The sequence below is a fragment of the Taudactylus pleione genome, unplaced genomic scaffold (assembly GCF_031769625.1).
Source record: "Taudactylus pleione unplaced genomic scaffold, aTauple2 ptg000331l, whole genome shotgun sequence".
Taxonomy (NCBI): domain Eukaryota; kingdom Metazoa; phylum Chordata; class Amphibia; order Anura; family Myobatrachidae; genus Taudactylus; species Taudactylus pleione.
Window position 1 is genome coordinate 1,340,444 of NW_028284732.1, and position 60,948 is coordinate 1,401,391.

The window sequence follows — 60,948 nt, forward strand, 5'->3', positions numbered from 1 at the left end:
TGTCTAATTTTTCAATTTTTCATATGTTTATTCTAAATTGTGTATCTAAATGTAAGACAGCAACTGACATCAGACTTCGGTCATATGAGTAAAGTTAGTAACATGACCGGGGCAGGGCCATCGACAGCCGCACTGGGCCCAGGTGACAGGGGGCAAGCGCTGCGCACTGGGGAGTGGGGCACTGTGTGCCCCTCAGCCCGGGGCATAGCCAAAGGGGAGCGCGTTCAGCATGATTGCTACCCCCATAGGTATAGTAGACTGCTCTGGCTGCTGCTTTAGGGGAAGCGGTGACGGGCCTCTCCAGCAAGCCCGGGCCCGGGTAATTAGTACCCACCCCCCCCCCCTCTCAGCTCCCCTGGACCGGGGATTAATATATCTAAAATCTATTTTTCACTGACCATTACAGGTAATAAATATAATTTTATTATACATTTATTTCTTAAGGTTCTAATAGGATTGCCCTATTTTATTTGATGATACGTTATAGCGGACAGATATATCTAGTGGACCAAGAACCGCATTCAGAGGAGCTTGAAAATGTGAGCACTCGCTCTGAATGAGGGCGGCCGCATCTATTTTCCAGCCCGGCCTCCTGGCCGCTCGCTAAGGTGTGGGTGACCACCCACAGCTTTAGCCAATGGCCAAGTTGATGGTCGGGGCTTGCGACGAGACCCTTGTGGTAGGGTCTCGTCTGCCGCAAGCCCCAGTGAGCTTTCGGATCTATTAGAGCCAGAAGCTCACCACTGACATCACGAGTGATGTCAGTGGGGCCGCCCCTAAATGGCAGGCGTTCCATCGGGAACGCCTCAGTTTGGCAAGTTACCCCCCCGCCCCACCTACAAAATGGTGAAAGCAGTCGATCACCATCGACAGCCGCCCCTTTTGTAGTAAGCCCCGGAGCATGCACAGGGCCTCTACATCAACCCACTTATGAGCGCAATGGCGCTTGCGAGCAGGTCTGAATGAGACCCCAAGCTCACAGCACATCTCTTTTGCAGTCATTGCTAATAAGAACTGTTTCTGGACTTCTATCCACATAATTTGGGTAATGCCTTTTTGATTTTTTGATCTAATGAATGATGATGGAGATTTAGGGCCTGATTCAGACCTGCTCGCAAGCGCATAGCGCTCGCAAGTGGGTTAAAGTCTGGCAGTGCATGTGCGCGAGCCCCGAAGCGAGTGAGAGCTTCACTCGCTCAGGGCTCACAGCAAAATGGGACGGCTGTCGATGTTGATCAACAGCTTGCCCCATTTTGTAGGTGGGTCCGGAGCGCCGAAGGAACGTCTGCCATTTGTGGGCGGCCCTACTGACATCACACATGATGTCAGTAGTAAACTTCCTGCTCTATTAGAGCAGGAAGTTCACTGGGGCTTGCGGTGGAGGAGACCCTACCACAAGGGTCTCGTTGCAAGCCCGATGGTTGCGATAATTGCGACCATCGCCAGGCCGCCCACACAAGCTGTGGCCTGGAGGCGGCTTTTTTTTTTTTTTAAATCCGCCCTGATTCAGAGCGAGCACTCGCAAATAGCGAGCACCTCTGAATCAGGCCCTTAGTACTATATCCAAGAATTTGCTAGATCTGGGATTCTACATGTGGTAATTTTTTGTGTGTCTGAGTAATGTGATATTGTTTTTACATATCTTTTTAACTGTCTTAATAAATATGATATTTGTTTTTTTTAACTTATCTGTCCAATATTTGTTGAATACTGTATATCAACACAGTGTCAGTTTCCTATTTTCTATATGTCATTGCAAAATGATTTACTCTGCTTGAACTCTACTCGGGATTTGCAATTTCTGATAATGCAACAAATATTGTGAGAGCATTACAGCTGGGCAAATTTGAACATGTCCCATGGTTTGCTCACACAACCAGTTTGGTGGTGCAGAATATTTTTAAATAATGACAGGGGCATGCAGGAGATGCTGTATGTGGCCCAAACAAATTCTGATCATTTTCACCATTCAGCAACTGCATGTAGAAGATTGCAGTGGCTGCAAGAAAAGTTCAATTTGCCCTGCCACCAACTGAAGCAAGACGTAGTGACAAGGAGAAATTCCACCCCTTATATGCTTCAACAAATGGAGGAACAGCAACAAGCCATCCAAACCTACAAAACCAGCCATGACATAGGGAGAGGAGGGATGCACTTTAGCCCAGCACAGTGGAGAATACTTTCCATGTTGTGGAAGGTGCTAAAACCATTCAAACTAGTCACCAGTGAAGTGAGTTCAGGCTTTGCCAGCTTAAGTTAGGTGATTTCCTCTTTCCGTTGAGAAACAGAAGGAGGAGATGAAAAGAAGCAATTCTGCTAAAGTATGTTGGAGTTGTAGATCAAGACCTTTATTTGCTTTGCCAGGATCCAAGTGTTGTCAACATCTTGACATTTGTTTACTACATTTTGGTGACCATGCTTGATTCTAGGTTTAAGTCATATGTCATGTATTTCTTTCCAACTTACACAGCTCTTAAGAGATGCAAAGAGCTCATGGCAATACAATGAAGTCTCCTCCTTCAGTTTCTCCAGCAACTGTGGCTACCAGGATAAAACTGAGCTTTCCCAAGAGACCCACTGGTGATGCGGATAAGCCAACACAATATTTTGACAACTGGTCAAGTATAGAAGAGTTGCTCAAAATTAGTAACACCTCTACCGAAACGCAATCTGATACAGTCGCCATCCATAGAATGGTGGAGGGTCATTTTAATGACAGTGTACGAATAGACATGTCAGACAGTCCCTTTGACTACTGGAAGGAATAAAAGGCAATTTGGAGGTCCTTGTACAAACTGGCTTTGCTTTACTTAAGCTGCTCATCCTCTGTGTAGACTTAGAAAAAGTCTTCAGCACAGCCAGGAACCTTGTCAGTGATTGTTGTAGGAGGCTATTTCCTCAAAATGTGGAAAGGATTATGCTCAACACAATTAACTATACATTTCATGAGGAAGACCTATCATAATTATGTCAAAGTAAAGAGACTTCTGTAATGGTGGTTTCCAGTGGGGATTAATTACAATTTTGTGAAGATGTAGTAAACAATGGTGAGGGTGAGGGTGAGGATGAGGATGATAATGATGATGGATGAGAATGATAATCGATGAGGATGATAATGATGATGGTGGTTTCCAGCGGGGATGAAACATTTTTTTGTGAAGATGATGTAAACAATGGTGAGTGTGAGGATGATAATGATGATATCTTGCCAATGTAAACATAATTGACAGCACTGTTAGCTTAGCTGCCTTAATTGCATGATTCGTTAACAACACTGTTAGGTGACCATTGGTACCTTGTTTTGTGGGGCCCAAACAAACCAATCACTTCAGCAGAAAAGTGTCAGTCCCTTTCGCTCAAGTGATCGGTTTGTGCATTTCTTTTTTAAAATAAAACATAAGGGTTGGTGGAGTGCCCAAGGACAATCCATCTTTCACCATTTTTCTTTATGGGCTTTGCCAAGATTGTGTGTGTTTGACAGGCAGTGTACTGTATATTACTGTACTTTACTGGGGCATTCATGTTATATGTATTTTGCAATGCCATCCATCACCAGCTTCTCATCCAGGCATATAGGCCCCATTTTCTGCAGATTCTCAGCAGATGCAGACTACTGTAGCATCATCAATTTGTTTTGGATGCTTCTTTTTTTCCACTTCTATGATTTGCTATTTTTATGGTTAAATTATCAACACTAATCATGTGTGGAGTTTGTATATTCTCCCTGTGCTTGTGTGGATTTCCTATGGGTACTCTGTTTTCCTCTCAAACTCCAAAAATATGCTGGTAGGTTAATAATTGGCTCCCAACAAAAATTAACCCTAGTGTATATGTGTGTGTATGTGATAGGGAGCTTAGATTGTTGTAAGTTCCATTGGGGCAGGATGTGAATGGGAAAAATTTCTCTGTAAACCGCTCCCCTACTCCCTCATAAATTTACTTCAGAATCAAAAAATTTAATAAAATTTACAAAAGGATGCATCCTTCATTCCTTTCCTTGCCTTCCACTGCATACATACGCCACCTCCCTCGGGCCTCTGATCTAGATCTTAATTATTTAAAACATTCTTGGTTTCTAATATGGGGTCATATCATTTATTAAACTGCCACCCTGTCTGCCACTGCAGTGCCACTCTGTTTCCTAGATGTGACATGTTGGAAGTTGAACTGCCACATGTTTGTGCTGCCCACTGCTGTCGCTTAGCTTAGTCAGCTAGCTCGGAGCCACTTTTTGTCTTAAACTGGATGAAAACAATATTGTGAGTTGAGAGGTGGTCAAAACTAACTGGAAATGAATGGAAATTAATGTTATTGAGGTTAATAATACTGTATGAACAAGAACAGGTCAAAATTATGTGATTTTAGTGTTTTTTTCTAATTTTTGAAAAAAACACAGATCCAAAACCAAAACACATGAGGACAGTTTTGGCAGAACCAAAACCCCTGTAGTTTGTACCCAAGAATCTTAGGCAGTGCTAAGTGAGGCACATAAAAGGAAAGTGGCCAGTCATCCAGGCATTATTACTATTGTCCAAGGGCATTCTTCTATGAAGAAGTACAAATTATGTTGAGAGTTGTAAAATTTGTGCTAGTATCAAGGATGCGGGAGTTGACTTACAGTATTAGTAAGTTAAAGTCATTACCAGTGCCAAACTGGCCCTGGGCATACTGATTGTTGGACTTTTATACAGTCCTTTCTATTTTCAAATACAATTTGTGGTGACTATTGACAAATTCAGTAAAATCTGTCATTTTGTACTCTTGCAAGACTTACATAAGCCATTGGGGGTCATTCAGACCCACTCGCAAGCGGCAGTATGCTCGCAAGTGGGTCGATGGTCCCCACTGCGCATGCGCACGACGGAGGGAGCTCCGTCGTGCGCATGCGCGAGACCCGGCGAGCGAAGGACTTTCCATCGCTCCGGGTCTCGCACCAAAGGGGGCGTGCTGTCGATGTTGATTGACAGCACGCCCCCTTTGGTGGGCGTTCCGGGGGCGTGCCTGCCAGACGGAGGCGTTCCTATGGGAACGCCTACCGTCTGAAGCCGGCCCCACTGACATCACTAGTGATGTCAGTGGGAGTGATTTTGGCTCTGATAGAGCCAAAATCACTCCAGGCCTTGCGGTTGAGAAACCCGACCACAGGGTTTCACTCGCAAGTCCGATGGTCGCGATGGTCAAGACCATCGCGACCATCTTGTTGGACACTCGTATATGCTGTGGGTGGTGACCCACAGCTATACGAGCATCCAGGAGGACGCTCCATTTTAATGGAGGTGGGCCCTGATTCAGAGCGAGTGCTCTGGTCAGAGCGTCCGGCTCTTAATCAGGGCCATTGTCTTTAGTTTTATTTGTATTCAAAATATAGTCAGATTCAATGGCATTCCAGTGAATATTACTTTTCATAGATATTTAGTTCACTTCAAGAGTTTGGAGGGAGGTTTATGAAAACTAGAAATATACTTGTTTGTTCATATGCATATCAGCCACAAACTAAGGGGGAATTCAATTAGCTGCGACAATGCAATAACTTAATGTAACCTCAGCAGGTTCTTACCACTTATCATGTGCGTCTGCGTTTTTTGTGCAATCCTAATACAAAAGTCGTGATGTGGCATTTGCGCTAAATGTTTTAGTGTATTTTGTTGCAATAAGTATAGGTAAAAATGGGGAAATCTGCCTGTAACCCAGAAAAAGTAAAACTGATATAGTGGCCATAATAAAGTATTTGGGGTTCTTAATATGTGTTAAATGGCTGTTATAGGCATGAAACTAAACCTGTAAAATAATGAAAGAAAGCAAGTATACTGTAATTTGGCAAAATAAATATTCTTTGTTAAATTGGGGATGCCTAAAATGCCTATAAGTATATATTTGCATCATTTAAAGACACTTTTGAAAAACATTCAAAATATGTCTCTAACACCCGCCTGCTATATTAAAACACTGTCCCACTCATATAGCACTGTCACATACCTGTCCAACATCAATTAACCCATTTACCTGCACTTTGTACTTTTTCACCCCAAAAACTACGTCATTTTTGTTTGAATGAAGCTAATTAAAACATAATTTTTGTCTAATTAGCCATTAAGATGGTTTTCCCAGTGATTCTGAAGCAAGTCCTGAAATTTTTAGGCAAAAATAGGGGTTTTGCACAACTTTTCACCTACTAAGGAGGTAGTAAAACTTTTTTCGGCAAATGATATGGAGAATTCACACCCATTGCGGCTAATAGGATTGCAAAATAAGAACAAATTCACATGATAAGCCATTTTTTTGTGGAAAAACGGCTTATCGCAGCTATTTGGATTTTATTTCAGATTTATAGGATCATGAGGTAGATTAGTTGCCTTGATCAGAGTTTGCCAGCAATAACTTAGATTAGTCTTCATCCAAACAGACATTTATTTTATCATTATGGATATAATTTCAAGTTATGTTTTTTCTGGTAATTGAACCTGGGACCACCAAACTTTCTAATTCTCATCATTTTAGATCTATTTGCTACATTTGAAACCGTTGATCTTCTGATACTCCTTCAAACTTGCATTTCATCAATAATAAGTCTGTCTTCACATGGTTTACCTCTTTTCTCACCATCCAATCTTTTTATGTCTCAACCTTTGACCCCACCTCCCCTTTGCATTATGTTGGCATCGCCAAAGATATGTCCTTGGTCCCCTCCTCTTCTCCCTTTACACCTCCTGCCTTGAAAAACTCATCAGCTCCTTCAGGCTGTAATACGCTAATGACACTCAAATTTACCTATAAAGTACTACCATGACCTCTATCCCACAGTCCTCAAATTTGTCTCTTCCTGCCTTTCTGTCATCTCATCCTGGATGTCCCAGTTTGTCAAATTAAACATTTACCAAAACCAAACTCATTGTCTTTACATCCCTCCCCCTCCTTCATTCTTTCCGTTTCCATCTCCACAACATCCCTAGCATAAGGGCCTTTCTCAAACCTGATGTCACCTTCTCTTATCCATGTACTCATCATCTCTTGCTTTGACTATTGTAACCATTTCCTCTCTGGCATCCCCTTCTCATCTTTCTCCACTTCAATCCAACCTGAATGCTACTTCTCATCTCTGATTCCTTTCTAGCCACTTTGCATTGGCATCCCACATCTGCAACCTGCTCACTGGCTTCACATCCCCCTCAAAATCCAGTGCAAACTCCTCACCATCCCATACAAAGCACTTAATCACTCCATCCCTTCCTGTATCTCCAACCTCATTTCTATCCACGGGAACCAGTGGCGAAGCCGGATGGACGCAATGCCCAATATCCAGCTTCCCGACTGCTTAATCCCGGCAAGGGTTAAATGACAGGCATCGAAATCCCGACGCCTGTCATTTTACCTATGCCGGGCACTGCAGCGGACAGCCACAAGGGGGAGGGTTAGGTTTAGGGTTCCCGGGGGGGACTTTGGGTTAGGCACCCCCCCGGGAGGATAGGGTTAGGCTAGGGGAAGGGGGGTTAGGGATAGGCACCCCCAGGGGGAGGTTATGGTTAGGCACCCCCCCAGGGCACTTAGGTTTAGGCAGCGGGGAAGGGGGGGATAAGTTTAGGCACTTAGAGGGGCGATTAGGGTTAGGCACTTGGGGGGGAGGTTAGGGTTAGGCATCCTAAAGGAGGGCTATGGTTAGGGAGGGAATTAGTTTAGTTCTACTTACCTCTCTAGACGATCAGGAGTTAATCCTGTGTCGGCCAGCCGCTGTCAGATTTGAACCGCCGGCCATGTGGCCGGCGATAAATCATACTGATTCCCTATTCACACTCCATCCCTTCCCCTTCACTCTTCTACCATATGCCAACTCAATTCCTCCGTGTGTCCCTTCTTTAACTTTTGAATTCAAGATTTCTCCCACTCCACCCCCCTCCTCTGAAAAGCATCCCCTCACCAAGTCAGACGATCTATCAGTTCCGGCAGCCGTAAATTCCATTTTGAAGCAAGCATAGCAGGTCTCGATGCCTCTCATCTTAAACTTTCTGTTCATGTCATTTAGAGGTTTACAGGGGCGGGAATTAACACCTGTTTCAAAGGGAATGGGTATGTAATGCCAGCTGTCAGGATGCCCCTGTCAGAATACTGACAGCTGCATACTGATGGTTGGAATCCCGACAGGGGTTGGGTAAGTATACTTACCCTCCCCTTCCACTCCTAACCCTCTCTTCTTGAAGCCTAAACCTAACCCTCCCCACCCCGCACCCTAACCCTCCCCATTAGTGTATAAACCTAACCCTTTCCCCTTCATGCCTAAACCTAACTCTAGTGGGGAGCACTTAGGACCTCATTCAGACTCGGTCGTTGTGGCCGCACGGTCGTAGGGGAAAGGGGCCGGATATGCAAATTAAGCGATCACAAGTTGCGGTCCTAAGATGAGATCGTTAGATGAACGACCGAGGGTAAGAAGCGGCCGTAAGACTAAATAACGCCCCCTTCTCGATCACAACACATGTCATCTCCTGGGATATAAGGATTAATCGCGAGCATCGGGAACCATCGGAGCTGGTCGTAGAGCTTAAGGTTGACCATACCGTCTCTTAAGCACTACGATCAAGTCAGTGTAAAAAACTCCCATGTCACATGTGCAATGACGCTACTTTGTTAATTATGCACTCTCATCAAACGCCGTTCGCATAATTAGGCACGCCTGCGTTCAGATCTCCACTCCCCCGTTTTCAAGCACCTTCCCCTGTTACCACCCACAAACGGTTCATTCTGTCACTCAAACTAACGACCTGGCTGTGTTCAAGGAGAGAGAAATTTCTGATCGTAAGAGCTAGTTTGCGCACGCGCCATGCGAACTTTATGCATGCGCAGTTTAGCGAACATCAGTGGCGTACGACCGTGCAGCCGCAACGACCAACTCTGAATGAGGTCCTTAGTGCCTATCTCTAACTCTCCCAGTCGTGCCTAACCCTAACCTTTCCCTCTAGGGGTGCCTAACCCTAACCACCCCACCCCCCCAAAACCTAACACTAACCCCGCTATGTTCTCTAAACATAGACCCCCCTCGCTGCTAACACTATGGGTGCCCCGGACTTACCTCATTCGGGCTGGGGTGCTTCGGCATTCCGGTGTCGGGATTAAGCTAGGCGTTGGTATTTTGATGCCTATCTTAAGTCCCGTATTGGGATATCCCTGTTGGCATTGAACTACATCCCATTTGAAACGTCTTGTGTGAATAGGAAGGGGAAGTTCTGGTTGTGATCATTACACCTATTAGGAACCCCAGCAGATGGCAACTACAAGGTAAGAATATATTTACTTTTCTATATTTGAGCTACTTCAACTCTGCACAAAACAAGTTTTACAGTATGGATGGTGTTATCATTTAAGTTTATTAACTGAATAAATTGTTCATTATTGTATAATTACATATGCTTAGTATTTAAGGTAATCTTACAGTTTAGCATCATATATTATCCCAACACTGAAAAGATAGTACAGATCATTGATTGGGAGTATCCTCCATGACAATGCCAATGTAACAATTATGGATGCCAAGTGATGCAGTCATAAGGTCGGACATTCAGCAGTGATAAGGTCAGACATTCACACTGTCGACAATCATAATCTTGACACCACAATGTTTACAGTTATGATGTTGACATTGTTAAAATGTTGACAGGCAACATGTTGACATCCTCAGAATGTTGCATATTCATAATATCAATATGTTGACTTGTGAAATCCTGACAATCTTAGAATGTCGACATTAGGCTTAGACTGCCGGACAGGAGGATTAGGCACTAGGAGGAGTTTAGGCACATGGATGAGAGTAAGAGTTAGGGTTAGGAATTATGATTATGGAGATAGTACTCAGTGTAATGCCTTTCACCACCCACACCTGGAAGATGCCGCTGGGCCAGATAAGACACCACTAGACCACCAGGGATGGTTATCGACTTTCTACCATGTTGACATTTCAGGAGATGATGAATTCTGACATGATCAATGTCGACTTGATAATCATGTCAACATTGAGCCATGTCTACATGATGAATATCAACTTTATTAATGACAACCTAATATACCACACTAGATGCTAAAATATAAGATTATCATAAGATCAGAGATGAGGAAACTCCGGCCCGGGGCCCATATAAGGCCCGCTGAATCATTTGGTCTGGCCCTCTGAGCTTTTTTCTGCTAGCCTCACCTGGCTAGCAGGGTGCCTAGAATGGCACCCTGCAGACAGAATCTATGCAGCAGTGCCGTCTGGAGCGTCCTAAGGACAGTCACATCTCTACTCTTAGAGCTCCCCGGCGCATCCACAGGATGTGCCGGGCATTGCAGTAATCACCGGCGATTTTGGCCTTGTCCCATGTGACATCACACGGAGGGGCGTGACCTGCAGCGGGCACGCGAATGTTGTTATATATATCAATATGGCCATCTGCAGAAAAAACATTCCCCACCCTTGAGATAGATAGATAGATAGATAGATAGATAGATAGACCTATCCTTTTTTGCTTCATTTGGCACATGATGCTTAGCATGGCTAAAACACGCCACCTCGAGTAGCGATTAGATGGATTATAAAAATAAAAAAAAATTGCTGCAAAACAATTCATATAAAGTAGCAGCTTAAAGTTACAAATCACAAGGCGTGGCTAGATCACATAGTCCATTGCATGGCAAATTTGGCCATATGGCTTGAATTGAGGAAAGGTGTATGTGGACACTTCTGTATATATTTAACGTCCGTCAGTGTGATCTGTGCAGTGCCTACGTGTGCTATAGTGTAAAGAAAGAATTGTTAAATGTAAAGAGATAATTTTAAAAAAATGGTGTGGGGTTCCCCCCAAAAGCCTAACTAGTACTGGACTTTTGAGCCTGTTCTGGTACAGGAAAAATGGGGGAGGAAATGGTGTGGGGTTCCCCCATATTTCCAGTAACCAGCATCAGGCTCAACCACCCAGTGGGTAATGCCACAGCAGGGAGAACACACAGTGTGTGGCTGCCCCTGCCAAAACGGTCACCCCAGTCCTGGTATTCCACAGAAAGTAGGAACTTCTACAAAAAAGGGGATTTCCCATCCCAAGGATACCCCAAAGCTTGGGTGAAGCCCGGGCTTCTTCCCTGCACCCCTGGAGGCAGTGGGTACAGGGGTAATGGGTTAAATGTAGTAATAATATTGTTCTTACAGTGGGACTGCAGGTCCCAGCAAGCCTGCCCTGTGGCACTTGTAGAAGCACAAGTTACTAGACAGTCACTCACTCACCCGCACTCATTCTCACCCTATATACTTACCTACTCCCTGGTGCTGGTTGGTCCTCTTCTCCATGTAGAATCGGGTCTTCTTAAATAACAAACCAGTTTGTCCGGACCGCACAGACAGCTAAAATGTCTTTACAGTATAGCGCTACCCGGCTGACAGGGAACCTATAAGGTGCCTGCACAATAGCCTGAGTATTCTTAGCCAATCAGCAGCCTATCACTATGACAATGACCGCAGATTGGCTAAGAGCAGTTCATCTGAAGATCTGTCATCCATGTGTACTGTACATAGCCTTGCATTTCACTATCTTTTCATGAATGTAAACCCTTCCAAGTACTGTAGGTAGTAAAATGTAAAACATGCAAGCAGTTTTCTGGTATATAATTTGGTTAATCATGGCAGTGCAGCATCAGTCCCACTTTTTTTACTAAGTGTTACCACAGAGAATAGTTTGTGTCTTTACGTTTTGCCTAAAAAAAAAACAGAATAAAATCTACATTTGCGCTAGGTATATTTACCAAATTATGGATGTAGTTAAAAATACTCTTTCATTGCCATTTCCGTTAGGTCACTTTGTCCTACAGTACATTATGATGGCCATCTGCTGTGATTGACATAAATCTTGAAGTCTGTGACATGCCAGCTAAGAAGCCCATATAAGATTACTCAGAGCTTGTATTTTAATATCTGGGTATCAGGACTTAGCCTCAGAAGTCCGTCTTAACAAACTGATTAGCAGGAGGGACTCTACAATCCTCAGAGGAATCGAGAGAAAAGGAAAGACCATATAATCCCTGACATATTATATGACATTCTGAATTGTGGTGAAAAAACAGAATCTAGTTCTATATACAGTACATGCTGTCAGATAGTCATAGAAATTAAGTGTTATCATCTGCATAGGATCCAAGGTGATTATCAGTGCAATGGGAGTATTGCAATTTTTGTTTGAAAATAAAATTCAGTTTGCTGTGTCTGGAGTAAAGAAATTATTGGAGAGTTGGATGATCTGGTCATTCCTCTCTCTTTAGTTTTTCTTTCATGTATAGGGTATGGGGTAATTTGATGTGCAATAGGGGAATTGTTTGTAACAAAGAATATTCTCAATTTGGAGTTGAGCAAATGTTGATAGGCAGGTTGGTAGACTTGTCATTTCCTCTTTGCTTTGTTTTAAGGGGATGTGCTCAAAATGCCGACAGCCGGGAAGCCGTCTGACTAAATCCCGGCATCTAAATCCCGAAGCAGGACTAAAGACAGGCGTCAAAATCCCGACGCCCAACTAGATCCCAACATCGGAATCTAAACAGACGGCTTCCCGTACAAAGGTAAACCGGGCACTGTTAGCACTTAGCAGCCGGATTGGGTTATGTTTAGACACCCCCGGGGGGGACTTAGGGTTAGGCACCACCCCGGGAGGGTTAGGTTTAGGGTGCATGGAGGGAGGGTTAGGGTTATGCACCATCGGGAGGAGGTTAGTTTTTCTTTCATGTATAGGGTATGGGGTAATTTGATGTGCAATAGGGGAATTGTTTGTAACAAAGAATATTCTCATTTTGGAGTTGAGCAAATGTTGATAGGCAGGTTGGTAGACTTGTAATTTCCTCTTTGCTTTGTTTTAAGGGGATGTGCTCAAAATGCCAACAGCTGGGAAGCCGTCTGACTAAATCCCGGTATCTAAATCCCGAAGCAGGACTAAAGACAGGCGTCAAAATCCCGACGCCCAACTAGATCCCAACATCGGAATCTAAACAGACGGCTTCCCGTACAAAGGTAAGCCGGGCACTGTTAGCACTTAGCAGCGGGATTGGGTTATGTTTAGACACCCCCGGGGGGGACCTAGGGTTAGGCACCACCCCGAGAGGGTTAGGTTTAAGGTGCATGGAGGGGCGGGTTACGGTTATGCACCACCGGGGGGAGGTTAGCATTAGGTACCACCCATGGATGGTTAGGTTTAGGGTGTAGGGAGGGGGGTTAGGTTTAGGCACCCCTGGGGGAGATTACGGTTAGGCACTACTGGGGATAGGTTAGGGTTAGGCACCACTAAGGGAGAGTTAGGGTTAGGGGGGGAGAGGGAAGGGTTAGGGAACTTACCAGCCCCAGTCGGGATCTTCAGTGTTCGGGCTTGGGGCATCGGTATTTACTCAGATGGCTTCCCAGCCATTGGCATATCATACCCAACTCGTTTTAAGTATACCTAGGCAGATAATATATTTCTCCTACCATAATATGCTGCAAGGCAAAGATCAAGTAATCAAAACTGCCCGTGGACCAGGAACATGTGGCTGTAATGAAAAGTATATGTTATATAAAGTCTGCTCAGACAATTCAAGTTACCTCATTATTTTCTTGAAGTTTGAATAAATCCTGTTGATGTACCATTTTATATACAGGTATGATGGTACCACAAGAAATCTAATATTAATGGTAAGTATCTTGGTCAAAGAAACAAAATTCCAGAAACTCTATTTACTAAAGTGAGAGTTTTTAGAATTCAGATTCTAATTAACATTTAACTAGAACCTTCTAGAAGATAATAGCTAGGATCTTATTGGTTGCTATGGGCAACATTTCCACTTCTAAAAAACTCTCACTTTAGTAAACATACCCCTAGATTTCTGTGATTTTTCCTGGAGTCAGTATGTTGCGGGTGCATGGGAAAATGTGTTAAACTAAACGATTTATTAAAAACCATCTCTTTATTACCCTACACCAACCTATGCTATTCAAACTAATACCCCCTCCACAACTAACTCTACCCTGAACAACACTCACTCTTGTTTCAGCTGCATCCTTTTTCAATTATATTGCAAGCTCTCTCTTGAGCCCTCCTAGCTCTTTGCTTATAAAAACCCTTTCAGACATAGCCAAATACCTGGGAATTTGCCGGAGCTTGGCGATTCGATCTGGGTTCTGCTTATGTCTGAAAGGTTATGACTCAGGTTGACAGTCCTGGGTCTGCGACCATGCAATCAACTAGGGTTACTCTTGGGATTTGCAGCCGGGCTTAGTGACCTGGCTTATGTCTGAATAGTGCAACCTGGGTTTTTGGACCCTGAAAATGCCGAGAAGATGCAGATTGGTTGTTCAAGGCTGAATGGGACTGTTATACAGATGACCTGATCAGTGGCAGATGGCAGAGGATGACAGAGCACGGAAAATGGCACATTGGGAAGATTAGGAAGTGTGGGAGCTATTGTCAGTACAGAGAGATGAGGAGATAGAGGCCCAAATAATGGGCACAGTGAAGGACGCGATCGTTTATAGCACAGTGTGAGCAGCTGCATCAAACTCTCATTTGCTGTGTAACACAGGAGACAAATGCTGAAAACAAGGACCTCTGGTCTACACATGTGTACCTCGTCGGCCATGATTACAGCAATGCAGGCTCCACCCTTGCCAAAGCACACAAGTCACCACCCAGTTTACATTACCTAATTTTTGTGAGCCAGAAAAGTGTCTCTTTTAAATGACTTCACACTAAATGCTAGGGCAGTCAGGGCTTATGTGTCAAAGGGGTGGGTCTGTGGCATAATGTGAAAGGGGCTCTCTGAGCTGGGACCCGGTTTACACCTGTGTTAAAAAAACCTTGGTCACAGCAGTGTAGTTGCCAGGGTGTATGTTTTAAGGGGCATATGTCTTTAAGGGGTATAAGTCTTCATTTATATGTTCTGTTCCCCCACTGTCTGACACTGCATTGTACTTTGACACCTTATAAAGCTACAATAACAATAATATGTGCATCTACATCCTTTTCTTGTTGTGCAGCTTGTAAGTGGTGAAACAATGCTTAGATAAGAGGGATCAAGAACTGCCATTTGCTTCCCACTCTACCAGTCACAATTACCTCCAGGGTTTCCATCAGAAATGGTGGGGCTCAGTACAGATGAAACAGAAAGGGCCGCTGCTATATATACAGTCAGGTCCATAAATATTGGGACATTGACAGAATTTTCAGATTTTGGCCTCTATTCACCACCACAATGGTTTTGAAATGAAACAAACAAGATGTGCTTTAACTGCAGACTTTCAGATTTAATTTGAGGGTAATTACATCCAAATCGGGTGAACGGTGTAGGAATTACAACAGTTTCAATATGTGCCTCCTGCTTTTTAAGGGGCCAAAAGTAATGGGACTATCAACTCAAAAGTTATTTCATGGACAGGTGTGGGCTATTCCCTCATTGTTTCATGATCAATTAAGCAGGTAAAAGGTCTGGAGTTGATTCTAGGTGTGACATTTGCATTTGGAATCATTTGCTGTCGACTCTCAATATGAGATCCAAAGAGCTGTCACTATCAGTGAAGCAAGCCATCATTAGGCTGAAAAATCAAAACAAACCCATCAGAGAGATAGCAAAAACATTAGGTGTGGCCAAATCAACTGTTTGGAACATTCTTCAAAAGAAAGAATGCACCGGAGAGCTCAGCAACACCAATAGACTCGGAAGACCACGGAAGACAACTGTGGTGGATGACAAAAGAATTATTTCCCTGGTGAAGAAAAACCCCTTCACAACAGTTGGACAAATCAAGAACACCCTCCAGGAGGTAGATGTATTTGTGTCAAAGTCAACAATCAAGAGAAGACTTCACAAGAGTGAATATACAGGGTTCAGCACAAGATGCAAACCATTGGTGAGCCACAAAAACAGGAAGACCAGATTAGAGTTTGCCAAACAACATCTAAAAAAGCCATTACAGTTCTGGAACAACATCCTATGGACAGATGAGACAAAGATCAACTTGTGCCAGAGTAATGGGAAGAGAAGAGAAAGAAAGGAACTGCTCATGATCCAAAACATACCACCTCATCAGTGAAGCATGGTGGTGGTAGTGTCATGGAGTGGGCATGTATGGCTGCCAATGGAACTGGTTCTCTTGTATTTATTGATGATGTGACTGCTGACAAAAGCAGCAGAATGAATTCTGAAGTGTTTTTCAGGCAATATTATATGCTCATATTCAGTCAAATGCTTCAGAACTCATTGGACAGCGCTTCACAGTGCAGATGGACAATGACCCGAAGCATACTGCAAAAGCAACCAAAGAGTTTTTTAAGGCTAAAAGTGGAATATTATGCAATGGCCAAGTCAATCCCCTGACCTGAATCCGATTGAGCATGCATTTCAATTGATGAAGACAAAACTGACGGGAAAATGCCCCAAGAACAAGCAGGAACTGAAGACATTTGCAGTAGAGGCCTGGCAGAGCATCACCAGGGATGAAACCCAGCGTCTGGTGATGTCTATGTGTTCCAGACTTCAGGCTGTAATTGCCTACAAAGGATTTGCACAAAGTATTAAAAAGTGAAAGTTAGATTTAGGATTGTTTAGTTTGTCCCATTACTTTTGGCCCCTTAAAAAGTGGGAGGCACATATAGAAACTGTTGTAATTCCTACACCGTTCACCTGATTTGGATGTAATTACCCTCAAATTAAATCTGAAAGTCTGCAGTTAAATCACATCTTGTTTGTTTCATTTCAAAGCCATTGTGGTGGTGAATAGAGGCCAAAATATGAAAATTCTGTCAATGTCCCAATATTTATGGACCTGACTGTATATATATATATATATATATATATATATATTCACACATCAGTCATAACATTGAATAACGCCACTTATCTCATTATTCCGGCACCTGTCAAAGGGTTGTATATCAGAACACCCAGTACATCGCCGCTTGCTGTATATGAGACTGCAGAGCCACAGACTTATCAGAATATCCATGCTGATGCCTGTCCCTGCCAAGAGTGCCTACAATGGCCATGTGGGCAGCAGAACATTGAGCAATGAAAGAAGGTGACTTTGTCTGTTGAATCAAGTTTTCTTTTACATCATGTGGATGACTGGGTGCATAGGTGTCATTTACCTGGGGAAGAGTTGGTTCCAGGATGTGAAGAAGGCAAATTGCTGTGATGACCTGGGAAATGTTATGCTTGGAAACCTTGGGTCCTGACATTCAGGTGCATGATACTTTGACACGTACCACCTACCAAAACATTGTTGCAGACCAAGTACATCCCTACATGACAATGGTATTCGCTGATGACAATTGTCTCTTTCAGCAAGATAATGCACCATGCCACAGTGCAAAACATATCCAGGATTGATTTGAGGAACATGACAAAGAGTACAAGATGTTGACTTGACCTCCAAACTTCCCAGATATCAATCTGATCAAGCATCTGTGGGAGGTGCTCGAAAAACAAGTCCGAGCCATGAAGGCTTCGATGTGCAAATAACAGGACTTAAAAGATCTGCTGATAACTTCTTGCTGCCAGATGCCACAGGACATTTTCAGATGTTGTGTGTCCATGCCTCAATGGATTACAGCTGTTTTGGTGCCATGAGGGGGACATTATTAGGCAAGTGGTTTTGATGTTATGGCTGATGGGTGTAAATACCCATACATTTTTATAGCACACCTATACTGACTTTTAAAACACTCCAATAATAGGGGTTTGAACACTGATCTTCTAATACCATATTCATGCACTAAACTTAAGAGCTATTTGTGAGCAATCATCATTCTGTTACATTATCCTTAGTTTGAATCACCCATTTCATAGCAGTCATACCCAGGACTTGAATCCAGGACCTATCACATTGCAGTCAGACACTATACATATAGAGCATGTAGCTCTTGTGTAAGAAACATGTTAATTATAGCTACAGTATATGAAGCTAGGTGTAATTGTCAGTCTAAACCATTGCAGTTCACCAAAACGTGGTGTTAGCTATTGGACGGCAAGCTCTAAAAATTACATTTGTCCAGGTCACAGTCCTCATAGACTATTTAAACATGAAGTGCAAGGTCAGACTGGTGAAGCGGGGCTCTGAGGAGAACCCCCGGTTGGCCCCGCAACATTTAGCTCCACTCACTTCTGTGAGTAGGCAGAGCCAAGATCACCATGCACTATATGCAAATTCAACAACCCAGCCAGTCGAGAAGCAGCTGCACTTGCATTAATACACTGATGTATGCTGCCGTCGGCCATTGACTTATTTTTAACGTCACTCTGCTGCTCTGCTGATAAAGGAGCTCTTACCATGTATCAGTACTGTCTAAACTTTATGAGAGCATTTTTTGAAAAAGAGTACTTTGAGTCTATGAAAAACAAACCAAAGCCTCTACTGAAGATGGCATTAGTTTTAAAGTGCTTGGGGGCCTAATTATCTTTCAATATTTTCAACACATACCTCGAAAACACTAATTTTGGGGGGATTTCCACAAATATTAAGTATCACTGCAATGAACCATGGAGAGACCGCAGTAGATTACTCCATATCTACCATGGTCTCTCCATTTCCAACAGCTGTCAGATTTAACAAGCTCTGGATTCTAGCCCTGACAGATAACGTCATCTTCAGATGGAATTAGTCGCTTTAGCCTATGTGCTACATTTTGCAAAAATGACATGGAGAGTGTTCCTCTAGGACCCCACCACAGCAATGGCCACAGCACATGCATGGTCAGTAGACCATGCATGCGCAGTAGCACTCGGGGCTCCCGATAGTGGAGTATTGCACTCCGAACACATCGCCGAGGTAGGATCCTTTCAAAACCCCTGCGTGTGAGTTTTGATACATTTGAGCGGTATATACCAATAACAAATTACAATTATCATGTCTAAAACCTGATAATTGATAAATATGCTGCATGGTCCAAAAAACATGTAACCATTGAGGTTTGGTAAATCTAGGCTGACCGCATTTCAGAGGTATTTTTATGAAATTTGATCCAAAAGCCTTTTGGTAAATTTATGTGAAACTAAAATAATGTGAAAAGGGTGTGAGAAACCTGTTTTCACTTTATTTTAATAGATGAAAGATTGATAAATATGCCCCTAAGTATTTTGTTTACTATGTATTTATCTGCATTAATATAATCATTCATATACAATAAAGCACTGGACACCTCTGGATTGCATCTTTGGTGCTGGATCAAGCTACATTCTGATGTTACATGTGTGCCTGATAGAGAATATAATGTGATGGTGCAATGTTTTAAACTTGCTCCTTCCCTTCTGTGATGTCAGTTCTCTGCTTAGGGTGCAGGAATGGCTGTGGATGGACGGACATATTCTGTGATATTTTCCGTGTGGATAAAGGAGAAATTTACCATAGAGATCAAATGCTTCTACAATACCCATAGCTCTTTCTAGCTTTAACACAACTAAATGGCCTCTCAGGTATAAAGTGGATATATCTATTAGGCACCACTGCCTGAGCACTCCACCCCATCCTCTAGGAGTCAGTAACTTATTGGAGCAGGATCATGGATGAATTTGGGTGCTTGTTTTGTTTCTATGGAAAATATACCAAGATTAGCCCTCCTGCCAATTAAAGTGTTTGGTCCTGACACACCTATGTCCACTCCTTTATAAAGGGGCCCTGTCTGTGTATAGTTGGCCAAGTACCTCTGTGGTAGCTAGCCACACCATCTCTGTAGGCTGGTCACACCCCTTAAGCATGCGCCTTTATCACTGCATCCCTTGGTGGGCCCTTCATGCTCCAGTCCGACACTGGTTAAGTGTACCACAGTTCACCATATATTGTCATCTATTTGTTGAACTGGGTTTGATTGACATTGTTGCTATATGTACAATAATACTTTTCTGCAAGCCAACCTGTCTGTTTTATTTCAAACTCCAACACTAGTTGCGTTATATTAACTGTATAGTTAATTCTAAAATTTGTAATCATAAACCAAATTTATTGTAATTACAAGAAATCTAATAATACACAAGGAGTGTATCCACGTATTCTTGTTACATAGAGGGAAATAATACAGTAAAATTAATTGTATGGCTCCATAGAATGAGGCATAACATATGTCAGGATACGGAACAGCCACCCTTCTCTTTAAATGGGTTTTTATCTTCTGGTACTCCTTTCAGCAAGGGATCTTCTGTCGCTAAAGATTCAACAAAGGTCTTAATTTCTTGTGCAGATTTAGAAACCTAGAAAGAAATATATATATATTTATATATATAAAAATATATTACAAAATATCACTGTAAAATTAACATGTAAGAGAAAAAATGTCTTTGTGTACAACCAGTGTCTCATGGATATTATTTGGCCCTCATAATTATCCATCAGTGTCTCATGAATGTTAATTGTCTCTCATAATTATCATTAGTGATGTCACTGACCCCTAGTGAGGTGATAAACTAATATTCATGAGAATTTAGCTTAACCGATAAACTGGTTGCTTCCAGTGTGTGGTGACTTTCATTTTTTAAAGTGGTCTTATCATTGTGAATTGACATTTAGGGGCATGTTTACTGTATCAATATTATTTTTACTAAAATAATGTGAAAACGGGTTTATCACCTAAGTGTATAAAAGGGCTTTTGGACGAGAATTCGCAGAATTCTCCTCCAAATACTTAAATTCACATTTTTTTAGTAATCAGATTGCATTTCCCAAACTTGTAATGGGAAATGTGATCTTCCCAAATTTACTAAAATTAAATAGAAAACAAATAACAGAGGGAGCCCTATGATAATAATGCCATCTTCAGATGGCGTTCTATAGCTTCCCTTCCATTTCCACTACTCCAGTTCTGCTCTCAGCCAGAACAGAGCTCAAAACTGACACTTGCAATCAGCCATGTGTGTCTAAATAGACCACAGGCTGATTACTGAAGAAATAAAAAGTTAAAAGAGAAAATAATAAGCTAACAATTATCTGCACACTACTGCAGTCAGGGATCTGTGTCCATCTCCTGTGACCCCAGTCAGCTGATGCTGTGAAACTCTCAGCCGGCATCTCAGTTTAGAGCACTGACCAGCTGACTGAGGTCACATGAAGTTGTCGGACACCGATTCTTGACTGCAGCAGAGTGCAGGTAAGTGTTAGCTTTGTAGGGGAGAAGGATCGTGTGTGATTAGGGCGGACCGAAACCTCCCGTGGAGCAGAAGGGCAAAAGCTCGCTTGATCTTGTTTTTAAGTATGAATACAGACCGTGAAAGCGGGGCCTCACGATCCTTCTGACTTTTTGGGTTTTAAGCAGGAGGTGTCAGAAAAGTTACCTTAGCTGGTATCGCATGCGCAGTCACACTCTCAGGGTAGTTTTTTCAAATACTGTGAGAAGTGCAGAGACTAGATTTGCAGGGATAGAGCTTTCCCACAAGCTCTGTCCCTGCATGTGATATTTGATACATCCTTGTGATGTATTCAAATATCGAAATGTGAATTTGGTAGGGTTTATCACATCCCATACGCACCGGAGAAAATCAGGTTGTGAAAATCTGCCCCTAAATGATTCAAAAATATATTAAAACTACCTGCATACTAATAATTGACACTTGTTCTTCTGTACCAGTGTCATACATATGTGTCTGTATGCATAGAGAGGTATTTAGCAGGAAATGAAGAAGTCTTCAAGGTATGGTTTTTGAAAAATCTGGATTTTGTTTTGTTTTTTTAAATTGATTATAGGCATAGCCAGCATTAAATGCTGATCACTGTTTTCACATTGTCTTCTGAGAGAAGATTGAAGAGGAGCGAGAATTCAGTAACATAGAGGGTTTATTTGAATGTATGTGAGCAGTTTCTTTGAGACCTAGCTGTAAATTTACTACCGTAACCGTTGGTTTTAATGATGGAAACTGACAGGTATAGATGGCGTGTTTGTGTCTAAAAGATGTGTATTTATAATGCATCATGTTATTTGAAAACCAATGGTAATGTTAGTCAGTTTGACATTTCCGATGAAAACAGATGACAAAACCATTGACGAAACCATCCCAAAATAGACCACAATTAGACCAACAGTTTCTGGTGGTTTTCTATAAGGTAAAATATACCACATGCAATTTCTACACACAAACCCCCTATAAACCTGCTCCCACCAGAAGGAAAAAAGAAACCTTGATGTGAAAGAGTAATCTTTGAAAATCGTGAGTTTGGTACGCAATCATTCATAAGAGCAAAGAAACCTTTGTATGACTTCCAGAATTTATCTCTGAGTGAGTGAACGGTACGCAGTACCTCTTACCTTGGGATACACGTGGGGTGAAAGATTTCCTTGTCTAAAGAAACCTTTATATGATTCATTATCGGTTCCTTTTGTCACCTTTTTAGAATTACAGGTAATAAAATCTCTAATTACCTGTAATTCTAAAAATGTGATTTATGGCTTAGAGTTCCAGTGTGGTCTTGTATATATAGGGAAAACGAGTAGAAATTTGAAGACACAATTGGCGGAACACGTCTATAACATTAAAAAAGGCCTTGAAACTCATACAGTGTCCATGCATTTTATAAAATAGAGCACCAGTCTAACCCAAATAAATTCAAATCTTTCTGGGGGATTCAAACCATTAAACCTAATGGAAAAGTAGAGATGTGGAGGTCAGATTGTCCAAATCAGAAATGAAATGGATTTATAAACTGGACACTCTGACCCCAAATGGTTTAAATGGTGAATTCGAACGTAAATGGTTTTTATGAGTTTTTGCTGGTTTTTATATGATATATCTTTTATATTTGTCTCAATTCTTTAGTATTCATTGTTCTTTATACTCCTAGTTTTAACTTTATTTGTGTTTTATTAATTGGTTTTTTATATGTTTTTATTTACATATTTATGGACTTTTATGGACTGTGTCTAAAATGGGACCTAAAAGCTACAGAATTCCTATTTTTTATTCTGGATGGAAGTGGAACACATAGAGCTTCCTGTTTAGGATTAAAAACATGGTGGAACGCATCTCAAATCTTCACTTCCGGTTTCTGGTGGAACGCAATGTGACGGACTTCCGGTTGCGGACGCCTAACGATGACGTCACTTCCGGTTCCGGGCGCCCAATGATAACGTCACTTCCGGTTGCGGACACCACATGATGACGTTATTTCTGCCGGCGCCACGCGGCGGTAATCAGCGGACATTATTGAGACTGATTGGGGGAGTGTCCCTCCTATTAGCTTTGGTATATATATGTGCTATGATAGTGAGTTCACACATGCTTCTGATGAAGGACAGGACGTCCAAAAAGCTTTAAGCATGGTGACTGTTTCAGCATATGGGGATTTGCTGTTATCATCTTTGTTTTGCCTGAAGGAGAAGGGAGAATACTAGGACCCTGTACCTCAATCCCTATTCCATCTGGGAGGGTAATATATAGATGAAATAAGCCCACTGATACCCCAGCCTTTACCATTTATGGTTATATGCGATTTTAAGTTTTTTCAAATGTGAGTGTGATGTAATAAATTAATTTTTTCCAAAAACATTTTTTTGGCTATATTGCACCATGTTTTGTTCTCTTCTTTTCTATATTAATTATTGAGGACCTTTTTGAAGAAGGATTGTATTTGGAGAAAAATCCATATCCTGATGAAAAATTGAGAACATTCATTGATTTATGAACTTGTTTCTGTGATGTAAGGACTCTTTTTACGTTTATTGCGCCATATGAGGTGAAGTTGTTATTTGTTTATGTGATTGTTTTGAGAGTAATGTGAAGAGCTTTCTATTCCCCTCAGGGGCAGCATTTTATGTGTGTTTGCGCTGTCCTTATTATTGTTTATTTTTATATTGCCTTTAGTAAACAAAAAAATCGCCCCAAAAAAACAAAACTGAAGCTTAGTAAATTTACCCCTAATATTTATTATCAGCAACCCCTTAAAAAGGCAAATCTACTCTACAGATAGAATTTCAGTGGTGTCTGGAGTTCTCCTGGGTCATTAAGTGGAGCTCCACATTCAGTTTTAGGAAGAAGAAGGAAAAGTGCATTATGAAAGTTATATTCTTATTTTACAAAATAGAATTTTTAAAAGATCCATTGGCTGTAAATATGATCTATAAGCTTACACAAGTATTTGTCAATCAGCCAAAACACCAATGCAGGTCTGCAGCAGTATCAGAGCGGTTCGGCACTCCTTTGAAATAAAATTGAAAATTAATGAGAAAAAGGAGATTTGCACTGACCTTCCTTTGTTTAATGACACAAAATAAATATAAGGTGTCTTGTATATCTTAAAAAAAATAAAATAAAATTATATATATTATATAGAATCGGAATGAAATACCGGCGGCTGAATAGCAAAGCTGTTATTTAGTATAGTGCAGCAGCCTGAGGACGGGGTTCTTAGCGATCCTGAAACATTGCATGTTATTGCTGTATGCTAATGATATGTACTAATCAAGTACGAAATACAATTATTGAAACAGTAGTGCCATGCGTGGACTCGATTTATTCTGGACCAGTTGGAGGTTTATATAATTTAGCACAGACACACAAAGTTGTACTTCAGCTATTGAGTGCCGGATTATTGAGAGACTATATATATATATATATATATATATATATATATATATATATATATATACAGTCAGGTCCATAAATATTGGGACATTGACAGAATTTTCATATTTTGGCCTCTATTCACCACCACAATGGCTTTGAAATGAAACAAACAAGATGTGATTTAACTGCAGACTTTCAGATTTAATTTGAGGGTAATTACATCCAAATCAGGTGAACGGTGTAGGAATTACAATGGTTTCTATATGTGCCTCCCACTTTTTAAGGGGTCAAAAGTAATGGGACAAACTAAACAATCCTAAATCTAACTTTCACTTTTTAATACTTTGTTGCAAATCCTTTGCAGGCAATTACAGCCTGAAGTCTGGAATGCATAGACATCACCAGACGCTGGGTTTCATCCCTGGTGATGCTCTGCCAGGCCTCTACTGCAAATGTCTTCAGTTCCTGCTTGTTCTTGGGGCATTTTCCCTTCAGTTTTGTCTTCATCAAGTGAAATGCATGCTCAATCGAATTCAGGTCAGGGGATTGACTTGGCCATTGCATAACATTACACTTTTTAGCCTTAAAAAACTCTTTGGTTGCTTTTGCAGTATGCTTCGGGTCATTGTCCATCTGCACTGTGAAGCACCGTCCAATGAGTTCTGAAGCATTTGACTGAATATGAGCATATAATATTGCCCAAAACACTTCAGAATTCATTCTGCTGCTTTTGTCAGCAGTCACATCATCAATAAATACAAGGGAACCAGTTCCATTGGCAGCCATACATGCCCACGTCACGAAACTACCACCACCATGCTTCACTGATGAGGTGGTATGTTTTGGATCATGAGCAGTTCCTTTCCTTCTCTTCTCTTCCCATCACTCTGGTACAAGTTGATATTTGTCTCATCTGTCCATAGGATGTTGTTCCAGAACTGTAATGGCTTTTTTAGATGTTGTTTGGCAAACTCTAATCTGGTCTTCCTGTTTTTGTGGCTCACCAATGGTTTACATCTTGTGGTGAACCCTCTATATTCACTCTTGTGAAGTCTTCTCTTGATTGTTGACTTTGACACATATACATCTACCTCCTGGAGAGTGTTCTTGATTTGGCCAACTGTTGTGAAGGGGTTTTTCTTCACCAGGGATATAATCTTCTGTCATCCACCACAGTTATTTTCCGTGGTCTTCCGGGTCTTTTGGTGTTGCTGAGCTCTCCAGTGTGTTCTTTCTTTTTAAGAATGTTCCAAACAGTTGATTTGGCCACACCTAATGTTTTTGCTATCTCTCTGATGGGTTTGTTTTGATTTTTCAGCCTAATGATGGCTTGCTTCACTGATAGGGACTGCTTTTTGGATCTCATATTGAGAGTTGACAGCAACTGATTCCAAATGCAAATGTCACACCTAGAATCAACTCCAGACCTTTTACCTGCTTAATTGATAATGACATAATGAGGGAATAGCCCACACCTGTCTATGAAATAGCTTTTGAGTTGATAGTCCCATTACTTTTGGCCCCTTAAAAAGCAGGAGGCACATATAGAAACCGTTGCAATTCCAACACCATTCACCTGCTTTGGATGTAATTACCCTCAAATTAAATCTGAAAGTCTGCAGTTAAAGCACATCTAGTTTGTTTCATTTCAAAGCCATTGTGGTGTTGAACAGAGGCCAAAATATGAAAATTCTGTCAATGTCCCAATATTTATGCACCTGACTGTATATATATATATATATATATATATATATATATATATACTATTTGGTGAACCCCGGCACTCATGAATCAAATCAATGTCCTGCTCCGGTGCCTTCCTGGAGGGATAGCACCCTCAATATTTAGAATCAGGTAAACATGCGTCACTCAGAGACTTGTATATCAATAGTGTACAAACCCCTTGCTGGGGTGTCTTTATTCAATGTTTCGGGGATTGGGTCCCCTTCCTCAGGAAACATACATAAGTATATATATATATATATATATATTTACATTACCCAAACATATTAAAAAATATTCTAAAAATTGCAGTTGACAATTAATATCATATATACTGAAATAAAATAACCAGCAATTAACAAAAATGAATAAAATATATATAGACCTATAAAAAAAAAACTTCAAGGACTCCTTGTAAACTATGTAATTTAATCATCCAATGATACAGACACAATAGGACACTTAGTAACTATAAGGAATCAAAACAGGAACTTAGGGCCTGATTCAGAGCCGTTCGCTATTTGTGGTCGTTTGTTCAAAAACAAGGGGTGGCTATTCAAATGATCCGTTCGCAAATTGCAGTCTGTTCCCACCTCTAAGTCTGAACGAGCGAGCAAAACATATGCTCGTTTTTTTTATAAAAACGCCCCCTGGCCGCACGCACCATACGTCATGTCCGCTATTTATTAGATTAATCGAGTACATCGTACAGCGTATGAACTGCTCGCTATTCTTGTGGTTGGTTTTTTCAACCGCTATTTTGCGAGCAGTTCTGAGTTAAAAAAAAACCAAGTGACGTGGTCAATGACGCTGCTGTATTAATTATGCACTCCCTTAAAACGCCCGTTTTGACCTTTAAGCACGCCTGCGTTCGGATCTCCACTCCCCGTTTTCAAGCACCTTCCCCTGTTACCACCCACATACGCCTCATTCTGTCACTCAAAATAGCAGGCCCTCGCTATATTGCGTACCAACGATTTTCGGCCGGACTGACTGGTTCGCGCATGCGTACTAAAAACCGTACGCATGCGCAGATGTGCGAACATCGCTCGGAACGAGCGTACTGCCGCTAGCGAGTGGCTCTGAATGAGGGCCTTAGTTTTATACTGCAGTTCTCCACAGTGTGTCCCCAAAGTCATGAGTTGTGATATATCTTCCAATAGTAAGTGTCACTAGACATTGACAGTATTAATACTTCCAGAAATATATATATATATATATATATATATATGTATATGTAGTACCAGTCAACAGTTTGGCCACACCTTCTCATTCAATGGTTTTTGTTTATTTAAATTATTTTCAACATAGTAGATTAATACTGAAGGCATCAAAACAATGATAGAACACATATGGAATTATGTTGTACACAAAAAGTGTTAAATCAAAATATGTTTTATATTTTAGATTCCTCAAAGTAGCCCCCTTTTGCCTGGATGACAGCTTTGCACCCTCTTGGCACTCTTTCAATCAGCTTCAAGAGGTAGTCTCCTGGAATGGTTTTGAATTAACAGGTGTGCCTTGTCAAAAGTCAATCTGTGGAATTACTTGCCTTCTTAATGTGTTTGAGACCATCAGTTGTGTTGTACAGAGGTAGGGTTAGTAGACAATGGACACCACTATCTGACTACTGTTGTAATCCATATTATGGCACCAACCACTCAACTCAGTAAAAAGAAACAACAGTCCTTCATTACTTTAAGACATGAAGGTCAGTCGATATGTAAAATTTCAACAACTTTGAATGTATCCTCAAAAGTAGTTGCAAAAACCATCAAACACTATGATGAAACTGGCTCTCATGAGGACTGCCCCAGGAAAGAAAGACCAGAGTTACCTCTGCTGCAATGGATAAGTTCATTAGAGTTACCAGCCTCAGACACCGCTACTTAACAGCACCTCAGATTAGAGACCACATAAAGTCTTCACAGAGTTTAAGTACAGTAGCAGACAAATCTCAACATCAACTGTTCAGAGGAGACTGCGTGAATCAGGCCTTCATGGTCATATTGCTGTGAAGAACCACTACTGAGGATGAACAACAAGAAGAAGAGAATTGTTTGGGCCAAGAAACACAAGGAATGGACATTAGACCAGTGCAAATCTGTACTTTGGTCTGATGAGTCCAAATTTGAGATCTTTGGTTCCAAACGCCATGTCTTTGTGAGATGCACAGAAGGTGAGCTGATGGTTTCTGCATGTGTGGTTCCCACTGTGAAGCATGGAGGAGGTGTGATGGTGTGGGGGTGCTTTGCTGGTGACACTGTCGGTGATTTATTCAAAATTCAAGGCACACTTAACCAGCATGGCTACTTGACCAAGAATGAAAGTGATGGAGTGCTGCGTCAGATGACCTGATCTCGAAAATCACCCATTCTAAACCCAATTGAGCAGGTTTGGGATGAGTTGGACCGCAGAGTGCAGGAAAAGTGGCCAACAAGTGGTCAGCAGCTCTGGGAACTCCTTCAAGACTGTTGGAAAACCAATCAAGGAGACTACCTCATGAAGTTGATTGAGAGAATGCCAAGATTGTGCAAAGCTGTCATCCAAGCAAAAGGGGGCTACTTTGAGAAATCTAAAATATAAAACATATTTCGATTTGTTTAACACTTTTTAGTTTACAACATAATTCAATGTGTGTTCTTTCATAGTTTTGAAGTCTTCAGTATTAATCTACTATGTTTGAAAATAATTTAAATAAACAAAAAACATTGAATGAGAAGGTGTGTCCAAACATTGACTGATACTATATGTGTATATATATATATATATATATATATATACACATATAGTAAGTATTAATACTGTCAAAGTCTAGTGACACTTTTACTATTGGAAGATATATCACAACTCATGACTTTGGGGAGACACTGTGGAGAACTGTAGTATAAAACTAAGTTCAAAAATCATTGAATGGGAAGGTGTGTCCAAAGTTTTGAATGGCACTGTATATATATGTATATATATATATAAATATATATATATATATATATATATATGCAAAAGATGTCCGGCACTCAAAAATAAACAAAGAACCAGCCTGCTCTGTTGCTTTTCCCTTGGAATGTGATATAGTAGTGGAGATGTGGATGGCACTCAGAGTCTGAACAGCAATAATAAAGCACTTAATGCAGTCTAATGTAAAGCCAACATTTCAGGGTGATTATCCCTTTTATCAAGACATGTCTTGATTAAAGGGATGATCACCCTGAAACGTTGGCTTTATATTAGACTGTGTTAAGTGCTTTATTATTGCTGTTCAGACTCTGAGTGCCATCCACATCTTCACTGCTATATATACATATATATATATATATACTGATGGAAACTAATTCCTGCTTTCCTGATATAAAAATTATGACTCTGTTGCTGTGAGAATAGACAATACAACCCCACCTGTCAGCAAGTATGCTGGGGCTTCCAATCCCATGTTGAGAGGTCCAAGGTTTAGCTATTACAGGTAAATTCCAACCCAAAGTTGATCGGTACCTAATAAGCGGTTCACTGCAATATTAACGACTTATGCGGTCGGTAATTAATGTGTTAGGAGTCCAAATACTGTACGATTTTATGAGAGAGAGTCTGACTGTGGATGAGGCAGTTACTGAGATTCCAACATTCAATATAGATAAAAAGATGACTTATGATGGAAATAATTTTAGAAAGGTCTCTCAGTTTTGCTCCTTGCAGTTTAAAAGTTCATAGATAGACACCTTCTATAAACTGACTATGTTATGCATAGAGGAGAGCAAAAATGGAAAATATAGGCATAATCTAATCCCAGTAGAGAGGAAAGCCATGAGGGAGCCTGTGAATGATCCCACATTGACCTTCAAGCAAGCTGATAATGGAGGGGGGGGGGGTTTATCCAAGACATTACAGATTATGTCAAGGAAGCAGACCGCCATCTAATGGACAAAGAGACATATCAATAAAAATCCAGCAGAACAATATTAGCAGGAACTTAACATTTTACTAGATAAAACTTTACATGATAACATCAACTCTAAGAAGAAATATCAATTCTTAATCCCAAAACATTAGATTATACCCACATATTATCACCTCCCATATATTCGCAAATCAGTTAAACCTTCCCCGGGTGATCCTATTATTTCAGGTGTAGGTTCCCTCACAAGCAATCTATCACATTTTGTGGATTTTTATTTACAATTTACAATCACACACTGCCTCTCTTAAGATGCATATAAAGGATGTGGCTCTCTTTTTAGAGAATCTTTAGGGGATTAAATAGAAAGACGCTTATTATTTTTTTAACCAGTGATGTGAAAGCACTCTATTTTAATCTCCCTTATGAAAAAGGTATCCATGCTATCTATATTATAAGCGAGAAAGTGTGTCAATCTGTCTGTCTGTCTATCCATCTGTTTGTCCTTTATGCACAGCTAGAGTTTTGGACCTAGCTCCACCAAATTGGCATGGTGGTGTAGTTTGACCAAGATTAGATATTTGCCTAGGTTTGAACTTCGTCAGAGCCACACCCTGTCACACAATCCCTAAAAATAAGGACACTCTTAAATTACAAAGGTACCAGGGCTGACTCCAGTTGAAATTGGCAGTCTGCCAAAACCTGTGAGAGAGCTACAAAAGTATACTTTTAACTCAGTTTGAACAAACTTGATGACTCATTCAAGTTCATATTAAATCCAGAGCCTCTGTGTTTGCATGCAAGATTGTGTAACTAGAACTTTATAGGCCACATAGCCAGATCTTAAAAGGGCCCCCCAGAGGTAAAAAAACACATACATTTGCCCCCACATAGAGATCATTCAAGTTATGCCACACAGACCCCATTCAGGTAATGCCACACTTTGCCCATTCATGTTATGCCACACAGTAGTACCCCTTATATACATTATGCCATGCAGTAGTAGTGCCCCTTATATGCCACACAGTAATGTCCCTTATACCACACAATAATACCCCTTACACATTATGCCACACAGTAATTCCCTTTACAGATTATGCCACATAGTAGTTGTGCCCAATATAACAGCTTATTCCAAACAATAGTAGTGTCCCTTATACATTATGCCCCCCAACAACTCACCTCCACATGTGTCTCCAGCAGCCTCTCGTCTCCCCTGTGTGCCATCAACAGCCAGCAGGTGTGGATTTGGGGCCAGATGCCAGCTGATTACAGCTGGCACACCAGCAGGCAGCGGCAAACATGAACAGACAGCAGTGGCACAATTTGAATCTGTTACCAGTCGCAAGCTAATCGGAGATCACAGACTAGCAGCCAATCAGGAGCTGCTACTGCTGATTGGCTGCTGGTCCATAAGCTCTGATTGCCTCATGACCGGCAGTGCTGTCACTCCATGGCTGCCTGCCAGTGAGCCAGCTGTAATCAGCTGGTGGGCCGCACCAAATCAACATCACTGACACCTGGTCCCCCTTGATGGCTCTGACTGTACCGTCCCACCTTGAGTGCTTGCCTGGGTGCAGGGGGAGTGACAGGCCATAGAGGCAGCTCAGGCACCATAGCCGCTAGATCCCTTGCACCCGTGGTAGTTATGCCCCTATTTACAGGCATGGTGGCCAACAGTGAGGTTCTTTTCAGTATCAATGGAATGGAGTTATAGGTAAGGACAATGTAAACAAATAAAGGCTGCAGTGCAGGGTCCAGTATTCAACCCAGGCAATGTCAGGTCTCAAAGCTTGTAGAGAATATTCCTAGGAATGATATTAGTACTACAGAGAGACAGCATAAGTTTCTTAATAATTCTATGTTGTTTATTCTTTCAGAAATTTATTTTTATGTTTAATAACACATTTTTTTCTCCAAATCCTTGGGACGGTCATGGTGACATGATTTGCGCCCAGTTTTGCCAACCTATACATGGGTGCCTATGAGGAGCAACATGTTTGGAACAGTGAACTTGGTTCAAAGATTGTTTACTATGACCATTTGATTTATGATCTATTCTCTATTTTGGATGGTGATGAGCACATTATTTCACATTTTGTTACACTTAACACTAATCAATATAATTTACTAGTTGCTTTGATCAATCTAGAATGACCTTTCTGGATATAGACTTATTGGTAGAAAACAGGGGAATTGTGACCCAGACTTATAGAAAGGAGGTGGATTCTTATAAATATCTTTTATATCTTACAATAGTTGCCATTTTAAACCATGGTTGGATAATATCCCTTCAGGACAATTGCATGAGCTTTGGAGGAATTGCTCCAGGGATGTTGATTTTGAGATGCAGGCTTGGGAAATGCTTGAGGCCTTTAGGGATAGAAATTATCCATCCACTTTACTTAAGGTAGCTTTGACTAAGACTAGATTACTGAAACAAGAAGATCCATTTAAGCAGAAAAAAACTGTAGGAAATATGACTGAAGAATCTAATATTCCATCACAAGTTAAAATTAAGATGAATTATGCCCCAAAGTTTATTTCCAGATATAATAGGGCAACTCCTAAGATCAAAATGATTGTTAATAACAAATGATCCCATGCTTGTATCTGATAGTTTATCATTAATTGATCCTTGTAATAATCTAACTATTATTTTCAAGAAGACCGAAAGTCTCAAAATAATCTTAGCCTCAAACCATTTTAAAAATTCTAGAAGTACACCTGAGATGTTGATGGATTTGTAGTTTAAACCACAACCCAAAGGTTGCTATAAATGTGGAACCACTAGATGTATAACTTGTCCCTATGTCTATTTAAAATAAAAGCTTATGGAATGAAATTTACTGAATTGCTTATTCATTTGTTAAAAATGGATCACATGATTAGTCCTTTTAGTAAGCAATGATATATACACTATGTGGTCTATATTTGATTTTTATATGCATAGCATTTTTTGAAGGAGTCTAGTATGTATATATATTTTTTTCTTCGTATATGTATATGTTTTTTATATATGTATAATTCTATATTTTTATGTTTTATTTAACTTTACATTGTATTTTCAGTTTATATATAAAGACTTTTTTCTTTGAGACTTATAGAAAAATATGGTATGTATGATGGTTTTTCATATGTTAGAATGTCTGATGGGTAAATTTACTAAGATTCAAGTTTGGTCGAGATGACAATCTTGGGTGAGTTTAGGCATGTTTTTCATCTTGCAAATTTACTAAAGGCAAACTCGGGTGAGTTTGGGAGAGAGTTCTTTAATCTCACTTGTAAAACTCAAACTCGAATCTTCTCACCATCGGGCAAACTCGGAAGTACATTTCATGATAAAGATGTAGTTTGCAAATTTACAAAGATTCGAGATTTCAATCTTGGGTGAGATTAGAGCAAACTTGCAGAGAAATTGGTTTCAAACACTCACTCTCCTGAGCTGCGAGTTTGCCAGAAACAAAAACAGATCATTGTGATTTATGCATGTTTCTGCATGTGTAGATAATGTATAGAGTTTTTATTTTTTTTTTTAAAAATGACGTAGGGTCCCCACCCAAAAGCCATAACCAGCCCCAGACTGGTCAGCCAGTCCTGGTTCCAAAATTTACAGGGAACAAAACGAGTAGGGTTCCCCCATAATTTGGGAACCAGCACCTGGCTGCAGGGCCAGTGCTGGTTTTAAATATAGGGGGAAAAAATGAGTAGGGGTCCCCCTATATTTAAAACCAGCACTGGACCCAAACCGACCGGGGTGTAATGCCACAGCCAGGAGACCCTATTACCGGGCTTCCATGGCCAAAGAATTCTCACCCCAAGCCGGTCAGGCCAAGCCGGGGATCTCAGGGGAGGGGGGACCCCCCAAAAAAGAGGTCCCCCCTCTCCTGAAACCTCAGGCATGTTCTGAAGCCCAGGGCTTTTCCCCGCACTCCTGGTCTGTGGGTATGGGGGCTAATAAAGTATAAAATAGTAGAAAACTATTGTATTTTACAGTGGAACTACAGCTGCCAGCATGCCTGCCCTTTTGCTCTTGTGGAACTACAAGTGCCAGCAGGCGGCCGGCACCTGTACCCCCACTGTAAAATAAACAGTTAAAAAACCACAGTACACACACCGTACCTAGCAATACTTTAATACATACACCTAACTCACTCACACATACTTACCTGTACCAGCTGGTCTGTCCTCTTCTTCATGTAGATTCCACGGATGTACCTTGAAAAATGATCCCATACTCACCTCAATCCTGGCGCTGATCTCTGTAGCATCCACGTTCTTGGCAAAAAAAGAAAACGACTGATGTGAACCATATGAACAGGTGCAAGTATATGTTGTCACATATACTTGCACTTCACAAAATTACAGATAACTGGAACAAACAAGTGTGGGACCTGTTGCAGTGGCGGAACTGCCGGAGACAATGGAGGCAGTTGCCGTCGGGCTCCAGGTTTGAAGGGGGCAAATCCTCCATTGTCCCCTGTTCCATGACTTCCTGTAATAGAGGAGCCGCCGAGCTGATTGCCAATCAGCAGCATCAGCGGAGCCCCTCCACCGCGACCTGGACCCTCTGCAGCGTGACCTGGACCCTCTGCTCGTGTCGCGGACATCACATAACATGTGACCGCGACCCTGAGCCTGCCTGCTGAGTGGGAGCTTGGAGATGCTGACAGGGCGGCTGGGCGAACATGCTGAGTACGGCTGTCACACACTGTGGGGAGTGCACAGCAGTCGGGAGAGCAGCCAGCGGTCGGGACTGGGAAAGCAGCCAGCACAAAAGCAGGGGCAGTGTTGTCCGCGGACAGGTACCAGTGCTTTGATTCACCCTGAGCGGCAGGAGACCCTGGCTATAGATGTCCCAGCCAAGGTAACAGGTAAGAAGAATAACAAAGTGAGGGGAAATTGCATGTGCGGGGGAGTGTATCATGGTGGCCAAGAGAGAAAACAGAGGGGGGGGGAGAGAAAGGAAAGTTTAGAAAAGGAAAACTAGTAGAAGGGGGCACAGATAGAGGCACAAGGGGGCATAGAGATGCAAAAGGTACAAAGGGCCAAGACAGACAGAAGGAGTGCAGATTGAGGCACAGAAAGGTAGGAAGGGGGAACTGAGAGTCAGAATGGGGAACAAGTTTGTAGGCTTGCCATATCATCCCTTTATCTCAGAATACATGCGGATTACACAGGTCCTGTGGCCAGGGGCGTATCTATAATGGTGCAGGGTGTGCGGGGAACATGGGCCCCTAGGTCCAGGGGGGCCCCACACCGCACACCCTGCACCCATAGTATTACTTACCCCCCTGGAGTCCCAGGGGGTTAAGTAATACGACGACTGGAAAATGGCCGCCGTGGACATTTTCCCATCGTTTGCGCATGCGCAGTATGGGAAAATGGCCGTCGCTGCCATTTTCCCCGGTGACCTGCGCATACTCTATAGACTCTGGGCACACTCTAGTGCCCAGAGTCTATAATTCCGGCACTGGCTGCGCACAGCTCAGTGCACTGCCGGCCTCCGGACAGAGAGGAGGGGGCCTGTGTCGGAGACTGCACATGGGCCCCCTCCTCTCTAGAAACACCCCTGTCTGTGGCTGATGAAAACCAGGTGATATGCGGACTTGAAGTCAGCCAGCCACAGAACCTGTGTAATTCATGTGTGTCCTGAAGGGATGATCTGGCGAGCCTACACATATAGAGGCACGGACAGACAGAAGGGGGTACAGGTAAAAGGAAATGTGTAGGTAACACAAAATTACTTGTTGTAGACAGAACACTCAACTGTTTTGTTTTCAAATAAAAAATGGCGCAGAGGCGGTTTCTGGGTGGAAATATACCAACAGGCAGCAGCAACAAAGGTATTCTCCCTGTGCATATCCTGCAAATTTACTTTAGCAAATAGGAACATTCTATTGTAGTGTGTTTGTGTGCCTGTGCATGTTCATGCGCGTGTATAGATTGATATACATCACATTTATTTGCCTTTTTTTTTCTTTGGGGAGGGCGGTGGCAAATTAGAACTTGCATCCAGGCGACTGGGATGAACTTACGCCACTGACCTGTTGACTGTTTTGGGAATTTAGTTACCAGCTGCATAAGGTGCTAATATTGCAGTGATCCCCTTATTAGGTACTGCACAACCTTAGATTGGAAGCCCCGGTATTTACCGGTATTTACTGGCCGTATGAGGAGCTAAACTGGCCGCTTAAGGAGCTAAACTTTGGACCCAGGGGCATTTCTATAATGGGTGCAGGATGTGCAGGGCGCATGGGCCCCTGGGTCCAGGGGGGCCCAGCACACCCTGCACCCATAGTATTACTTACCTCTCCAGAGTCCCACATCGGTGCGGGTGTCCGGCGCTGCAAAACAGCTGGAAAATGGCCACCGTGGCCATTTTACCATCGTTTGCACATGCACAATACAGGGAAAATGGCCGCTGTGGCCATTTTCCCGGTGACCTGCGCATACTGTATAGACTCTGGGTGCACTATAGTGCCCAAAGTCTATAAATCCGGCACTGGCCGTGCAGGGCTCAATGCGCTGCCGGCCGCCAGACAGAGAGAAGGGGGCCCGTGTCGGAGACTGCACACGGGCCCCATCCTCTCTATAAACGCCCCTGCTTGGACCGCTCAACCTGGGATTGGAAGCTGGAGTATGCCTGCTGACAGGCGAGGCTGCATTGTCTACTCTCACAGCAACAGAGCCATTAATTTTATATCAGGAAAGCAGGTAAGCTGGAATTAGTTTCCATCAGTATATTGATGCATACACACGGGACGACCGTCAGTGATAACTATATCGCTGAACGATCTCCCAGGTGTGCTGGATGATCGATATCGATCATCCAGCACACCACCAACCCACCAACGATAGCCAATGACCCACGATCAACGATAGCGGGTCCCTATAGTAACCTGGTCGATATCGACCAGGTCGGCTGCATGCACGGGCAATGCACGGTATCGTTATCGGCCATGCCTGCCCACGCATTGCAGGTCGTTAGTGGGTTGGAGGCACCGAAAAATGCACGACATGAACGATAATGATATGATCGATATTGTTCATATTGTGCATTTTAATAGAACCATGTGTACGCACTTTATATCTTTTTTATGGAAGTATTAATAATGTCAATATCCAGTGACACTTTTATTAATGGAGCATATATCACAACTCATGACTTTGGGGACACACTGTGGAGAACTGCCGTATAAAACTAAGGAGCTCATGTAGACCCGCTCGCTAAGATGCATACTCTCGCTGCTGCCGATGGTATGCAGTGTGTATGCATTGTGCACATGCATCGCAGTGTGCATTTGCATACCTTAGCGAAAGTTCACAATGCATTCGCTCGCTGCGCATAGACAGCCCAGCAGAGTCAGTGACAGGGAAAGCCTTTTGTAGGTGGTAACAGGGGCTGGCCATTAAAAACGGGGGAGTGGAGGTGCAAACGCAGGCGTGCCTGAGCATCTCAACAGCGTTTAGAGGTGTGCATAATTAAAAGACAGCATCATAGTACCCATCATCTGGCTTGTTTTTATACTGAAGTGCTCACAGTGCTTGAGGCAGGGTATGGTCAACCTCAAGTGCTGCGATAGCATGCGATGTTACCCGATGTACTGATGGTTGCATACACTTCCTGGACATGACGTGCACAAGTGGGCGTCTTAAAACAGTCTGGTGGGTGTCTGCATACACTATGTGATCGCTTTCTAAGAAATACTGGGCATGTTAATGGATTGCTGTGCAGTATCACTGTCTATGCAATTTGCATACGCATCGTGCGAGCGATCGCATCTAGCGAGGGGCTCTGAATCAGGCCCTAAGTTCCTGTTTTGACACATTATAGTTACTGTGTCCTATTATGGCTAATTGTACCATTGGATTATTAAATTACACAATTTATAAGGAGCTCTTGAAGTCTTTTTATAGGTTTATATAATTATTGTATTCATATTTGTTAACTGCTGATAATTATATTTCAGTGTATCTGATATTGATTTTATACTGCAATTTTTATTTAAGATACCAGGCTCCTTATATTTACTTTGTGTTATTACACAAAGGTAGGTCTCCCTTTTTTTATTTATTTTTATTTTAGCACCTTCCCATCAATTCAGATAAATAGATATCAGTGTCTCTGTGACTGCTTTACGAATCCACCTTAGCACTAAGGAAATATATATGCAATTATGTCCATTTGTAATTTTACCATACTAGACTCGATGATGAGTTTTATGCATATTATAAGTAATTTACATTAATGGAATTTACATAAAAAAGCAGCACAGAAAAACTGCATATTAGCAATCATATGTATCACAAGATGCATTGAGCTCTGCACCAGCAGCATATTTGTCCATTTTACTTCAGTTATATGTATAATTAACAAGTAACAAAAGAAAAAAAAATAGACGCACCATTGGATCGATGGTCGCAGTGTTCAGCCAGTCTGCATAAGCCAAAGCTTACTCAGACTGGCCATCGGAAGTGGTCACTTGGGTCCAGGAAGTCTGCTTCCAATGACACTCCTATTTTGGACATGCCTCCATTTTGGAGAACAGTCCCATCTCTGCCCCCCATATGCCATAGCATGTCAATCATACTGCGGCAAACGGGGGACTGCAAACGATAACACAGGACCCGTTCTGTACATGCATAAATCAGGTCCTGCGTGTTAGCCAGTGGCGGGCTGGGCCGGGGGGCAGGGTGCCATCTGCCCCCCGGGCCGGTACAATACTAGTGTGTCAGGGCCGGCATGCACTGACAGGCAGGCAGAGGATGCGATGCTACGGCTCCCGTGCTGCTGCCCAGAGACAGAGAGCCGATTCAAGAAACAGGGGCTAACACAAAATGGCTGCCCCATAACAGGCTACAAAAAGATGGCCGCTGTCGACCAATGGGCAGCCAGGTTTCCCTACCCACAATTCCTAGAGGCTGGAGAATGAAAAAATGAAAAAGGGGGCGTGGCCTATCGGGGAGTGGGAAGAGCCTAAAGAGGAGCTGAATGATAAAATAAATGTTTTTATCACACCCATGGAGGAGAGAGGGCAGAGATAAGGAGTGCTTGCTTCTTGTCTTCTACACCCACACCAGGTAAGAGAAGGGTGTCACAGTGGCATAAACTTTGTGTTGTTTTGTTATTTAAAATGTGTGTGCTGACTAAGTGTGACTGTGTGTGTGTGTGCTGATTAAGTGTGACTGTGTGTGTGTGCTGACTAAGTGACTGTGTGCGTGTGTATGTGCTGACTAAGTGTGACTGTATATGTGTGCTAAGTGTGACTGTGTGCTGACTAAGTGTGACTGTGTGCTGACTAAGTGTGACTGTGTGTGTGTGTGTGTGTGCTGACTAAGTGTGACTGTATGTGTGCTGACTAAGTGTGACTGTGTGTGCTGACTAAGTGTGACTGTATGTGTGCTGACTGTGACTGTGTGTGTGCTGACTAAGTGTGACTGTGTGTGTGTGCTGACTAAGTGTGACTGTATGTGTGCTGACTAAGTGTGACTGTGTGCGTGCTAAGTGTGACTGTGTGTGAGCTAAGTGTGACTGTGTGTGTGCTGACTAAGTGTGACTGTGTGTGTGCGTGTGCTGACTAAGGGTCTCATACAGACCGGCTCACAAGCGGGTCAATGTTGTGCCCTGTGCACGTGCAGCACCCGCACTGCGCATGCGCAAGCCCCAGAGAGAGAGAGAAATTCTCTCGCTCCGGGGCTCGCTACAAACGGGGCAGCTGTCGATGGTGATCGACAGCTCGCCCCGTTTTGTAGGCGAGCCGGGTGGGGTGGCTGGCCAAACGGAGGCATTTCCATGTGAACGCCTGCTGTTTGGGGGTGGCCCCACTGACATCACGAGTAATGTCAGTGGAGAGCTCCAGGCTCTGTTAGAGCCGAAAGCTCTCTGTGGCTTGCGACAGACGAGACCCTACCTCAAGGGTCTCATCGCAAGCCCCGATGGTCGCGACGGGCTCGACCATCGGGACCATCTCCTGGTCACTCGCTAAAGCTGTGGGTGGTAACCCACAGCTTAGTGAACGCCCAGGAGGCCGTCGAAAAAGAAAATGCGGCTGTCCTCATTCAGAGCGAGCGCTTGCTTTTTGCGAGCGGCTCTGAATGAAGTCCTAAGTGTGACTGTATGTATGCGTGTGTGCTGACTAAGTGTGACTGTGTGCTGACTAAGGGCCTGATTCAGAGCCGGACGCTCTGACCAGAGTGCTCGCTCTGAATCAGGGCCCTCCTCCATTAAAATGGAGCATCCTCCTGGACGCTCGTATAGCTGTGGGTGACCACCCACAGCATATACGAGCGTCCAAAAAGATGGTCGCGATGGTCTTGACCATTGCGACCATCGGACTTGTGACGGAAACCCTGCGGTAGGGTTTCCCAGCCACAAGCCCTGGAGTGATTTTGGCTCTATCAGAGCCAAAATCACTCCCACTGACATCACTAGTGATGTCAGTGGGGCCGGCTTCAGACGGTAGGCGTTCCCATGGGAACGCCTCCGTCTGGCAGGCACGCCCCCGGCACGCCCACCAAAGGGGGCGTGCTGTCAGTCACCATCGACAGCACGCCCCCTTTGGTGCGAGACCCAGAGCGACAGCTTGGCTGTCGCAGTCCGGGTCTCGCGCATGCGCACGACGGAGCTCCCTCCGTAGTGCGCATGCGCAGTGGGGAACATCGACCCACTTGCGAGCGTACTGCCACTTGCGAGTGGGTCTGAATGACCCCCTAAGCGTGACTGTGTGTGTGTGTGCTAAGTGTGACTGTGTGTGTTGATTGAGTGTGTGCGATTGTGTGTGTATATATATATATATATATATATATATATATATAATCTGTGCGTGGTCAAAGTAGACATTTTGAAGTGGGGGTATGGAAATATCAGGGGGGCTTTATAGGCCGGCCCAAATCCTGAGGCCCTGATATTTCCATACCCCCACGTCCTCTTAAACACCGCACACATTCCCTCACAGTCACTGCACACCACAAACCATAGCTCATAGCATACTTCACACCACAGCACACTGCCCACCTCACCCTGCTCTGCTCTGGTGAACGTGGTCGCTGCGCTCCCTTCCTGGGCCCTTCCCCAATCTTTCTCCTTGGTGGTACTGGCATTTTGAATTCAGCGCCGGCTGTGAGCAAATGACAGCTAGCGGACTGTCAGCCAATTGGGTGGCCACATGGCCGCTCCTGATTGGCTGCCGGTCCATTAGCCGTGATTGGCTCGCGGCCGGAGCCAAATTTAAACATGCAGCTGCTTGGTGACCGGCGCTGAGACAGTGATAGTCCCAGCCCCGGCCTCCCCTGATTGGCTGCTGCTCCGCAAGTCATGATTGATTCGTTGTCGGAGATAAATTTAAACAAGCAGAGAGCAGCCGCTTGTTGACCAGCACTGGGACAGTCAATTGGGTGCCAGTGCCAGACGGGTGCCGAAGTGAAGTGACGGCATGACATACCATTTCATACCCGCACACTGCAAGCAATGTATATAAATTTATTTTTTTTTGACAGAAGGTGAAAAACAAGCACCTTATAGTGTAATATATTCAATGTCATTGAAGTAAATAAAGGTAATTATAATGTGTAACATATAGGTTAAAAAATCAGGCATGTAGTAGTTTACTGTGGTACACACCCCCAACATTACTGTCATGCCCGTTTTTAAAATTGCACTCACCGGTAGAAAAGCAGGGCCACTTGCTGGTTTGCCCCCCAGGCTGAAAGTTGCCAGCCAGCCCCTGGTGTTAGCAGAGGTATTAATTACCAGATCAAATCTTCTTTCTTATATACTGTCAGCAGGCACACACTGGCACACTCTGTTGTGGCAAAACTATTTATAATAGTAACCTGGTTTGGTTTAACAGCATACAGACATGACAGGTATACATATGAACAACAGCATTACATCAGCATCTTCACATTCCTTAACAACAACAACCAAGTACATAACTGTATACAGAGTGATAACACACTAACAACATTTCGTAACAGCGCTACATGCTGTCCTTCCAGTGTATTCACTCAAGCACTTAAGGTTAAAGCAGGCCACACACTAGACCAACTTTCATCCAACCATCCAACTTGTTGATTGGTTGGAATGAAAACCTGGTACCGTATGGGAGTAAATGACAATCATCAATTTGCTCCTAAATGCCAGAAAACAGATGAAAATGGTCGTTAGACAAGTTTGTTAAATGTTTGAACTAAACAATTTATTCAAACAGCACTTTTTGTCCATTTACCAGCGTTTGGGAGCAAATTGCTGATTGTCATTTACTCTCATACCTTACCAGATTTTCATTCCAACCAATCAACTAGTTGGCTGGTTGGATGCAAGTTGGTCTAGTGTGTGGCCAGCTTAAGTCTGTTGTAATATCTCAACACCACTTCTCAACAGGCTAGAGCTGGCCACACACTAGACCAACTTACATCCAACCAGCCAACTAGTTGATTGGTTGGAATGAAAATCTGGTAAGGAATGCAATCAGCAATTTGCTCCCAAACGCTGGAAAATGGACCAAAACTGTTGTTTGAACAAATGGTTTAGATCAAACATTTAACAAACTTGTCTGAACGACCATTTTTATCTGTTTTCTGGCATTTAGGAGCAAATTGCTGATCATCATTTGCTCCCATACGTTACCAGATTTTCATTCCAACCAATCAACAAGTTGGCTGGTTGGATGTAAGTTGGTCTAGTGTGTGGCCAGCTTTAATCCATGAGACCCTTTCTTCTAGATAGTCTCTGATGTCTCTCTCCAGCCAATGGATTCTCTTCCTGCTTTCAGCCTAGCCAGTGTCCTTGTTTGGTTCTCATGCATGAACCTAATTCCTTCTCTTGCCAGCTTTATCCATCAGAGAGCCTCCAAGTCAGTTATTTCTTCCCAGGAAATGGGTTTACATATATTGACTGTATCAGATTTATATGAGAGGCGCACAAGTTCTTTACCTTTGTCTTCTCTGGTTGATCGCCTTCATCTGCCATGCACTCCTGTGTATCTTTGGTATCTGGTTTGCAGCTGATTTCAATCCCTTGTTTAATTGCTGTCTTGCTGCTGTCTTTGGAGTCAGTTTTCTCCTCTTTATCCCAGTCTGCTGGGATCTTCAACTTAATTCTCAACAAATATCATACTATTACTTATAGTTACTTTTTCTATTTTGGGATTTAGGATTCTGTATCATTTGGAACATTAGCTGTACCCAACAAGAATCCCTTCCACTGACCGGTTCTGCAGTTTACTGCGTCTTTTTGCAGCAATAAATGCTTATATGTTTCATACTGGATTTCTTGCTATAATTCATGCAGAGTTTTCTCCACTTTTCTGGAGAATAGTCTGTTCTGTAAATAAATGGTTGTCATTGCAGCTTCACCCAAATATTTTTCAGATAGTCCTGAATCTGTCAACATGCATCTGATCATTTCAGTCAAAGTTCTGTTCTTTAATTCGGCTACCCTATTATGTTCTGGTGTGTAGGAGACTGTCTTGTGGTGTTCTATGTGAGTTGTCTTAGGAAGTGTTCTAACTTTGTGTTTTGTGAATTCAAACCCATTGTCGCTACAAAATACATGTGGATTTCTTTGAAATTTCATTGTTACATAATCCGGTTACTTGAATCAGGTAAGTTACTGTGTATCTGGAGTAGTCAACAGTGAAAGTCACTATATAATCTTACCTCCTGGTGTGAGCACTTCCATTGGGCCACAGACGTCTCTGTGTATGAGAGCAAGTGGTCTCAATTCTCTGCTCTCACATTGTTTTGAGATAGTTTTTCTTGTGGCTTTTGCTTTTATACAGCATTCACATCTCATGGTTGTTGAACAGTCTGATACTGTGAGATTTTTGGTTATTTCTCTTTTTTGAAGTTCTTTAATGCTGTCTAGGTGTCTGTGTCCTAGTCATCTGTGAAAAAGCCCCCCTTGATTATAGGGGTGAAACGCATCAGAGATATCCCCGATGAAAGAGCACTCTTACCAAGGCCAGCATTGAGGCACAAGCTCCAGTGCTACTGTGATACTTATCATAGCAAGCACAGTCACACTGCTTGCAGTATTGGTCTCCACACTGCACTTACAGCCTCTTTTGGCATGTGCAGGGGAGAGGAGAGGCGGCTGTCAGTAGGAACTTCGAGTGAAGCAAGGACATCACTTGCAATATGGGTATCCACGCTACACAGACAGCTGTGCATGCAGGAGAGAGGAGAAAACCACTGCTAAGGAATAGTCTCCACTGGTGAGCAGGACTTTCAGTGGAGCGAGGACACACCAAAGGACTGGGTAAATTTACCTTAATCAACCCTAAACTTTTAACTATATTGAAGAGCTGTTATAACCTGCATTACATTCATAGCTGGACCGTGTGAGCCTCTATAATTGATTTCTTACAAATTGCCGTTTTCAGATATATATCATGCCGTTACAACACTGGTAAATGAATTGAGCTTGACAGATACCATTTCTATTTCACTTTATATATGATGAATGTTAATTACTCTTTTTTTCTTCCATTTTATTTATTTTTTGTGTATATGGTGCTGGAACTGAGTAAAGCATTATTTTATTGAAAAATAATAGAATTTAAAACATTGTTGCTTATTAAACTATAATATGAGATATTATTGATCCTTATATATGTGAATAAATATTTAAATTTTACTAAATCCCGACTGTAGTAATTTTCTGCCATCTCATCTTATATATTTATTAGTACAGTTCTCATGATTTTGTCTTTTCTTCTAATTTGTGTATTTTATTGGGGATTTACAACCTCAGTAGTTTGAGACTGCAGCTGTATTTAATCTATAAACTTCATATATTTGGATACTCACCTACTTAATATTAACGCAAAAGCTACTTTTTCCTGGTCATCTGCACCACAGATGAATACAGTCAGCTTAATTTTACCTGTTGTGTTGCAGTGTCAAGATTATACAGGTGTTCTTCTGCTTTAGCTGTGGCTAACACTTTTCTTCCATTCTGGATAATGCACGTTATCTTGGAATTTGACAGTAAGTCCTTTAGTCGCTAAGCACCTTACAGACATTATTGATAAACTACTGCCCTTTGCATTGGAGCATATAAGAAGATTGTGCCCTATACCTTCTGTAGTGATTGGTACCATCTGCAAGATAGATTGCTTCTTTATGATTCATGTCAATTTCAGTGAAGAAATCTCTGTCACTTGTCATGTGACTTGTTGCTCCTGAATCTGTATACCAACTATTGGTCAGATGAGTTACTGTGACTTTAAAAGTTCTACTCTACTTGCTGGTGCTTATGCCTGTGAGCGTAGTTTAAATGTTCTGCTTGGCCTTGGACCCTTTCCACTTTCCATATTGAGCAGTTCTTCTTTAAATGTCCTATTGTCTTACATCTTAAACATGCTCTTGTTTCCTTATTATGCAACTGGGAATCTGTAACTTTAAGGGCTTTTTTCTGTGTCACTGTCCATTTAATCCTGAGTCATTTATTTTTTTTCATCTATGAGTATGTTTTTCTCAACAGTGAGTTCTGCTTTAGGCCTTGTTTCCAGAGCTTTTATCCGTGCACTGTCATTCACAATGTGTCAGGTATGCTGCACAGGCTCCTATGTGAATGCATTTATGTCTTCTCATATAGATCTGAGCTTTGCTATAATTTCCAGAACCCATTTATAGGCTTTGGCATAGTATTTCTTTGCTAAATCTCATCTGGTACATTTTTATTAGAAGGAGTAATTTGCTGTATTTAGCATACCTATAGCAGTACTCTCATGTCTTATATGAATTAGCTGATCATCTTCAATTAATAAGCTTATGGCATACATGCCTTCCCTCCCGTTTTTGCGGAAGGCTCGCGATTTTTCGGGTAACCCCCGGAAGGGTAGGTCCTTCTCCCGCATTCTGGCCACTTCCTAGTGAAGTGGACAGAATGGGGAGAATTTCCACGGCGATCACGGGTCCCCGTGTGGAGGGCGGGGCTTAATGACGCGATTGCCAGTGAATCGCTTCATTTAGCCCCACCCCCTATTTAAATTTAAGCCAATCGTGACAATTTGTCGTAAAGGGGGCAGGGCTTAATGACGGGAACCATCAGGCCCCGTCCCCATCACAGCCCACCTGCTTCTCCTACCAAGGCTTGTCCTGGGGAGGAGAAGCCAAAGGTAGGCAACTATGGCTTATGGTAGTATGTGCCTGTCTGTTTGTTTTCTTGTCCCAATCCTGATTATTAATCACTGGTATGTCTGTAATTGTAACTTCCCACAAATCATCTTTAAACAACAGCAATTCAACTTTAAATTTCCATAGTTGATAGTTATCAATAGACAGCTTGGGTACTGCTAGCATAAGATCTCTGCTGCTTGCCATCTCTTCCCTGCATGTATGCCTCTATTCTCTCCCAGGAATAATACTGGGTCACTTACTGCTGCTGTGGAGATTTTTCTCTCAGAGATGTTTCTTGTGCCTGGGTCCTTGTAACTGGGTATCTGGTAACTGGGTTCTGTGGTCATTTTTGTCTTGGTCTAGGTTCCTAGTGCTTGTGACTGGGGCTAAAGGGGTCCCTGGGTCCATAATCTTTTAGCATAGGTGTTAGTTACCAGATCAAGGGGCATATGTATCAAAGCTTGATGTGAGATAAAATTGTAAAATATATATCACCAACCAATCAGCTCCAAACTATCATTTCTTAAACACAGCCTGCAAAATGTAAGTTAGAAGCTGATTGATTGGTGATGTATATCTCACAATTTTACCTCACATCAAGTTTTGATACATATGCCCCCAAATCTTCTTTCCTATACACTGTCAGCAGACACACACTGGGAATCTTTTTATGGTAAAACTATTTATAATAGTAAACTGGTTTGGTGTAACAGCATACAGACATGACAGGTGACTATACACATTACAAACAGCATTACTTCACAATTTCCACATCTGCTTCTTCTGGAACAAAAACAAAGGACATAACAGTATACAGAGTGATAATACACCAACAACACTTTGCAACAGCACCACCTGCTGTCCCCCCAGTGTAATCACTCAATTACTTAAGTCTCAGGCCCTGACTAAGAGACGCTCGCTGCTGGCGGGCGCTCGCTCTGAACGTGGGCGTTTTTTTTCTATGTTTTTTTTCCTCCGGCTGCTTGCAAAGCTGTGGGAGACCACCCACAGCTTGTGTGAGCGGCCAGGAGACCATTGCGATTATCGCGACCATCGGGCTTGCGACAAGACCCTGTGGTAAGGTCTAGCTGCCGCAAGCCCGAGTGGACTTCCTTCTCTAATAGAGCAGGAAGTCCACTACTGACATCAGTAGTGATGTCAGTAACCCTTGCCAACAAACGCCAGGCATTCCTACAGGAACCAAAAAGGAGAGAGAACCAGGGGTTGTTATCTCATGGGCGCACAAGAGTAAATATATTAAAATATAGCTTTTATTATAATCATTTTAAGACTATCCTATATTAGGGACTTAATCAGTGAAATATAGGGTTTAAATAATAAAAAAACAAACACCAATAAGTGAAAAAAATGAAAATAGATAAATTATGAAAAATGTATAAAAAGCATTGTCCACTAATAAGTCTCTGCTAATGCTAAATACTGCCCTATAAATGTATCATCTACTAAGAGATGAAGAGATCCAATAGATGTCTTATCATATATTTAAGCCTAATATTGGCTAAAATTATCCACTTTTATCTTAACACCAATTGTGCAAAAGTAGTTACTGGCACCAGTTATCTCCAATCAGTATAGAGATAAATCTTCTATTAATGATTTGTGTCTGCAAAGACCACAATCATAAGGGAGATCTATGTTAGATGGAATATAACTGGTTGGATTAATTAGGGATATATATTTCCCAAATGTATTTATGGGGTAATAATTGTGTTGATTAGGTGGCTAAATGCTGGCAATTTCTCATATCATTCAATTAGGATGTGCAACATTTTCAACCAACTATAGTTGCATTTGTTAAGCAGCACATTCAATTTTAAATACTTATTTATGCTTAATATATGGTAATTAGTTTAAGGCTGCTAATCACAGGTCGCAACAATATGACACTAATAAACAACTATCCATTTCTCATCTCATTTAATCAAGATGTGCAACATATTTAATTGACTGTAGTTGCGTTTATCAAATGATACATACAATTTATGATGGTTGTTTATACCTAATTTGTAGTGATTTGATTTGAAGTTACAAATCACAAGTCGCAACAATATAGCATTTAATGAACAACTGTCTGGTGGTATCGTTGTTACACAGTGTCAGCGTTTCACCTATTGTTACCCAGGTGGTTCATACAGCTAAATATAGTGCTGGTTATAATGGAGAAGCATGTCTATCAGTTAGAAGTAGAGAAAGGTCAGTATTTATTAGTCCACAAGAGAGAGTGGTGTATATATATATATATGGATCATCCTTCAGTGTACTTTATTGATACAAGGTTTATTAAATACACCTCAATCATGTATATATATTTATTATCCAAAAAATATTCTATCAATTAATAGTAAAAAAAGGGTAAGTATTTATTGATCCATAAGAAAAAGTATATATAAGAACATTCCATCGGAATTTTATAAATAATGGTTTTATAATCAAAACCTCATTTCCTCTACAGAGAGTATGAATGATAAATTGATTACAAATAAAAAGAAGCAGATGTCAATTAATCCACAAAAGGGCATACAGACATGTCACCATCATTCAATACTATATATGATGTATATGTACATAAATTCCTACATTAATTAAATAATATTAAGATATGATCATAACTAATAAAATGTGCAGTGTGAATATAAAAATATTATTAAAAACAAATAATAGAAAAAAAAGCAACACAAAAATAGGATTTTGGTACTTACCGGTAAATCCTTTTCCCTGATTCCACAGGGGACACTGGAGGTGCTTACGCTGGGGTATAGAGGCGTAGATAGCTGGAGCTGGCACTTTAAATAATTTAGAAGTGTGAAGCTCCTCCCCCTCTATTCCCCACCAGCCCACAGTTTAGAAAATGAAGACCGAGAGGAGATGGAGAACAACTGGAATGAAAGGAAGAGGATATCACACAACAACAAAACCATCCAACATATGGAACAAACTGAACAGGCAGGCGAAGAGCGCTGAGGCGGGCGTCCAGTGTCCCCTGTGGAATCAGAGAAAAGGATTTACCAGTAAGTACCAAAATCCTATTTTCTCTTTCATCCACTAGGGGACACTGGAGGTGCTTACGCTGGGGACGTCCCAAAGTTTTCCCCACGGGTGGGAGCGCTATGAGGAACCTGCAGTACAAGGCGGCAAAACATGATGCTGAAGCCGCAAATGTATCAATTCTATAAAACTTCACAAAAGTGAGCACCGAAGACCAAGTGGGCGCACGGCACAATAGTAAAGTAGAGGCACCCCTACGTGCCGCCCACGACGTACCCACAGAACGTGTGGAATGAGCCAACACGGACATAGGAGGCTGACAATCATTGCTGACATGAGCTTGACAGATTGTCAGTCTAAGCCAACATGCCAACCCTGTTTGGACGCTGGCCAACCCTTCCGAACAGCCGTATAAAAGGACAAAAAAAAGCAACAACTCAGACTCGCGTAAGGACACCGTCCAAGCAACATAGAGGTGGAGAGCTATAACCACATCCAGGGTAGAAGAAAAACCGGAGTCCCCTACCAAAGAAGGTACCACTATAGGCTGATTTATGTAGAAAACATACACAACCATAGGAAGGAAAGTAGCTTGCTTCCTGAGCCCCACCCTATCATCATGAAACACAAAGCTTATAAAACAGAGCCCCCAATTCAAACCCCTACGAGCCGTAGCCAAAGCCCGGAGGAGGACCGTCTTCCAAGACAAATACTTAATATCAACCTCTTGGGAGGTTCATGGAAGACTGAAGAAACAAAAGTACCAAGTATAAGACTTAAGGAGCCATACGTGGTACAAAGGGTGGCTGCACCCGCAACACCCCCTGAAGAAAATCTGCGTTGCAGGTAGGAGGGCCAACCTGCGTTGAAATAAAATAGAAAGAGCAGAAATCTGCACTTTTAATGATCCTAGGCGAAGACTAGAATCTAATCCCGTTCGGGGCAGTCCCTTGACGGACTGCCCCGACTGTAACACCATATGATAGAAGAGCGCCAGATGCAATGATAATGCGCATCCGAAACCAGTTTCCTGGAGCGAAGCATGGTGGGAATAACCGAGTCTGGGATGCTCTTCCATCTAAGATATCGGATTCAAGACCACCCCATTCCACGCAGTTGTGCTAAGTTGGGGTGAACTAAAGGACCCTGCTGCAGAAGGTCCAGATGAAGAGGAACCAACTCCTCCAAGGCCAGTTTGGTGCCATGAGAATGACTAAGGCCGACTAGTGTTTTATTCGATTTAGTAGACAAGGAATTAGTAGTATTGGAGCAAACAGGTAAACCTTGTCGTCAGTCCATGGAACTGTTAGGGCGTCGACAGCCTCTGCCTGCGGATCCAGAGTTCTTGACACGTATCCTGGTCACTTATGTTTAATCAAGATGCCATGAGGTCCGCCTGAGGACGACCCCAGTGCGTGAAACACGTGTGGGTGAAGCTTCCATTCCCCGGGATGGATATCCTGGTGACTTAGGTAATCTGCTTCCCAGTTGTCCACTCCCAGGATGAATACTGCCAACAGGATTACTGACTGACTCTTGGCCCACTAGAAAATCTGAGATACTTCTCACATGGCCACACGACTTCTAGTTCCGGCCCGGCGGTTAATGTAAGCGACAGAACTCGTACCAGACGGGACCTTAGAAACTGCGCTGCTTCTAGCCGAGAATGGGAAACTGCTCCGAGTTCCAACACATTTATGGGCCACCATCTTTTCTGTAGGGACCACCGATGAGAGTAATAGTCGAGGACCATAGTTCACCATCCTCCGTGCTGGCGTCTGTCGTATCCACCAGAGGAGTGCCACCCTGGTTGCCGGGGCCAAATGGATCAGTTGATTTAGATGCAGGTGAGACCCTGATCCCTGTGTTAGCAGGGCCAGCTGGAACACTCGGGAGTGGAATTGTCCGAATTGTAGTGCCTTGAAAGCAGCTACCATCTTCCCCAAGAGACGAAGGCCGAGAAGCAAGGACACCCTCCTTGGTCTGAGGGCTAGCTGAAAGAGCAGCAGGATGCCAAGTCTTCCAAAAGGAAAAACCTCTGTAATGCCGTATCTAGGATCATCCTCAGAACTGGAGTCTTTGGGACGGACTCGGATTGGGTTTCTTGAAATTGATTATGTCAGTGATCCATGGTCCAAGAGAAGTGGTCCAATGGAGTCTTGATTAACTGATCGACATGACAGACATAATTTTAGTGAAAACACGGGGAGCCGAGGATAACCCGAACGGCAACGCTCGAAACTGATCGTGAGTTTGCAAAATCGCAAAATGCAGTAAAGCCTGATGCGGTTCCCAATTTGGGACATGGTGATGCACATCCTTTATATACAGAGAAATGAGGAACTCTGCCAGTTCGAAGCTTGCAATGACAGACTGAAGTGACTCCATAGTGAAACGATACAGCTTCATATACTGTTTGAAGACTTTAGGTTTAACAGGGGCCTTGTCCGTGGACACCGGCAGACTCGTAGAGAAGAACCGATGTGGAGTGGAAACCTCGAAATCTATTCGGAGCCACACGGAAAGTAGCTTGCGAATCCACGGATCTAAAGAGGTCTGGTTCCAAGCTTGTTGAAAAGTCTGTAAGCAAGGTCCCATCACAGGAGATCCCAGGTGGGATGGGAGACAGTCAGCCACCTGTTGGTCGACTCGTCTTTGCTCCTGTCGACGTGTAACTGTATGTGGGTGACCTCTACCTCTGCCACCCCTGATGTGCGAGGGGGTACCTCTGGCCCTTTAACGAAAGGGATGCATGAAAGGAATGAAATAAGGGACCAGTGTAAGTCCTCCTGGGTGACGGAGCATTCTAAGGAAGGAAAGAAGACTTACCCCCAGTGGCTTGGGATATCCATTTTTTCAGTTCTGGACTAAAAAGCATATCACCTGTGAACCGTAGACCCTCAACAGCCCGTTTGGAGTCTGCATCCACCTGCCAAGAGAGCAAGCAGAGAACTCTGCGGTCAGAAACAGCAGAAGTGGACATACGAACACTGATCTGACTGATATCATGTAAACTGCTGACTCACGGAGACTTCTGCTAGTAACCGTAACTCTGCTCTAGAAGTATCCAAGCCCATAATCAACTGGTCCACCCAGCAATTACAGCATTGTTAACCCAGGCGCTAACAAGCATAGGCCTAAATTGGGCTCCTGCTGCTGTAAATGGATTGCGGTGTTTATTCCAACTTGCAAGCAGAAGAGTTGGAGAGCCACAGTAGTATTATATGATCAGTAGGCAGCAGAAAAACAGCCACACACACAACTATGTCAAAACGCTGCAAACCTTTACTGACTGATGCAGGAAGTGCTGCGACTTGTCCAGCAATCAGCCTATAGGCAGCCACAAGACTATAACCAATCACATCGCTGGTTACGTGAGTGGCCCGGCAAAGGAATCGTTGTTTCCTTAAAAAAAACAAACGAAAAAACAAATGCATCTACTGGAGGAGGTGTTTTCCACTGTTCCATCATGGATAATGGAAATGGATAGCCAGAAGGGAAACAATGTGGATTTGGAACCGCTTATCCAGTTGTTTCCAGGCCACAGAGAGCTTGTCTAGAAGTGGTTGTGTGAGCTGCAGGAACTACTTCCTCAGGTAGATTAAGGATATGCCTGACAGCTACAATTTTAAGGCTCCACCCTGAGTGACAGATTCTAAATCCGGCAGCACGGAGCTGCGAGGGGTTCCTCATACGACTGGAGGACAGTCGGCAGAGGACGCTCACTGCAGGCTTATGACAGGCAGTGGAGGACAATGTAGAAGCGGTACACATAATCTGTACCAGTCCAGATATTTGGTTAACCCTCCTATTAGCCGTCAATTCTGACGTTACAGCTGTCATAACTCCTGCCATGTCAGCAGACCATGGAGGAGTAGGCGATACAGTAATAGCCACAGAGGTTTATAATGGTATATATATAGTGGGAGGAAACCGGAACACCCGGGGGAAACCCACGCAAGCACAGTGAGAACATACAAACTCCACACCCAAGGGCTGTAGTGGGACCCACGACCTCAGCATTGTGAGGCAGCAATGCTAACCATTACACCATCTATGCTGCCCCTTGTGTTACTAAACAAGCATCACATAGCGTGGTGTCAACAGCAATTGGCTTAGTTTGTTGTTACATTTAGAACAACCAAACATTTTCTGATAATTGGATACACACACAGCCACTCGAACAGAATCAGTACAGAGACAGAAGGCTAGTGGGAAACAGAGGAGGAGGTTCACACCACTCCCTCCCAATAATTCAGATTCCCTGGACCTTGTACACCCCAGTGTTATCTTCACAGACCCTTTTGGAAAGGATCCTGTAGAAGGGGTGTGTGCCAGGAGATCATCCTTCTGCCCACACTGTGTGGCTTCTGCACTGTCCTGTAATGTGGAGAGATGCAAGTAGTGTGTTAGAAACGGCAGCCAAGCTGTTGTAACAGCCGCTTGCCGCATATAGAGAGAGAGAGCCCGCTCATTAGACTCCGCCCCCTTCCTCCTCCTGAGGCATGCAGTATGGCTGCTTAACGCTGGCCATATATGAACTTCCCCCTCTGACTGCCCCGCTTGCCGCTCTACTAGCGGGGAGAGGGTAGCCTGTGTACCGCTGGCTGCAACACCTGTCAGCCCCTCTACAGCCCACGATGTTCTAAACTAGCGGGGAGAGGGGAGACTTAGTAGATAGAAAGCAGCGCTGTAGTGCTGCTCTAAACCAGCATCGGGAAGCAGGGCGGGAGACGGGGGATGCACAGCTGAGTGTACTCACTGCGCTCCCTCAGAGGTCTCTTCTCTCGTTCAGCTCAGCACTTCTTCTTCTTCTTCTTGTGACCTTGTCCCTGTGTAGAAATGTGCTGTGGTGATAAGGAGCTGTCAGTTGCTCTTAGGATAAGCACTGTGCACTCCTTCCTGCTCTACTAAGAACAGGGTGCCAGGTACCCAGACCCCACCTTTAGAGAGGTGGCAAAGGGTACCTAATATAGTGTAAAAGATGTAGTAAAAAAAACTAACCTAAATTAAAATTAAAATGAAAGGTATTGCTGGAGCACAGCAGATTGTGACCAGCTCCATGAGGCACATTTTCTAAACTGAGGGCTGGTGGGGAATAGAGGGGGAGGAGCTTCACACTTCTAAATTATTTAATGTGCCAGCTCCAGCTATCCACGCCTCTATACCCCAGCGTAAGCACCTCCAGTGTCCCCTAGTGGATGAAAGAGAAAGTGAAAACAAAGAGTAATAATTAATTCAAATAAAGTGATGATTTATAAATCCCACTGATTGGGATAATTACCATATAATAATACTTCTATATGGTAATATAAATTTGCTGCAAAAATTATATTTTCAATATAATATCATAGTGAAAAAGAAGTAAGTGAAAAAATAATGTGTGAATGTGCAAAAAAACAAAAACACCATATACTTATAGTGAAATAATTTATATAAATCACAAATAAAATTAAATATAACACTAACGTGAACATATTTAATATATAGCTAGTGAGTCCCACTGAATAAAACAATTTTCATACAGATTAATGTGTTGATATAAATCTATAAAAATAATATAGTTGGAACAAAAAATTCCTGGTGGTATAAATATATACTTTCATATGTAAAGAGGGGTTATCTAGAAGAAATAAACTGAAAAATATTAAAGATATGGACTAAAACTGTTAGCTTCATTCAGACCTCCTGGATGTTGGTTATTCATCAGAAAAATCATCTTTGTTTCCCATTTTAGAAGATCCCGGTCTAGGTCTCCACCTCGAATTCCCAAATGAATGTGTCTCATACCATAGGCTTGAAGGCCTGTGTGATCACTGTTATGAAATCTTTGAAAATGCTTTGCCACAGAGGATAAGGTTCTAAATCTAGCCTGATCTTTATTGGCATTCCGGATGTTACCTACATGTTCAAGAATTCGAACTTTCAGAGGTCTAGATGTCTTACCAATATATATTTTATGGCATGGGCACTATAGAAGATAGATTGAGCAAACCGTAGTACATGTGATATAGGAAGATATGGACCATTTATTATTGTATTTATCAAAAAAGTATTATTGAAAAACCATAAATTGACATGCTTTATAATGCCCACAACATGAAAAACCTTGTTTGTTATATTTAGGCTTCTGTATGCTGCAAAGATGACTATTTACTAACCGGTTCTGGATATTGTGGGATCTTCTCCAGCTTGTCTGAACTATAACAGGTAGAATTGTGTTAAGATCATGATCTGTTTGTAAAATCGGCCAGTGCTTCTGGAGGATGTCGTTAATATTCTTCCACTGAGCAATGAAAGTACCCACAAATCTTATTGCTTCCTCCTTGTTGCATTTTAGTTTAGGTATAAGGAGAGAGTCTCTGGAATAGGTCTTCACTTCTTGAATTGTTTTCCTAATAAACTTTTTACTATATCCACGATTAGTAAATCTCTTTTTCAGTTCTTCCTGTCTGATATCAAAGGTATCCATATCCGAACAGTTTCTCTTTGTCCGCAAGAGTTCACCCTTTGGTATTGCCTTAATCGTAGCTGGAAAATGTGAACTTGTCGAATGGAGGTCAAGAATATTAATTGAACTCTGGCTTGTCTCATATGTTAATTTAAGGTTGAGATCATTCCTATTAAGTATCGTAATAAATGTATTGATTTCCTCCAATTGACCTTCCCAAAGAAACAGGATATCATCAATATATTGGAAGTATGGTAGGATGTTATCTGTATACATCTCCAATGATTCTTGGAATACTATTTCTTTCTCCCACCACCCCAGGTAGAGGTTAGCATAAGTAGAGGCACAAGCTGTCCCCATTGCTGTCCCTCTAACCTGGAGATAGTGGGATTCATTACATGTAATGTAATTTCGAGTTAGAACAAATTCCAAGAGTTGAATCATAAAATCATTGTGATCGCATCGTATTCCCATCTCAAGGAAATACCTAATTGCTCCTACACCCTTATCATGACTGATACTTGTGTAAAGATTTTCCACATCACATGACACAAGCCACACTCCTGGGTTGACACTCAGATTCTGTAGTTTAGTTAATACGTCCATAGTATCTCGAGTGTAGGAAGGAAGTGCAATAACATGTTGACATAAATGTTGATCTATATAAATACTTGTTCTTTTTGTCAAGCTTCCCACTCCCAATACTATGGGTCTCCCAGGGGGATTGGTTTCATTCTTATGGATCTTGGGCAGGAGATATAAGGTAGGAGTTTTAGGTTTTTCAGTTCTTAAAATCCTAGATCTTGTTTATTTATCATACCATTGTTGAATGCCATTTGAATTAACCCATTGTATTCTTTATGATATTTCTGTGTGGGGTTAAATATCAATTTTTTGTAACAACTGGTGTCATTAAGTTGTTTTTCAATTTCCTCAAGCTACATCTCCCATGCCCATACTACCACGTTCCCTACGGGAATGCCTGCATTTGTTCAGCCACCCCCCATATCCACCCACAAAATGGGGCAAGCTGTCACTCACCATCGACAGCTGCCCCGTTTTGTAGTGAGCCCCGTAGTGACTGAACTTCAGTCGCTCAGCAGGGCTCGCGCACTGGCACGCCAGAAGTGGGACATGCACAGTGCGTTACCATCGGGACGCTTGCGAGCGGCCCTGAATCAGCTCGCTGTCTGTTGCAATATCTAAACACTGCGCATGTGTAGATCCCCAAACATTTGATTTGAATGTAAACCTTCAGATTTGCATACAAATCTGAATCTGGCCCAATCATTGCTTATGACAGACCCTATGACATGACCCGTTCCATTAGGTACAAAATACTCTGCCCATGGACTTCCTTGTTAATTTATGATTGCAGTCACCTGTGGTGTAACACCTGTCTCATCAATTAACTAGTTCAGCGCAGGTGATTGCAATCATACATTAGGTGGAAAGTCCAGGAGCAGAGTGTTTTGTACCTAATGGAACGGGTCATATTGGAGGGTAGGTTATGATAAGGAACAACATCTTATACTTACCTTATGTCCATTTGTGATTGATGAGTGATTCTATATGTTTATGCTTTTTCAGTGTTGAAAAACATGCATTCTTTATGAATCTCATGACCAAAAAACACAATTTTGATTATGTTGTAAAGATTTCAGGTACATATTTTATTTTGGTTATACTCCATGTTCCAGGTTACAATACAATTAGGGGCATATCTATCAAAGCTTGATGTGAGATATATATCACCAACCAATCAGCTTCTAACTTACATTTTGCACGCTGTGTTTAAGAAATTATAGTTTGGAGCTGATTGGTTGATGATATATATTTCACAATTTTATCTCACATCAAGCTTTGATACATATGCCCATAAGACTGGTGTGAATACTGAGATTTATTTGATACAATTAAATATTATATTTGTAGCATCACTAAGTTACCTCTAATGTCTAATAAAAAAATCACCTTAAGTTAACTCTTTCCTAACTGGCAGTACCAACTGCCTAAGTAAAGGCCCCCATACATCAGCAATTGATTGCAGCAATCGTGCAATTTGCTATCGATTGTGTATAAAAATATTTCCCTTTTTCAATGGATTGCAGATTGCAGAATTTCCACAATCGATTGAAAAAGGGACAATTTTTGATACACAATTGGTTGCAAATTGCACGATTGCTGCAATCAATTGCTGATGTATGGTGCCTTAACCCTCTAATCAGCTTTCCAATGCTCTAGAAGCAAACAGCTGAAAGTAGAAGTGAAAAGGAGGAAAAACTGCAGCTATCTTTTCTTACAATCCAAAAGGTTAGTTGCTGGTATACATCTCTCACTCACTGTTCACTGTCAATTTAACATTTGGGGTAAATATAATAGCTGGGATCAGCAAGTTATCGGTATATTTTAAACAGGCAATTACAGTATTTAAAAAGCAAAACCAGGTTGAGAAGTCAATAGAAAACAGTGCTCACTGTCGACATTTACAACGTCGATATTATAGCAATGTCAGCATTACGTCAATGCCAACATTGTGAATGGAAACATATGACATGCCCATGTTGACATTCTGAATGTTGACTTTTTGTACCACACCCATTAGAGGAATGGAGCCCTAAACCATAACAATGGCTCTGAGCAAGAAGAACAGAAAATGGTTTGTCAGTTCCTGGAAGGGAGTCAGCAGTCCTGAAATGTCTGAAAATGTATTGCACAGCTCTATAAAAAAAAATTGTCAATAACAGAACACATTTGATATTTGTTTATTTATAACCAAGCACAACTTCATTGCCACATTATGTGCATTACAGAGAGTGATGCATGCAAGACATTTAATTTAGAGATGGGCTGCAAATTTCCAGGTATAGGTATCTGGGAATAAAGGTATATAGTAATGACAGGGTATATCAGTTAAAATATCCAAAAGACTTTTGTGTAGTGTAAATACTTACTGTGGAAATAAGACTTATATTTACTAAAGTGCAAGTTTTTAGAAGTGGAGATGTTGCCCATAGCAACCAATCAGATTCTACTTAACATTTAACTAGCACCATCTAGAAGATAATAGCTAGAATCTGATTGGTTGCTATGGGAAACATCTCCACTTCTAAAAACTGTCAATTTATTAAATTTGCCCCTTATTATCTTTTATAGCAAATACATTTTTGGTTTTCCCATAGCATGTTTCATATCTGTACTCTGACAGCTTGTATTATCGCCCCTCCTCACCTATGAAAAATATACACAACATAAAAAAAGAATTGTCAACATACTTGCCTACTTTTGAAAAAGCATTTCAGGGAGATTGTGAAAGCAACACCTATGAGTGCAGTGGACGTGTACGGCTACATACAAGAAGTGTGTCATAAAATTGACTTACATCCAAATGTAAATGAGCCCCAAAGCACTTAGCAAGATCTACTTGTTGATGAAAACACACTGATACTTTTCGGAAAATACATGCCTTATAACCAATGCAGGAAAATTATACTAGTGATCCCATTTGAATGTATATATATATATATATATATATATATATATATATAATATATATATATATATATATATATATATATATGTTTTTCTATGACAGCTTCATAATGGGGGTAAGGTGTAATCAGGGAGATTGCTGGACTCTTCAGGGAGACAGGGAGATTGCTACTATATCAGGGAGAGTTGGCAAGTATGATTCAATACTCAATGTATTCAGTATTATGTGTTCAGAATCATGTATTTTTATGGGGAAAATGTGCAGTATTTCATAATACACATAGATACCAAAAATATTCTCAAAATGTTTTGCAAATTTGGATTTCTCTTTGGCAAAAAAAAAATAGCTGACACACACTGTCCTTTATAGGCTAGATAGATACTATGTCCCCTTAGAGGATTTTATTGTCCATACAGAAAGTATTATTTTTGTTGCTTTTGGCTTTGTCAACAGATTAGCTCAGCTCAGCCCTACACATACATTTGCATCTACAAGCAAGGTTTTAAGAACAAGAAAAAGAAACAAATCTGCCTAAACAATAGAGTACTGTGGCCCTGATGTGTCTCTAAAAGTAAAACAAATAAAACTCTTTATAGCTGTAGCCTAGGTCAATTAGAGTTTATATTTGATCAGCTTTCTCCTAATATACTGTAGTATGCACATCCACGACACCTGCAATTCCTTTATTGCTGGCACTCAATGCTAAGATCCTTCTTCTACGTCATGTATTTTAATGAATGCATGTGTTATAAATGCAGTTATTGGAAAATTGAAGAATCAATACAAAATGTTGCTAAAAGAGCTTCAAGACAAATGAACTGGCTATGTGAAGACATTATATAAACATTATAGGCCAAGTGTCCTGTAATAGGGATTCTGAAACTGAGGAGATTTTGGTGAGTTAGCAGTCAAATTTAATGTTCAGTAAGGCAAAAGCAACCTGGTATTGCTTTAGTTAACCTTTCCAATTTAAATTTGATTGCTAACTCACTGAAATCTTGGCCATTTCAGAATCCCTATTACATTTGATTACCCTATAACTCTGATTGGAGTAATAAATCAGCGGGAGAGATAAATAATACATCACAACACGTTACCATTATCCTTTCTGTCTTGATCTCTTTCTTTAACTGCTCCACCTCCATCTTGAGAAGGTCTTTCTCTGTCATGTCTTGAGCCATTCCACAGTTCTATATACTGTATGCCACACCAATAATGATCCTCAGATTGGTCACAGGTGAATAGTGAGGTTGAAAAAAAGATCTCTGTACTCTAAGAGATGTTTGTAATAAAGTTCACAAAAGGTCAGAATCTTTACAGCTGAACGATGTTCTCTAGGAGAATAAGATTGGTGTAATGATGAGTTAGGGGTTGTGATCAGAAGAACATAGCAAGATGTTACTGTTTACTTGGTTCTGGATCATGTAGGATGGTTCAGTGATGCCTTTATGTGTGTGAAAGATTGGGGGATGCTGATCCTTTCTCATTTCCTCTCATGTCTGATCCCGCGTTTTAGAAGACCACAGATGGAAGATCACCCATTAATCCTAATCTGATAAAGGGATTACTGTCTAACCTGTTTATGGCTCTGTACAGTCTATACATGTGTTTTAGAGAAATAAAATGCTGAGTTTCTAGCACAAAGTAAAAGGTGTTGAATACACGCCGCATTTGTAATGTATGTTTAGGCCTGTAGACAATCTGCATAATAATCAAATGAGTGAACTTTATTTAGGTGGCTTTATTTTTACCGTT

The 60,948-nt window shown here is 41.9% G+C and overlaps 1 protein-coding gene across 1 annotated transcript; it reads right to left on the minus strand.

Annotated features, from left to right (window-relative positions):
* Positions 1-19,937: 19,937 nt before the first annotated feature.
* On the minus strand, positions 19,938-60,666 carry GNGT2 (G protein subunit gamma transducin 2). Its single transcript, XM_088443552.1, has 2 exons — positions 60,291-60,666; positions 19,938-20,205 (listed from the first exon to the last, which is right to left on the minus strand). Exons 1-2 carry the CDS (start codon positions 60,372-60,374, stop codon positions 20,080-20,082), a joined length of 210 nt encoding a protein of 69 aa, XP_088299678.1. The 5' UTR covers positions 60,375-60,666; the 3' UTR covers positions 19,938-20,079.
* Between the last annotated feature and the right edge of the window lie 282 nt (positions 60,667-60,948).

Coding starts and splice junctions, on each gene's coding strand:
- GNGT2 (XM_088443552.1), bottom strand. CDS start 60,374: ATGGCTCAAGACATGACAGAGAAAGACCTTCTCAAGATGGAGGTGGAG. Junction 20,206..60,290: donor TCAAGACAGAAAGGATAATG/GTAACGTGTTGT, acceptor ATTTCTTTCTAG/GTTTCTAAATCTGCACAAGA.